This window comes from Phoenix dactylifera, chromosome 6 (genome assembly GCF_051530095.1).
Source record: "Phoenix dactylifera cultivar Ajwa chromosome 6, Ajwa_hap1_PhDact_Kaust_v1.1, whole genome shotgun sequence".
In the NCBI taxonomy this organism is placed as follows: Eukaryota; Viridiplantae; Streptophyta; class Magnoliopsida; order Arecales; family Arecaceae; genus Phoenix; species Phoenix dactylifera.
Window position 1 is genome coordinate 2,640,467 of NC_143195.1, and position 60,948 is coordinate 2,701,414.

At 45.5% G+C, this 60,948-nt stretch overlaps 4 protein-coding genes across 4 annotated transcripts in view; 3 read left to right on the top strand and 1 right to left on the bottom strand.

The window, feature by feature from the left end:
* LOC103703810 (large ribosomal subunit protein eL13z-like) overlaps positions 1-545 on the top strand; it is a 4,396-nt gene extending 3,851 nt beyond the window's left edge. The window contains exons 4-5 of the mRNA XM_008786807.5: positions 1-15; positions 92-545. The exon at positions 1-15 is cut by the window's left edge and continues 144 nt beyond it. Of these exons, the coding sequence (XP_008785029.1) occupies positions 1-15; positions 92-313 (237 nt within the window). The 3' untranslated portion in view covers positions 314-545. The remainder of the gene's footprint in view (positions 16-91) is intronic.
* A 1,296-nt stretch (positions 546-1,841) lies between these two features.
* On the bottom strand, positions 1,842-6,711 carry LOC103703811 (uncharacterized). Its single transcript, XM_008786808.5, has 6 exons — positions 5,892-6,711; positions 4,768-4,814; positions 4,494-4,686; positions 2,757-3,208; positions 2,416-2,680; positions 1,842-2,237 (listed from the first exon to the last, which is right to left on the bottom strand). The coding sequence occupies exons 1-4, from the start codon at positions 6,672-6,674 to the stop codon at positions 2,855-2,857; spliced, it is 1,377 nt and encodes a 458-aa protein (XP_008785030.1). The 5' UTR covers positions 6,675-6,711; the 3' UTR covers positions 1,842-2,237; positions 2,416-2,680; positions 2,757-2,854.
* Positions 6,712-36,270: 29,559 nt separating this feature from the next.
* Positions 36,271-38,492, top strand: LOC103703812 (ubiquinol oxidase 2, mitochondrial-like). The gene is made up of 4 exons (XM_008786810.3): positions 36,271-36,620; positions 36,726-36,854; positions 37,612-38,100; positions 38,177-38,492. Exons 1-4 carry the CDS (start codon positions 36,327-36,329, stop codon positions 38,234-38,236), a joined length of 972 nt encoding a protein of 323 aa, XP_008785032.2. The 5' UTR covers positions 36,271-36,326; the 3' UTR covers positions 38,237-38,492.
* Positions 38,493-42,641: 4,149 nt separating this feature from the next.
* Positions 42,642-44,884, top strand: LOC103703813 (ubiquinol oxidase 1a, mitochondrial-like). The gene is made up of 4 exons (XM_008786811.4): positions 42,642-43,137; positions 43,252-43,380; positions 43,924-44,412; positions 44,536-44,884. Exons 1-4 carry the CDS (start codon positions 42,748-42,750, stop codon positions 44,593-44,595), a joined length of 1,068 nt encoding a protein of 355 aa, XP_008785033.3. The 5' UTR covers positions 42,642-42,747; the 3' UTR covers positions 44,596-44,884.
* The last annotated feature ends 16,064 nt before the right edge of the window (positions 44,885-60,948 follow it).

A 60,948-nucleotide genomic window follows, 5' to 3' on the forward strand; every position in this document is an offset into this window, starting at 1 on the left:
GCACGCAAGTTCAAGGTAATCTTCAGATCTGTATGTACCTCTTTTTAAGCGCTTGATATATCCACAAACTCATGCTGGCATTCTGTGTCAGGCTGGCGATTCTGCACCAGAGGAGCTTGCAACCGCAACCCAGGTCCAGGGACCATACATGCCGATCGTTCATGAGAAGCCTTCTGTTGAACTCGTAAAGGTTACCGATGAGATGAAATCCTTCAGGGCCTATGCCAAGCTTCGTGTTGAGCGGATGAACCAGCGCCAGGTGGGTGCCAGGATGAAGAAGGCTGCAGAGGCTGAGAAGGAAGAAAAGAAGTAATCCTGATCTCATTAGGTCTGATTTTGAGTGCTTGCTTATCCTACCGAGGAACTTAAAAGAGGGTGTTAGATGTGCTTGATTTGGATTACTTTTTGGTTTATTATTGTTGTTTCGAACTCGACCATGCGAGTGGTTGGTTATCATTGTCTCAAGTTACAGTGCACTCCAAGAATCTTGCATCATCATCTCCATTGTGAAGTCTCCAAGTAATTCAATCATGCTTGTCTCCTTATAGGTGCCTCCATCTGGTGTATCTGAAACTGAATTTAGAGATGGTGCCAAACCGGCCATATAGACCTGTGCAAAACCTTGTGAAAGTTGTGATTCTCTGCTTATTATGCTTGCATTTTTTGTGGAATAGCTTGAAAATCTTCGAATCCATTACCATGTTGAAGGTCTGAAGTTGCTCTCGGTGTTGGACGATGATTGACCTTCAGCTTCAGGTCCTATGATGGTCAGCAGTTGGAATCTTAAAACATAATGATGAATCGGTGGAATGAAGGTATGGCCTCAATGCTTTGGTTGCCTCAATAGTTTTTTAAAGATACGTATTTAAGGGCAAGCCATCACATTGACAAGGTCATCTATCCTGAGGTTTCTGAATCAAGAATACATCCATACATCAAATCACGCTGGAGTTGAGAACAAATACTGGGCCATTCATTGTTGATCCAGTGCGAATGCTCATTCGAGGACTAGCAATTTGGTAAACGTATGGAAGAGGTTGCGATGCATTGTATTCTAGGAACATCTCATTGGGTGGTAGTAATATATTGGGGCATTGGAAATCCAAAAACAGGGGGACGGAGTAGTCTTCCCTCTTAATCTCTACTGTTACAATGGGAACTCAACGAGTCTTCCCGGTCGACTTCACCTTTATGTGCATCATGTGTCCAAGGCATTACTCAATTCTAACATGATGAGTAATTGATAACTAGGAGAATATCGCTGATAATCCTAGCAAACATCAGTGAGATGGAATCAGCAACATCCATGACATGGCCTCTAAGTAAACTGTCAACCAGCAAATATGTAGGATACTTCAACCATGCATCTTGGATGCAGTTCTGGGTAATTCACTATGCATAAAAGGAAGATAATAGTTAGCAACTTAAAGCTCTGCATACCTGTATTACTCTTGATGGCGGATAGGTCTCATCTTTTCTTTCTTTCTGTTTTTCGGGTACAGTAGGTCTACCTTTAAATTAGCGTAATGTTGGAGGTACCTCAATGATGTCTAACCTCGCCAACATAGAACCTAATCAACTGCGAGAGACGCACACAATAATGCAAACACATAATAGGACGGCAATCGTAAGAGAGTTAACCATATATTCATTTCAGAAGATACGGAAATGAAAACAAACGAGCAGAAAAGAAAGGATGATGGAGAATTTGGGTCCTGATTCAGTTCCTAACCCAAGTTTACCCAAAACTAGTCCCACAGCTTAGCCCACCCTCCTTGGCATTTCATTTCACTAACATTCAAATTTTAAAAACCAGAAAAAAAAAAAAAAAGCTGCCCATATGGCACGAATTATACACCTAAGTTCATTGATGCTTCCCCAAAAAGGTTCAGATAATAAGCAATCATACAATCCATAATAGGCAATCATGTTAGGCACTGGATGCTATAGCCAATTGATAATATTACTAATGGCAATTGTTCTTTGGTGTCATAATCCAACATCATGCTCTGTGCTACAGTCCCAGATTTCGTGGCAAACCTGTGCTGTATGGATTGGTTCGCAGGACAGAGATTGAACCAGCTCTTCTGCCCCATTCCTTGATCCTCGATTTCTTCATTCCTTCAATCCTGTCCCCTTGGGTTTCTTCAGCACATTTCCCTGATTGGACGATTAGCCGTCACAGCTAGTCACAGCCGAATTTCTTCATTCACTTCTTGAGACAACTGCCAGTGTATCTACAAGGTCAGCAGCAAGGTGCAACTTTATAGATTGTAGTAATAGATTTATATCCCAAAGATGGTATAATAAGAGCAGCAACAGCAGATGAGGGAACAGGAAAACATATTGTGTAATGACACAAAACTACATATCAGATTATTAATTTTTGTTAAAGGAAAAAAACATTATACTCACCTTCTATGTCGATGGGTACAGCATATGGGAGACAACCTTCAATGCAGATCAGTGCAAAAATAGAATAGGGTGGTGATTTGCAGAGGCAGGTGAATGTAGGACACAAGCCTCGAGCTATAAAGGCCATAAAACCTAAAAGATGGCAAGCCTTGCATAAATACTTTACATCCAAGGCATGCCTTTACAATGACAGCACTGCCTGATTCCAGTTCCCTGACTTCCCTTATTCTTCACCTATCGTTGGCTTATTCAGCAATCTGTGCCCCTGTTCAAATGTTCCTGATAGTCAGGCGTAAAGAGATGCAAAATTTGAAAACTATGACTGCAAACTCGATGCTCACCTCAATTTTTCCGTTAGCCTGCACATGCGAAGTACATACAGGACACTACATAAGATCGAGCAAGTAGAACCAACAAGAAGATAGTAATAATTGGGATATCATCGGACAAAAGGGTATGGAGATACATGGTAATCCCTTACACGTGATGCACTGTCCCTGGCCAAAATGCCCTCCAAATCACCCATAATTCGGGCTAACCAAATCTCCAAATTCCTTTGTATTTCCTTAAAGTTGTTTCTAACTAAATCCAATGATCTTCTTGTGCTCAACTTGGCCTGTGCTGTTAGCTCATCTCCGAAATTGCTTTTGGTTGTCTCAGTTTGCAGTGTGCTCAGCTTGTGTCTTATTTCTGTAGCCCGATTTTGAAGATGGAATGCCTCTAGCAAAAATTCAGTCTGTCTTTGTGTTCGGAACTCTGGGCTGAGATTTGGATCGCAAGGGTCACTAACTTGCTATACAAGGAGGGGAAAACATCAGATTCATTTCTCCAACTCTCTCCCTTTGACATAAAAAACTAAGATAATGTCCAATACAATGATGTTTATCATGATTACGGCTAAACAGTTGGAAAAAAAAATGCATCCTTGTGCAATCAAGGAAAATATTTATATGGCAGTGCCAACACAAAATAAACTTTTGGAGCTTCCAAGGAATGATTATTACAATTCCAGGGATGTTTTACGATCATTGAAACAAATGATATATTTCCATGAGTTTTCTTGATGCATCTTCATTCGATTAGATCACTGATTTTACCTTAACCCTAAATTCTCAAAATATACCATAAGAGATAGAATTTGGGGATTGGTTTTCATTGTTGATTCCCAATGCATGCCTATATTGAAGACTAGGAGTTTAGCTAAGATGATTAAATTCTTTTTAATTTTATAAGAAGTCACCTCCTTTGATAAAAGGAAAAGAAAAGAAAAAAAAAAATTCATGTTTAAAACTTTTAGTTGACTAGATGTATGATACTGAAATGTTTCTCCACATCTATTGTTGTTTTACTTTCCACCAATATTCTTAATAAGAAAGATTTCCATGCAAATATTCATAAAGCTGACCAAAGTAGTCTGGACAATAATAGGTGGTTATGGTATGGCACCTTGTAAAATTCTTTATCTTGCCCTTGCATTTGTCTTATGACCTCCATTTTGGCAAAAAATGCCTGAGATGAGTACAAACAGACCAAATATACATTTACTTTCATCCATCTCTTTCCTTAATCTGAAAGTGTTAAGAAAATTTTCACTAAGAGTTTATCTAAGATAATAAACGATGATAGCCTTTGAATGAACATTGGAGCATGCATTTTTGCACTTGAGCCTCACAATCATAAAGTAAACTCTATTATTGAAAAGGCAACACCGGTTTATGTTAAAAAGTCATAAGACTCTAGCTCGTACGAAACATTATTACATCATTAAATGTCGGCAAAGATACAAAATTACGTTTGCCTTATGTGTGGTTGTCTGTTTTTTAAAATGGAGCTAGTATTTGCAGTATAGTTAAGTGCCAGAATATAGCAATACGGAAAAACAATATAATCACATGCTTGCCTTATCATTTACGAATATAATATTGGCATCTCAATTTTTCAGCTACAAGAGATTGCCTCAGCAGGTGGAAGTAACAAAAATGATATTTCCTCTTGAAGTATTGAAAGTTTTAAAGGAGAAGATCGTAAAAGCTAAAAGAATAAAAAGAAGAACATGAGGATCAGAGGATAATAATTACCATTCTCCTGCATAAATCATCAATTTTACCAGCAAGAGATTGGTATCTCTTTGCCTGCTTCCTCATCAATGATGAGATCGTGGACAAATCACCCTTCCCGACTTTCTCCAAATTGATTAGTTCTTGTTCCAGTAATTTAAGCTTAGAGGAAACTCCTGCTGATTCACCATCTACTTTCCAAGGGGACTCCCTCCTGAAAATAGCTTTTCAAATGCACTATTAGACTATGAAATTGCTATTATTAAGATTCAATAGATTTAGTTTCTTTACTAACCTTGGTACAAAAGGCTTCATATGGTACATGGAATCAAGGCAATCATTCTGCATATCCCGCATGACCAAAAGCATAAGAAAAACAAATTCATAAGGGATGCCTAAAACATTGTTTTGCTTCTTAAAGCAAATATATAAAATTTCTAAAATTTGCAAGCATGCGTATAATAAGCAAACCATTTTGTCAGGAATGAAAACAAAATTTATAGGTTACTTTACAATAGGAAGCAGCAGTTTGAATGTGAAATGCCAAGGTGATGAGATGAATACCCAAGATTCTGTCAGGGGAGTTGCTCCAATCTGTATGACTCTTTAGTTTATCACTTAATATAGTTATTGATTTCCCTTAGAAGCTTTATTCTGGAGGTGAATAAGTGGCTTAGATGGATTATAGTATAGCCTCAGCGATTTCAATAATTAGCAATATAATACAATTGTGAAACGCACTAAGCTGCTTGAAGCAGGGAATATTTAACTACAGAAAATTGACCACTGCAGGTATTGTCGAGCAGGTCTCACATTTCCAACTCTTCAACTAGTGAAACCACAAATTTTGAAAACCAACCTGCAAAGGCCGAAGGATACTTTACAAGTGATCAAAGAATTTAGGAGGAAAACCCATGAACATTAGGTTACTGCAAACCCCCAAAAAGCCTACTCCATTAACAATTTAGCATGGTGCTACAAATCCATGGTTAAAAAACCAAGATGCCGTAGAAATTAGGGAAATTAGTGGATTCGAATTATAATAAAAATTGAGCAAAAATGAAGTTTTTTTTTCCGGATAAAATATGCTTCACAATGAAGCCAAATTTGGGGGGATAAGTTTTTGTCTTGCCCTGCAACAACTAACATTTTGTGGCCATCCAAATGATAAAGAAGACAATCAAGAGCTGTTCAGCTCACAGTAATCTTGAAACTTTCAAAAGACAATTTGCTGAAGGGACCAAAAAAAAAATCGGAAAAAAAAGATTTTTTTCCCTTTAAAAATTAGTAGTATCAACCTCTAACTACTCTTAAGTCTTCTATACTCTATTAAAAAATTATTAAAAAAAAGAAAATACTTAGCAAATCCAGCGTAAATAATTCAGCATAAAATAAAGAACCAGTATAAACTCTCTTAACCTCCCATCCGGCCGATCTATCCGTCCACGGCTTCCAAGCCGGCGCCGCCGCCGGTGGAGGAAAGAAATCCCGGCCCAAACCGTTCTGCCGCGCATAGAGCGCCACCATCTCATCCAACTCTGAGTTCCTCTCCGAGAAAGAACCATCCGGCACCACCGGATCCAAACCCTCCTCCGAAAACCTAAACTTTCCCCCCATCGCCGAGAAATCCGCGCACAATTCCTCCTCCTCCAAACTCAAATCCTTCTCCTTCTCCGTGAAGTTCCCTCCTCCTTCGGCCTTCCTCGCCATGAAATCCAACATCTCGTCCCTCTCGCTCACCTCTTTCTCAAGCTTTTTAACGAAGGATCTGAGGTCGGCTTCGGTTTTCTCGAGGTCGGCGATGCGAGCTTTGAGTGTGGCGATGTCGTTGTCGGCGGCGGAGAGCTGGTGGACGAGGCGGCGCTCCTCCTGGTGCCAGGCGTGGCGGTGACCGGCGAAGATCTCGGCGACCCGGGCGTTGGCCTTGGCGTCCTCACGGCGGCGCGAGCGGAGCTGGCGGAGCTGGTCCTCCGCCTGGAAGAGCTTCAGGGCGAGGATCCGGTTGCGAGACTGGAGAGAAGGAAGGTACGAGAGGGACGCCCTCGGGAGGAACCCCAAGAAGACCGCGAAGCTGACGCCGAGATAGGAGGAGAGGAGGCGAAATGTCGACGGCAAGGCGCCCTCGCCGGCGGTTTCGACGGCCGTCGCCGACAAGGGGTTCCGCTTTGCGTCTGAGACCGTTTGCGCCGCGGTTGTTGCCATTGTCGCGAGAGAGAGAGAGAGAGGAGTTCGGGAACCCCAACCCATGTGCCGGGAGAGTTATAAATTTCGGCGGACGGTGACAGATTGGACGAGGATTGTATCTTTCGCGCGAAGGAAGGATTTTCCTTCCTTCGCCCGAATTCACCGTTAGATCTAGATATTATTGCTTCGAGATGTGTGCAGGCTGTGAAAGAAATAGTTTGGACTGCTTTGAGAGGTGTAAAAGATACCACCCGAAACATTCTGTAGCGCAAAAGATACCACCCGAACCCGATCAGATTACAGCCACAGCCTTGACGGTGAATACTTTAATTCTAACGTTTTCATCTTCGAATAAAAGAATTTTCTGTGGAAAAAGTATCAATTAATCATCTAATTATGAAATTTTCAGGAAATTATTGCATTTTATAGAAAAACTATTTATCTTAAATTTTGTTGAAATATTGTCTCCCTCTTACTGTACACTCATTTATCCTTTCTCCTTGCCAAATCCAGCATTTCTTCTTTTTTCTTTTTTTTGTTCCCTTTGAGTTAGTAATCCCAGTTGAATAAAGTTTTCATTCAAATCTTAGTAAATTCCAAATCAAAGTTGGAGGACTTTTTGGCTAGAAACAAGGAAATGGATTATTTTGCTTTGATTTTGACTTAAAAAGATAAACCTAATCCTAGAATACTTGAGAATATAAATAAATAGTTATTAAAATTGTATTTGTTGATATCTATAACAAAAAATAATAGAACACTAGTAATAGAACTTTGTTATTTAATTGATATTATTTGTCATGAAAACTGGAATTCAAAAAATATCAGTTTAAACAATGAATATGTTTAATCACTAAAAGGACAACGCATGTATTTTTCATATTTTTGTAAACATGTTATTTGTTTCCATAATAAACTCACTGGAGAAGTCATTACATATGATAATAACATTATATAACATTGATATCATATTTATATAATTTTATAACACTGTATAGCATTATATTGATCATTGCATTGAGATTCAAAGCTTTGATTAGGATATGATGCTTTCTTTTATTTTTAAGAATAGGGAATATGAGTCCTGCCTATCTCGGCAGGGTGACTTAAATTTTTTCCAAAACAGAACAGCAAGATAAAAAAAAAAAAACTTAAAATGGTTTGCATATGCAAGCAGTAGGGTACTAGTACCCAAGACTCGTTTAATTTTCAGAAAAAAATTTTATCTTACTGGAATATATTTTGTAATAAGTTGATTTTTGGATATATGACATTTGAGAAAGTGAATTTTGTATATTTGTTTAACCATAAAAAAATGATATAGAAAGCATATTTTTCAGGACTAGAGTTGCCAGCAGCTTAGATAATGTTTTATATTTTTTTAATATATATAACGGTGACTCACACTGATCTCGCATGAATAGAATACAACTAAAAGAATTAGAAAAAAAAAATTGATGAAGAAAAGAAGGAACAACCTTATGGTTCTCCCACAAGCTTCATCCGAATGCTGGACAATAAAAAAAGCGACCCAGTCAGCAACTATGTTCGTTTTCTAATAGACATGAGCGATCTTAAAAGTACCACAAACTTTTGCTAGTCTGTAGATGCCTACAGCAGTGGTTGTCTATCGCCAGTTTTTTACAAATTTTGAATTCAGTCGATCACTATGGTAAAAAATTTTTCGAAACCAATGTTGTTCACACTTTGCATGCGTCTCACATAAGTGGAGCCTCTCAAGGAGTTCTTGGGTCCGTACAAAAACATTCGTGTCAAAAAAATACGCGGTGTTTTATTTTCCAAAGTGGTCGCCTTCGAGCTGTTGAGGGCATAAAGAACCCAAGGCTGCGGCTTGTGGGGCTTTCATGTTTTTTTTTTTTTCAAGCGCAGGAGATAAGATTGCGATTTTGTTCTTTTTTACGAGAAAATGATGACTCTGGTCACTGACAGAATCACCTTTTCCATCAAATATTATTTTAGGTGCTTGCTCAGATATATGAAATTTTTTTTAAGAAAAAGAAAAGTTGGTTATATTATGAATGTTGGATTTATTGTTTTCAATCTAATAAATTAATAATTTATCAAATATGTTCTTTACAATAATGATATATTTATAAGTATATTAAAGATATGAGCTAATTTACAATTTATTTCTTATAGAGTTAAGTAAAATACTTTTTGAAGGATATTTACCTTTGGCGCGGATCTTGAGCAGAAGAAAAGCAGCATACATACAGGTTAATTAAAAAAAAATTTGAAAATACATTATCAAGTTTAATCTCATTTAGCATTGATTTCATGTGCGGATGCATATGGGCAATAAATAAGTATTCTTTTTTTCTTTTTGTTGATGCCCAAATCCGATCTCATGATCTGAAGATAAGAAGGGTGTTGATCGATCTACTACGGTAGAAAATGAAGCATCGATCTATCATGGAAAGATGCTAATCTGTATACAAAAAGAAGAAAAAAAGCTCGGTTGGAGAGAAAAGAAAGCACGTGTTCAACCATCACTTTTAAGATGGACTTATTGCAAGAAATCTATAAAAAATCGAAAAGGAAAATGTTTCACAAGGAAATATAATTTTTTCTAGAAAACTAGTTATAAACTCTACAAATTTGTCAATTTTCTAATTAAAATGAATAAAATAATTTTATTGATAAATATACTTTATATTAATTTTTCATGTAAGAGTGGATGGAAGAGAAAATGGTACATGTATCTCATAGCATTTTTCATGATTAAAGAGAGTTCTTGAGTGAGATATGCTCCATGAGCCCACTTGTTCATGGACATGAAAAATTCTCTATGCCACACGCTCAGAGGGAAAACAATGCAACTTGCGTAGTTGTTGCCAAAACCTTGATGATAGCTACCTATTAACGAGCCCAAGGAACTTTAAATGTATATGTAATGGATGTCCATCTCTTTGTTATTATCACTATTTAGCCATGATCTTTAATTTAGTTATAGAGATTAGGATTAGATGGAACAAAAACAAAAAAATTGGGTGATCATCCAGGTTCTCTCAACAATAACAATTTTTACCAACAGATGTAGGATTTCTATCCTCACCTTATCTACCTAATTATAGGGTAAAATAAAATTATAATCCTAGATAAAATTATAAGCATCAACGAACTTTGATTTGGATGGATGTAAAATCTTTGGTCTCTTTGGTGTGAGGCAGAGGTTTAAGTCTTAGATCCAACAATATAAATAAGGATAATAAATAATTTACAAAACCACCCTAGTCATAGTATAATAAATATTTACAACAATTAAATGAAGTACTAATTAGTCCACAAAGCATCACACAGAAAAAAAAAACAAAATTATTGGTTGGATCAGGTCCACCAGCTCAGCGGTGGACCATCCGACACCATGTGGATTGATAGGATCTCATTGAAGGAACCACTATATCCTAAATGAATGAAGAAGTTATATCCTATACCACATGCACTACGTTAGTGGTGGACTATAGGAACAAACCGAGATAAGGTGTACACCCGGCAATCAAAGATGAGCGCATGATGCCTAAAGCCATAGAAATCGAAACGTATAATTGGCGTGGTGCACTGCCATATGGTGCAAGATATAATTTTTTGGATAGATGTTAAGACTAGGAGAAATTAAAAATAAGAGATCGGTATGCATGAGCATTTGTTGTGCTTAGCGTTGCTTTTTACATGGGCGTACATCAGATCAGAGCTAATCCATTTTGTGTGCATTGTTGATTCAGTGATATGCACTGTCAATTGTGCACAAAGGTGTAACATTATGAGCATAGAAAATCTTGTGTTGTGATTAAAATTAAAATTAAGTAAGATGGATCAGAGAAGCAAACCAAATTAGAGATAGAAATAAATCTTATGTTTAACGATGGATTTAATCATGCATTCACGTGCAAAGAGTTAACTTAGCAAGCATGGAGAGACAAATGGCAGCCAAATGAAAAACTGAGTCTGAATTTTTTTAAAATCAGAATTTTTTTTAAAATATAGCTAACTACTATTTCTAAAAATATTTTATTTTACCTAATATAAAAAAATAAATGCCCAAACTTGGTCCAGAAAAGGAGCTTTTCCCAGGTTAAGAAAAGGGCATTAAAAAGTTCCTGTCGAAGATGTCTCATTGTTTGGTTCTAAAGTGCAAAAAGTGAGCATCTGGCAAGGGCTCACATCCGAGAGAGAGAGAGAGCCATTTTTATGATTCAAAACTCCATCAAATCAAGGCCTATCTTCCAGGGGGGTTCTGATCAAGGAAAACGTATCACTTTCACATCTTTGGGATTGGGTTCAACAAAAGTAGGGGTTAAAATGCAAAGCCCGGAAGTGGCTTTTTACTTCTGCCACACAAAAAGTGGGCTCATACACTTTTGCCAATTTCTTTTCTCCCAACTAAGATTTTAAGTATCACCTTATCTTTTGTCATCATGACATACCCAATCTAAATCATTATTGATAGTTATAATAGATATAATTGTAATTAACTTTATAAAAAAATACCTAATTTTTTTGAGAAATGCTATGGTGCTTCTAATCAATAGTAGAGGTATGTGATCTCCACTGTTTGTTTTCAAATGATAGACTAACACCACCTCACCATGGGCAAGCTTTGACCCCATCATTTGCTTCTTCCTCTCCATTCCCTACCTTCAACTCCCTCCTTGATGCCCTTTGTAGGTCCTACTGCGTTGAGAAGGCCTCTTCCATCCTCCGAGAGTCTTGAAAAACCAATTTTTACCAAACTCCATCACACCTATATAATATGACAAGGATTAGGGCTATTGCCGGTCAAAATCTGATCGGCAGGTGGATAGACTGACAGGTAAGTTTCTTTGCTCAGTAAAGTTGAAGAAGCATAGTACGGTGTTGGAGTTATTCTGCAACCATAGAATATAATCATCAGGTCGTCAGAACGTATCCAACTAGGGATTCTCCGATGCTTAAGTCAGGTAGAGTTTCGAGAAGAAAAAGAAGAAATAAAAGAGACATAGAAGTTTTAGAATATGATGATAAGAGTTTTCTTCGCTGTACCCGAAGAATACTCGTGTTTGGTATTTATAGAGAAGATGATTTGAATCTGCGTGATTAAGGTTACGAGATTTACAGACGAGTAGTTGAACTCTTTCCATATCCGCCGAGGATATGGAAACCGAGCACTTTCTTTATCTATTGGTCAGTTATGATTTCTTTTTGGATAGATTAACATCGCACCGAGCTATAACCGATCGCTGATTACTCAGAGATTTGATTGGCCGTTAATTTTTTTGGATACATGTCATCGTTTGATTCAGCGGGCTAAGTTATCAGATTAGATTTTAGGGATGGCAAATTCGAATCCTGTCCAAATTTTTTTTTAAAAAAAAATAAAAAACTAGAGACTACATGAAGTTTTTTTTTTTTCTTTTTGCTAAAGCGGATGGATCATATCTGACGAGTACGGATACACCTAATAAAATCAAAAAAACAAAGTACTTCTGAGTACCATAGCAACTGCCCATCTCCAACCAAAAGGGTACTACCGGAATGACTGACTACATAAGTAGCCATCCAGTTCGTAGCCCCGTTAGCTTTATAGAAAACATACTTGACCTGAAAGGCCCCTTCATTTATCACCATTGTCTAAATATTTCGGAGCAAGGGGTGGATGCAATCATTATCCCTAGGGCTCCTTCGGATCTAACTGATGACCGTGGCTGAGCCCACTGTATGAAGTAATTTTTTTCGATGCCTACTCAAGATCAACGGTTAAAATAAATTTTTATTTTTCTAATAAAAAAATTATAAAGAAGCGCCGTAGCGACATCCTTTGTCTATTCTCTGGAGGTGTGCTGCAGTGGTGATGCATGTGGATCCAATCACAGGACAGCTCTGATGATCTGATCATGGAAAAGGCTGTCTCGCTCCATGGAAGTCATGGAAGGTCGCTGTCTTCACGTGTCGGGGAGCAAGACCAGAACTTAAAAAGTGCAAAACGATAATCAGGAGCGTTCTGATAGGACTGCGAGGGTGGGACCCACGCATGACGCGCGGTCCCCACCCCTCGCGAGAAGTCCGTCTCCGGAAATTCGTCGGATTCGTTTGTCCGCTTGGAATCTTTCAGCCGTCACGACGGTTACAACAGTAGCCGGGAACTCGTGATTGGATGGACAAGTGGATCGCCGGGGGAGCAATCCATGGTTTTCATCCCCTTGTTTCGTTGCATGGCAGTGGGTGCAAGCTTTTTTTTTTTTTTTTTCCTTCGTTTTTGATTTAGTTACATGCTTGCATGCGAGTATGGTATAATTTTTTTTCTTGATAAAATGTTATTACATTGCATTGATCTAATGTAAATATATCCATGAGATCAAAAAAAAAAAATATATTGCCCAGCTATGTAGCCCAAAAGAGGAGTAAATTAAAGTTTTTAAAAATATGAAAGTAATAATGCAATGGAATAAATGCTTGATAGGAGGATAATAATTTCATCAACAAACTAGTAGGTAAATATGCAGGAAATAAATGCAAGCAAATTAAGCAATACAAATTTGGGGCTGCCATAGATTTCTGACTCTTTGACAGTCAGGTCAATGAGAGGCTTGAATACTAGGCTCTGATACTACTTGTTGTTCAGCTACCCTGCTAAGAGAAGGTGAATTGGGGTTTCTAAAAAGTTAAAGTAATAATGCAGCGAATAAATGCTTGATGGGAGAATAATAATTTCAGCAACAAATTAGTAAGTAAATATACAGAAAATAAATGCAAACAAATTAAGCAACACAAACATACAAAATTTATAGTGGTTTGGTGCTAACCCTGCACCTCCGTCCACTTTCCAAAATATTCTTCTTGAGAATTTCATCATAATCTTTCTGGAATTACAATCCGATTGTTTTACATAGGCTCACAATCAATCTAGTTGATTTTCACAGCAATCAACCAAAACCTTCATCGATTGTTTTACTCGGATTCACAATTAAGCAAGTTGATTTTTGTTATGGGGGAATTGAGCCGCCATGCCCCACGTGATCGGCACGCGTATCCAGGAAAGCTACAGCTGCCCTATGATCCAGCACTCCGACCCCGAGTCGGACCTCCTCGGCTCCGCAGCCCGACCCCGGGTCGGCTGCCCTATGATCCAGCACTCCGACCCCGAGTCGGACCTCCTCGGCTCCGCAGCCCGACCCCGGGTCGGCTGCCCTATGATCCAGCACTCCGACCTCGAGTCGGACCTCCTCGGCTTCGCAGCCCGACCCCGGGTCGGCTGCCCTATGATCCAGCATTCCGACCCCGAGTCGGAGATCTTTTGATAACGACAGGCTATTCTCCAGAGGCACGCCGCGGCCTCCTGCTCCACTACTCCCTGCAACGGCTGTACCCGATGCTGCCCACGATCTCCTGTATCAACCGTACAAAGCGGAGCTCCACTACGCCCTGCCATGACCGTACCCAGCGCTGCTCCACGACGCCCCGTAACGGCCATGTCAGTGGCCATTCTATCGTGCCCCACGACGACAAACCCCCCTGAGAGACCTCCCAGCCAGATATATGCGGCTGGGGGGAGAAGGGGGGGGTAAGCAATACCTCCCAGAGCACTCTCTCCCACTTGTGATTATCATCTCTCCTCCTCCAATCTCCTCTGACTTGACCGTCGGAGGGCCATCACCACCCTGGTGGTGGTGCAAAGCTTGTTTGCAGGTTCCTTGGCGGAAGGTGGAGCGCAACCAGCACCAACCAAGACAACTCAGGCGGAACCCCGTTCACACCGTCGTGTCAATCGTTCTCGGTTTGGACCACCAGCAACAGTTGGCGCTAGAGGAAGGGCACGAATCTCAGAACGATCGTAATGGCACGGCGAGGTGGTCGCGGAGCTTCCAATGCTTCCGGTCGCGGAGCCTCTCGCGCCTCTGGCCGGGAGGCTGCTGCGTCCCCAACACACTCTCAGCAGCATTCCACCGCTTCTCCTCCCATTCAGACGGTCGAACCTGCTCAGTTCGACCAGCTAGCCCAGCAGGTTCGCACCCTCGCGGAGGCAGTGCAGAATCTGCAGGGTGTGATCTCTCGGGTGCCGCAGCGGGCTCAGGAGCCGCTGCTCCCCGAGCACTCGCCTCTTCCTCACAACCCGCGCTCCTTCCTCTCCCATGGAGAGGAGCGCCGGCGCGGGGAGGATTCTCGAGTGCGGTCCATTCTGCCAGGACCTTCTCATCGGAGCTGCGCGGGGTACGAGAGGCGGACCCGGGCGCGTTCTCAGACACCCCAGTCCTCGAGGGGCCCGCACTCCAGTCGGTCCCCCTCGCGCCGCTCCTTGTCTCCCACCCACCGGTCGCGCTCCCTGGACCGGCGGGTGGACGATCTCCACAGACAGCTCCAGGTCCTGAAGGGCCACTCCAAAGATCCCTTCGCCGACTTGGAAATCTCCTCCCAGCCGGCGCTTGCCTCAAGGATCCTGCGAACCCTAAACCCGCCGGGGTTCAAAATGCCGGCGATCGAACCCTACGACGGGGCGGCGGACCCACGGGACCACGTGGAGAGTTTCAGGACTCTTATGCTCCTCCATGGAGCATCGGATCCTCTCCTCTGCAAGGCCTTCCCGGCGACCCTCCGCGGCCCGGCAAGGGCGTGGTTCGCCGGCCTGGAGGCTAATTCCATCCAGTCCTTCCACCAGTTCACCCGTCTCTTCATCAGCCATTTCGCCGTCAGTAGCCGGCGAAGACTGGTCTCCGACTCCCTCTTCGATGTCCGGCAGAACGAGGGAGAGAGCCTGCGGGATTATCTCACCCGCTTCAACAAGGCAACACTGGAGGTCCGGAATTTGAGCCAGGAGGTGGCTCTCTCAGCCCTGAAGCGAGGCTTCCGGAAGGGCAGACTCACCTTCTCCCTGGACAAACGCCTGCCGCGGAGCTTCCCGAAGCTGTTGTCTCGGGCAAACCAGTATGCAGACGCCGAGGAGGCAGCCTCCCACCGGAACAAGGAGGCCGCCGAGGCCCCTCTAAAGCCTGGGAAGAAAAGGCGAAAAGAGGCACCCCAGAGGAGGAGCCCGACGCCTCAACGCCGGCGCAGAAGCCCGTCACCAGCAAGGAACCACGGCGCCACACGCCCTCGTTCTCCGCACCGACGCTTCAACCGGTACACCCCACTCCTGGCCCTCCGGGCCCAGATCCTCATGGAGGTCAAGGGGCGGGAGGACCTCCCGGTCCCGAGGCAGATGAAGAAGATCCCTGGGAGGAAGCCTTCTCGGGCGTACTGTGAGTACCACCGAGACCACGGCCACGATACCGAAGACTGCTTCCAGCTTCGGGACGAGATCGAGGCTCTCATTCGCCGAGGGCGTCTCGGTCGATATGTAAACGACCGACGTCCCCCCGCAGACCCGCGTCCAGCCGACCCGGCCCCTCAGGAGCCTCGGGAGCAGAATCGACCCGTTGCGGGAGTGATCCACACCATCACTGGGGGCTGCTCTCGGCCCGTGAGGAACGCAGGGGGCTCGGCGGAAGTATCAGGAGTGGCCGTCGCGAAGAGGCAGCGGGTCGGAAATGTAATCACTTTTTGTGATGAAGATGTAAAGGGGGTTCAGACTCCCCACGATGACGCCATGGTGATCTCTCTCACTATGGCGGACTATGATGTAAGGCGTGTTCTTGTGGATAGTGGAAGCTCAGCTGATATTTTGTATTACGAGGCCTTCCAAAAGATGGGCTTTTCCCGACAATTGTTGCACAAAACATCCACCCCCCTCATAGGATTCACTGGAGACGCTATCTCGGCCGAAGGTGTCATCGAGCTGCCTGTGACTGCGGGCATTGCACCCGCAGAAGCCACGGTGCGGCTCGGGTTCTTGGTCGTCCGTGTCTCCTCGGCCTACAACGCTATCCTCGGACGACCCGGACTGAACGCCCTTCGCGCGGTGGTTTCTACCTACCATTTGCTCATGCGGTTCCCCACAGCGGCCGGGATTGGAGAGGTCCGAGGTGACCAGCCGACCGCACGGCAGTGTTTCCTAGCAACTCTCAAAGGGAAGAAGCCCATGGAGGCCCTAAGCGTCGAGTCACTTGACGCCAGAGACGAAGTGGCCTTGCGGCACGGGGAGCCGGCCGAGGGCGTAATCGAAGTTCCCCTCGAAGAAGGCCGCCCGGACCGCACGGTCCGGGTCGGTGCCAACCTCGACTTGGAAGCTCGGCTCCGGTTAGTGGAATTCCTCCGAGCCAATGCAGATGTGTTTGCCTGGTCGGCGGCCGATGTACCTGGGATCGACCCGGAGGTCGTTTCTCACGCCCTCAACGTCGACCCGACCCACCGACCAGTAAAGCAAAAGAAGAGACACTGTGCCCCAGATCGGATCCGGGTGGTCGACCAGGAGGTAGACAAACTCTTGGAGGCAGGTTTCATAAGAGAGGTGAGCTACCCCGAGTGGCTGGCAAACGTCGTACTTGTCCGGAAGGCGAGCGGGAAGTGGAGGATGTGCGTCGACTACACCGACCTGAACAAGGCGTGCCCCAAGGATAGCTTTCCGCTTCCACGGATAGACCAACTGGTCGACGCGACTTCCGGATATCAGCTACTGTCTTTTATGGACGCCTTCTCCGGCTACAACCAAATAATGATGGCTCCACAGGACGAGGAGAAAACTGCCTTCATAACAGACCGGGGGCTGTACTGTTACAAGGTAATGCCCTTCGGTCTGAAGAACGCTGGCGCCACTTACCAGCGCCTCGTCAATAAAATCTTCAAGGAGCAGATCGGCCGAAATATGGAGGTGTACGTGGACGATATGCTGGTAAAAAGCCGCCATGCAGACCAGCACATTGCAGATCTGGAGGAGACTTTCACCACCTTGCGAAAGTTTCGCATGAAGCTAAACCCAGCGAAGTGTGCTTTTGGTGCTTCGGCCGGGAGGTTCCTCGGTTTCATTGTCAACCAGCGCGGGATCGAGGCCAACCCGGACAAGATCAAAGCCATCCAAGATATGTCCCCTCCGACCAAAGTGAAGGAGGTTCAGGAGCTCGCTGGAAGGGTCGCCGCGCTCGGACGATTTGTGGCAAAGTCGGCCGAACGCTGCCAACCATTCTTCAAGGTGTTGAAGCGCCCAAAAGACTTCCTCTGGACGGCCGAATGTCATGCGGCGTTCGACCAGCTCAAGGAGTACATGGCGTCTCCTCCCCTGCTGTCCAAGCCGCAAGAGGGGGAGATGCTCTACCTTTACCTGGCGGTCTCCCCAACCGCAGTCAGCGCAGTACTGGTTCGGGAAGAGGCAAGACTTCAGAAGCCTGTATACTACATCAGCCGAGTCCTCCGGGATGCCGAGACGCGGTACACGAAGGCTGAGAAGATCGCCTTCGCGCTGCTGACTGCGACCAGGAGGCTTCGCCCCTATTTCCAGGCTCATTCTGTCACCCTTTTGACCGATCAACCACTGCGGCAGATTCTCAGCAATCCAGAGAATGCGGGACGGCTGGTGAAGTGGGCAGTAGAACTTGGTGAGTTCGACATCCGCTACCAGCTCCGACCAGCCATCAAGGCCCAGGTGCTCGCGGACTTTCTCGCTGAGTGCACTGTGCAGGAGGCGGAACCTAAGCCGCCGGAGACACCCAGCCTCGATCTCCCGATCTGGACGCTCCACATTGACGGGTCGTCGAACCCTGAAGGTGGAGGGGCTGGGCTGGTCCTCACCAATCCCGATGGAGTGATAGCCGAGTATGCCTTGAGGTTCGGATTTCCAGTGACCAACAATGAGGCGGAGTACGAGGCCCTAGTCGCGGGACTCAAACTCGCCAAGGAGCTCGGCATCCGGCGTCTGAAAGTCTTCACCGACTCCCAGCTGGTGGTCGGGCAGGTTCGAGGGGAGTTCGAGGCGCGGAGCCCGACCATGCAGAGCTACGTCCGGAAGGTGCAAACACTCATTCCTGACCTCGGCAGTGTTGACATTCAGCAGGTCCCGAGGAGCGAAAATGCCAGGGCCGACAGGTTGTCCCGCCTAGTGGACGCAGACGCGCACAACTTGTCGAGGGCAATCTACCTGGAGACCCTGGATGCCCCGAGCATTGACGGGGCTGGAGCGGTGATGGCAATTGATCCGGAGCCGTCTTGGATGGACCCGCTCGTCGCCTACCTCGCCGAAGGAATCCTCCCTGAAGACGAAGATCAGGCCCGGCGGCTTGTAAAGAAGTCCGCCCACTACGTACTTTATGAAGGGAGGCTGTATCGGACCTCGTTTACCGCCCCCCTCTTAAGGTGCCTCCGCCCCGCGGAAGCGGCCTACGCCCTCGGCGAAGTCCACGAAGGCATCTGCGGATCGCACTTGGGGGCTAGGTCCTTGGCGCATAAGATCATGAGGCAAGGCTACTATTGGCCGACCTTGTTGGAGGACTCGAAGGACCACGTGCGGAAATGCGACGCCTGCCAGCGCCACGCCAACGTCCAGAGAGTCCCCTCTGTCCCCTTGGCGCCAATCACCGCGCCCTGGCCCTTCGCACAGTGGGGAATGGATATCCTCGGACCATTCCCCGTCGCTTCGGCCCAGCGGAAATTTTTGATTGTCGCCATCGACTACTTCACCAAGTGGGTGGAGGCAGAGCCACTGGCCACCATCACGGAGGCACAAGTCCGGAAGTTCGTGAAGAAGAACATCATTGTCCGATTTGGAGTACCTCGGGTCCTCATCTCGGATAACGGTCGACAGTTTGATAACAAGCACTTCCGGGACTTCTGCGAGGAATTCGGGATCGAGCATCGGTTCACATCCGTGTCGCATCCCCAAACCAACGGCGAGGCCGAGGTCACAAATCGGACAATCCTCCAAGGTATCAAAGCGCGGATCGGCCGGACGGGGCAAGCTTGGGTCGAGGAACTCGAGAATGTCCTTTGGGCGTATCGGACCACACAACGGACTCCTACTGGAGAGACGCCTTTCAGCCTAACCTATGGCACGGAAGCCGTTGCCCCCGTGGAGCTCGGACTCCCCTCGCCTCGGGTGGCCGCGCACCGACCCGAGGCCAATTCAGAGCAACTCCGAGGGAACTTGGATCTCTTGGAAGAGGCAAGGGAAATGGCTCAGGTACGGATTGCAATGTATCAGCAGAGGGTGGCCCGATATTACAACTCCAAAGTCCGACCGAAGCTTTTCAGAATTGGAGATCTGGTGCTGAGGCGAGCTAAGGCATCTCAACCTACGGAAGGTGGGAAGCTAGCGCCAAATTGGGAAGGCCCGTATAAAGTTCGTTGGGTAAACCGACCTGGCTCCTACCAGTTGGAAGCCCTAGATGGCCGAGAAATTCCAAGGGGCTGGAATTCCGCTAACCTGCGGATGTATTACCAGTAGAACAACAAGGCCAGAAAGACAATTTAAAAAGGACGATCCGGGTGACGTATACCCCTAGGTCCACGTGTCTCCGCTCGCGCCCAGGCCGCATCCTCCTCGAAGAACCCGCGTATCGCGGCCGCTCAACTAACACTCCTCACCAGCAGCAACTGGCGATCCGATTTCCCAGGTAACGCATTAATTAGCGTTTAATACCCTTCTCGTGTTCCCCCCAGGCAACGCTTAGAGGAGAGGAGAAACACGGTCGCGGCTGGGCACAGAGAAACCCCGATGGGCGGCGAGCGACAAGTGGCCGACCAACGAGTGGAATGTCCCGAGGCTCGGCCCTCGGATGCCTGGCTAACCCGATGATCATCCCGGGAGCAGACTAGCCGGAAGCCCCGACCGGTCGCCTCGGCTTGCGCCAGCCTAGGCCGACCAACGAGTGGAATCTCCCGAGGCTTGACAACCCTCAGATGCCTGGCTAACCCGATGATCATCCCGGGAGCAGACTAGCCGGAAGCCCCGACCGGTCGCCTCGGCTTGCGCCAGCCTTGGCCGACCAACGAGCGGAATTTCCCTGAGGCTTGACAACCCTCAGATGCCTGGCTAACCCGATGATCATCCCGGGAGCAGACTAGCCGGAAGCCCCGACCGGTCGCCTCGGCTTGCGCCAGCCTTGGCCGACCAACGAGCGGAATTTTCCTGAGGCTTGACAACCCTCAGATGCCTGGCTAACCCGATGATCATCCCGGGAGCAGACTAGCCGGAAGCCCCGACCGGTCGCCTCGGCTTGCGCCAGCCTTGGCCGACCAACGAGCGGAATTTTCCTGAGGCTTGACAACCCTCAGATGCCTGGCTAACCCGATGATCATCCCGGGAGCAGACTAGCCGGAAGCCCCGACCGGTCGCCTCGGCTTGCGCCAGCCTAGGCCGACCAACGAGTGGAATCTCCCGAGGCTCGGCCCTCGGATGCCTGGCTAACCCGATGATCATCCCGGGAGCAGACTAGCCGGAAGCCCCGACCGGTCGCCTCGGCTTGCGCCAGCCTTGGCCGACCAACGAGCGGAATTTCCCTGAGGCTCGACAACCCTCAGATGCCTGGCTAACCCGATGATCATCCCGGGAGCAGACTAGCCGGAAGCCCCGACCGGTCGCTTCGGCTTGCGCCAGCCTTGGCCGACCAGCGAGCGGAAGAATTTCCTGAGGCCTAACCCTCGGATGCCTGGCTTAGCGCCGGAAGAATTTCCTGAGGCCTAACCCTCGGATGCCTGGCTTAGCGCCGGAAGAATTTCCTGAGGACTAACCCTCGGATGCCTGGCTTAGCGCCGGAAGAATTTCCTGAGGCCTAACCCTCGGATGCCTGGCCTAGCGCCGGAAGAATTTCCTGAGGCCTAACCCTCGGATGCCTGGCTTAGCGCCGGAAGAATTTCCTGAGGACTAACCCTCGGATGCCTGGCCTAGCGCCGGAAGAGTTTCCTGAGGCCTAACCCTCGGATGCCTGGCTCAGCGCCGGAAGAGTTTCCTGAGGCCTAACCCTCGGATGCCTGGCTTAGCGCCGGAAGAATTTCCTGAGGCCTAACCCTCGGATGCCTGGCCTAGCGCCGGAAGAGTTTCCTGAGGCCTAACCCTCGGATGCCTGGCCTAGCGCCGGAAGAGTTTCCTGAGGCCTAACCCTCAGATGCCTGGCTCAGCGCCGGAAGAGTTTCCTGAGGCCTAACCCTCGGATGCCTGGCTTAGCGCCGGAAGAATTTCCTGAGGCCTAACCCTCGGATGCCTGGCTTAGCGCCGGAAGAATTTCCTGAGGCCTAACCCTCGGATGCCTGGCTTAGCGCCGGAAGAGTTTCCTGAGGTTTAACCCTCGGATGCCTGGCCTAGCGCCGGAAGAACTTCGGGAATCAAAAGTCAGCAAGAAGCAACCAAGAGCTAAAAAAAAAAAAAAAAAAAAAAAAAAAGAGGACGAGGGCGAGATGAAGAAATATTCAACGTGCATTAATTTTCAGGGCCGAGGCCCATACAATTGGGCAAAACGCCGACATACAAAAATAAAAAAGACAATGAAAGGTACAAGAGGTCAGCTTGGAGGAACTCCCGGGTCGGGAACGCCGGGCTCGTCCGCGGGAGGTAGGGAAGCAGCAGGAGAACCAGCAGGCGATGGCGCCGGAGAGGAGTCCAGGAGGGAGATCTCGCTCAGGTCAACTTCGGGATACTTAGCCGACACCCTTGCCAGGCCCTCCTCGAAGCCCAAGGTGAAGGCTTAGGCCCCCGCGTCCGACGCGTCATGGACAAACTCGTCAGACTGGCGATAGGTCCGCACTGCCTCCGACATATCATGGGCGAACTCGGCGGACTGGCGATAAGCCTCTACCGCCTGACGCCCGATTTCCGCCCTCTTCTCGGCCAGCTCCGCCTCAGCTCGCTCCATAATCTGAGCCTTGGCCTCCAAGACCTTCGCCACAATCCGGCCTTCGGCCTCAGAGGAGACCCTCAGCAGATCAGCCTGAGCCTCTTTATGCTTCGCCTCGGTAGCAACCCGAGCGGCCTCGGCTTCCTTCAGGCGCGAACGGAGCTCTTGGACGTCCGTGCATGACTTCTCCAGGGCCGACTCCAGTTCGCCTAGTTTGGCTTCAAAAGAGCGGATTCGGTCGCAGGCGTTGTCGGCAGACCGCTGGGCCTTCTCCCACCGCTCTCGATAGTCCGCGATCTTCCGGGACTGCTTTTCAGCCCGTTCCTCCGCCTTCTTGACCCTGCTTTCGAGGCCCGAGGCGGCTTTGAGTTGCTCCCGAGCCTCTGACAGTTGCTCCTCCAGGGCGGCGAAGCCGAGTGCCCGCTCTTCGGCCTCCCGGAGCCTCGCCTCGAGGTCCCCGGTCGTCCTGCCTGCCGCAGCCCGGCCTCCCTCTTCCATTGCTTTCAGCCGGTCCTCGGCCTTCGCCAAAAGCCCCGCCTGTTCCTTGTAGCACTCCTCCAGACGGATCATGTACTGGGCGAGCTAAGAAATAGGAAAAATAAGGGAGTCAGGCGGAGAACAACAGAGCCAATAAATGGTGAAAGACGGCCAGAAGAACACTCACCGACATGAGACAGACGCAGCTGGCGGCCCCAACGTCAGAGACATCCAACTCCCGGACCCGCCGACGGTCCTTCTCCAGCAACACTGTTTCGATGAGATTTCGGGCGCCATCGGTAGTGAAGGCAGACCCCGATTTCTCCCCGGAGCCGGATGGTGGTTCTGCAGCCTTACCCTTATCCATCGCCTGGGGAAGAGTCCGGCTGATCGCGCTCGGGGCGGGGGTCGCCCCAGGAATTGATAGGGTCCCGCTCGGCCGGGGCCTCGGCGCGTCCCTCCTCGAGTCATCAGGAGCCGACCGAGTCGAAGGCCGGGTCGGGGACCGATCACGTCCGACCCGTCCGTCTTGAGCAGGCTCAGGTGGCACCTCCGGAGTAGCGGCAACCTTACCACCGGAGGGCTGATACAGCGTCAGCTGCCGGTCGGTGCCCACGACATCTCCCTGACCGGTGGGCCCGGACTCGTCGGTCGGCATCGGAGGTATCTCCTTACGGGACTTCTTCGCCGGTGGGGCCCCGCTCGGAAGAGCTCGTTTCCTCCTCCGGACTGCTTCCAGCAGGGACGCCCTACCAACAGCCTTCGACTTCACCGACCGCATGACGTCGTCGACCTCTGCAAGAAGGACGGGATGGTCAGGGACTGAGAAACCGAAAGGAAGAAGGAACGAAAGAGAAGAAAAGAGCTAAAGAAACGATGGCGGACTCACGGTCGGTGGGGACCGAGCTCAAACCGACGTTCACCAAGGTATCCTCAGAAATAAGGCGGCCCACCGGGGGAAGCTGGCCCTCGGCGACCAACCCCTTCAAGGCGGCGACGCCCTCGGATTCCTCCCTCGACAACTTCGACAGGCCAATTGGGGACTTCACCGGCGTCCCCCAGATTGCCCTGATTTCCCAGGAGGGGTCTGCATCAACGAAAAAGAAGCGCTCCTTCCAGTGGTGAATGGAGGTAGGACCCTCCTTGACAAGGCCGCACCCTCGCCGCGCTGCGAAGCACCACCACCCTTTGTCCTGGGGGTGGCCGCTCAGGCCGTAGAGCTCCCAGAAAACGTTCAAGGTGGCGGGAATCGCATGCAAGCGACAGAGAACCTGGAAGACCGTCAGAGCACGCCACGAGTTCGGTACCAGTTGCGTCGGTGCCATTCCTAAACCCCGGAGCACCTGTAAGACTAGGTCTGAAGGAGGAAAGCGGAACCCGGCCTGGAGGATGCCCTCATTGATGGCGATCTTCCCTCGAGGAGGATGAGACATCCTCTCCTCAGGCCCTGGGAGCGTGACATTGCAGGCCTCGGGAAGGTGGTACCGAGCCACAAATCCGTCTAAGTCCTCGGCGACCAGTTTTGACTTGATGCTATCTGCTCCCACTTCGCCCATCCCTAATGGCCAATCTACGGTCAGGACGGGGTCAAGAAGGAGGGAAAGGCCGGAACGACTGGGGTGCACTAGTACAAAAAGAAAAAGTATGAAGAGCTCAAAGTAGAAGAGTGGGAAACTCACTTGAAGAGGAGGAAGAACGGCTCCGAGAGCGTCAAAGGAAAAGCAAGCGAACGTTTCGGCGGCAACAATGGTAGCGCAAAGGAGAAACTCGAAAATGTCCGTAAAGAAGAAGACGGACGGGGGAGGGCCCCCGATTAAATAGGCGAAAGGGCAAGTGACACCTCGATGACGCCAGAAGACGCCTGGCCGCCGAAGGGTCGCTCGCACCCCAAAGGCGAATCGACACCATTAAGGAAGGATGTCCGCCGAAATCCTCAGGTTGCCAGGTCAGCAGCAACCGCCATACGCCATAAAGAAGGCGGGAAGCTTGAAGCGCGCGCGCCTCTCCGAAGGATGGCGGCAATCTCGAAACATCACTCCCTTCACCTGTTCCCCTTCTGGTTCCAGGCTCGGAAGTGGGGGGCTACTGTTATGGGGGAATTGAGCCGCCATGCCCCACGTGATCGGCACGCGTATCCAGGAAAGCTACAGCTGCCCTATGATCCAGCACTCCGACCCCGAGTCGGACCTCCTCGGCTCCGCAGCCCGACCCCGGGTCGGCTGCCCTATGATCCAGCACTCCGACCCCGAGTCGGACCTCCTCGGCTCCGCAGCCCGACCCCGGGTCGGCTGCCCTATGATCCAGCACTCCGACCCCGAGTCGGACCTCCTCGGCTTCGCAGCCCGACCCCGGGTCGGCTGCCCTATGATCCAGCATTCCGACCCCGAGTCGGAGATCTTTTGATAACGACAGGCTATTCTCCAGAGGCACGCCGCGGCCTCCTGCTCCACTACTCCCTGCAACGGCTGTACCCGATGCTGCCCACGATCTCCTGTATCAACCGTACAAAGCGGAGCTCCACTACGCCCTGCCATGACCGTACCCAGCGCTGCTCCACGACGCCCCGTAACGGCCATGTCAGTGGCCATTCTATCGTGCCCCACGACGACAAACCCCCCTGAGAGACCTCCCAGCCAGATATATGCGGCTGGGGGGAGAAGGGGGGGGTAAGCAATACCTCCCAGAGCACTCTCTCCCACTTGTGATTATCATCTCTCCTCCTCCAATCTCCTCTGACTTGACCGTCGGAGGGCCATCACCACCCTGGTGGTGGTGCAAGGCTTGTTTGCAGGTTCCTTGGCGGAAGGTGGAGCGCAACCAGCACCAACCAAGACAACTCAGGCGGAACCCCGTTCACACCGTCGTGTCAATCGTTCTCGGTTTGGACCACCAGCAACAATTTTCATAGGCAATCAACCAAAATGTATACCGAGTCTATCCCAGGCTCAACACAATCCAATTCAAAGTTTTGATAAACCTTTTTCTAAGTTTCAGTTTCTAGAACTTGTTGCAACAGAGTACAGAAAGAATTAAGTGCAGGCACAATAAAGTACAACTCCTAAACGATAAATACAAAATAATAAATAGAGCTTGATTCTGTTGGGTTGGCTTTGAGATCTTGAGTGCACTTCACCAACTCTCAGTTATAGAAGATGTGATTGTTTAGCTCACAATAAATACTCTTGAATGATTTTCTCTTTGGCATAAAAAGGTTGATTTGATATTTTCAGAAGTCGACTCGTGATCTCCAAGAGTCAACTCATAATTTTCAGGAGTTATTTCGAACTTCTTGCTGCTTTTGTTGTGCGCTATCTTTCTTCTGTGAGCATTGTGGAGTCGGCTCTCTTAGTTCAAGAGTCGACTCGTCTGATGATAGGGGTTGACTTGATGTTTTCATAGATCGACTCTTCAACGGACTAAGTTTTACTGCTTTTTGTCTTTTCACTATGGTCGTTCTAGGGTCGACTCTTGTTTGACTAGAGTCGGCTCGTGTTTTCCATGGATCGACTCACCGATGTGATAAAATTTTCAGCTCTCTATTGTGGTCATTCAGAGGTCAACTCGTTTGTCTCTAGGGTCGATTCTTGTTAGATAGGAGTCGATTCGTGTACTTCATGGATCAACTTGCCAATACATTGAATTTCAAAGCTTTCTGTCTGCTTTTAGAGACTGATCCGGGGTTAACTTGCGATCCGCTGGAGTCGGCTCGTGAAAGCGAATCAGCCTTATAGTGTGCCGGGTTCGACTCATTGTAAACTTATGGTCGACTCTTGAGATAGCTCAAAACGAAATTCTCTGTGCTTGCAATGTGAACTTCCAAAAATTGCTTCAATACATTTTTGGAGTTATGCTTTTTGATGTAGCTACAGATGGATGATCTTCATTAAAGAGTTACTGAAGGTTTTTTTTTTGGTTTTCTGAAATCAATCAATTAAACTTAAAATAATAGATTAATTATCTTTTTTACTCAATTATTTTGTGTCATCGAAATCAACCCTTTAGGATCAACAAAAAAATCAAAAGAAACATTTGTACAGTAGTCCATAATATCTCCTCTATGTGATTGATCACATAAATCCAATCCGCAACATTATTCGCTTCTTTATAAATATCTGACGCCTGATAGGCTTATATAAATATAGTGTAGGTCCCATTCTCCAGCAATTTTGTAACGAGATGTGAGAAATCCTGTTCGTAGTAGACAACCTTGATAACCACCAAACCACCGTCAAAGAGTCTCCCCCAATCAAACTTTTCCATGTAGTATGTGACTCTATCATCAGAACCTTAGTCTAAATTAGTTTGATAGTGCTTGCTGCGATGAGCGAACCACTCCCACTTTTAATTACAAAGCCAGCTCCACCAATATCATCTCTATTTTGAACACTACTGTCAAAATTAATTTTGAGGAAATAGAAAGGTGGTGGCTCCTAAGAAATATATATCATAAGAGGTAACACAGAATCTATGAGGCAAGTGTGACTCTTTCTCACATGTTTGGCAATGCCATGGCTCCATATCCATGTTGAGGATTGTTAATGGGCTGGAAAATGATTAAGAATTGCCGCTTTGCCAAATGTTTCATTGACAGGAAAAAACTAATGGGCTGCGCCGAGAAAACTAGGCTTGGACTCCAGATTTATGCCTTGCGGTCTGATTCGGCCCAAGTAGCAACCCTTTTAATCCCCTTTGACAGGCCCATAGTCCTCACCGTCCTGGCAACCTCCACGTAAAAGACGAGTGCATGAATGTAAACCAAGTAAACAAATGACAAAATAAACAATATATATGCATTCCATGAGATATGAAATCCAATACCAGAAAGCATTAATAGCATCAGTATGTTTGAAATGTAACATTATGAGCTCAGAATCATTCATCTTTACTAAGAAAATATAACACCAAATTCATTTCCCCAGTACGTCTTCTTGCAAATTATAAAATTCAAGTAATATACATTTTTTTATCATATATAACTAAAATAGAAGTTCAACTTGTGCTAAATTCCCATATTAGTAATGATATTAAAATAGTTTTTTTATTTTAGATGATAAGTAGGCTCTTATTTAATATGGTTCCTTATTGTGGACCATATTAATAATATCATTATTACAAGTTTTTATTTTAGATAATAAGTAGAGCTCTTATTTAATATACTTCTTTATTTTCAATACTTCTTTAATAGTCATCATAAAAATAACTTCAAATAGTAAATTAATAACATAGTATCATTTACAGAAAATAATGGTTGTTAACTTGTTATTTGCTTTTATCTATAGCTGATACAAGAGGAAGATAGGTCTATGATAATCACTTATTAACATATATCTCTTATAATTGAGTATTATCTTATATATTCTATTAATGATAATAGAGTATAAATAATATAATGGAGTATATTACTATTATCAATATCAAGCATTGATTATATAAGTATCAATTACCCTCATATGGTTGATATGTATGAATTAATAATTGAATGTATTGTCTAATTAAAATAGATATTATGCTTACCTAAACTAATATTACTATATCATTTTAAATATTTGATTGGAGTTTCTACTAAGCTATTTTTAAAGATTATTGCTTAATGTGCAACAGAAATTTGGCTATTAAAATATTTTATTACGATAACTTGTTATATTATTATTCCATCATTGAAGAGTAGATATAAAGGGAGAAAAATTTTATCCATATTCATATTCTAACGGATTTGTAGTATGTGAATTAAGCAATTTTCTATGTTGTCTTTATATCTTTTGATTTATAAGTCTTTTGGCGTTAGACACAAGTTAGCTTAAATAACTAGATTTTACAACATGCACTCTATTTGAAAAATAACACTTGAATCGAAACAATCCATATCCATGTGAAGGTCAATATTTTTAAGGATCTACTAAAAATATTTTGTGGATTTAGAGATTTATAAATTAGTAAATAAATTATCATAGTTATACTTACGTGATGGAAACATACTAGGAAAGAAAAGAAAAGATATAAATTAGATTTACTAATATTTAGTCATGCGAAATGAAAATATATTAAGGTGAGCTCTCTACTTGGCATATGAACATGCATATTAATAATGTAACTAATATGGTTCTTTATTTTGGATAATAAATGAGGTTTTTAAACTAATGCAAGAGAAAGATATGCCTATCACTTATTACTAGATGTCCATTATAAGTGATATCTTTTCCTTTAATGATAAGTAAGTATAAGTGACAAAAAATGGAGTATAAGGTATTTGTTGGGAGTTTCTGCTTAGACATTATTAAATTAATTGTTTAATGTATCTAGAAATTTGGCTATTGAAGCCTTCTATTTCTATAACATATTTTTAGAATAGTTGAACAAAGAAAAAAATATACCATGCACATGGTGTAGGTTAACCGCTAGTCAACTATTATTTGTGAGATGACTAGGACTTCTCCAAGTAGTGGTCATACCCTTTTTTTTTTTGTAACAATTGGAAATTTTAGGTTTGAATTCTAAATGGTGCATCTCCGGGTAATGTAACTTAGATGATCAACAGGCTCAAATGCTTGTCGCCATCATAGAGAATAGTCATGTTATTTTATGCATAAGTATATTTATAAATAGAGGCTCTTGACCATAAATTTCAGATCCCCCTCTCATTGTTCTTTTTTCACTTGCTTTTTTAGTCAAGTATGTAGTTTTCTAAAGGTATGAAGAGAAATCTTCAGAATTGTCATATCAAGATTCTCAGTGACTTTGTTGTATCTTGAAGGTGATTTGTCACCTTCAAGATAGTGTTTATATATGCCTCAAAGCCACATAAAATTTTTTGATTCGTTTTCATAATACCTCACTACATTAACAATGTCTTGAATAGGTTTTAAGAGGATACATGCAACAAATTATTACCATTTTTTTTCCTCTTCCATTCAAAATTATTGCCTTAACCTAAATAAAATAAAGTTCACCAATCCCTATCCTTTAAGTCCCATGCTGCATGAGCAAGTCAATTTATGCTATCAAATAGCATTGATTAAAATTGCAAGCACCAAAACTTGAGTTCAAAGCATTAAGATAAGCAAAGGATGGTGATGGGATGATTCCTTCATTTATAAGAATGTTCAAACTTTCTTGTCAAGTTGTTTGACAAAATTTATTCTATGGAAATAGTTGTCTAAAACCACTACATAGGAAACGAACTTGACATATTTGCCACGTAGTTCTGGTCATGCATGGTAGTTGACAAATTGGTTATTTTTATATAATATATATTTTTTTACATAAATACTCTTCTAAATATCGAATTTTGCATGAATATCCTTTCAAAATTGATATTTGCATGTATACTCTTGTAAAACACTTATTTTGCTATTCTTTCTTTTTTTATTCTTATTTTTGCATATGTAACCACGCCATCTAACGCCGTTAAAAAATTAACGATTTCAAATTAAAATGACTAAAGTACTCTTAATGGGTAGATGGCTACAAAAAAATATTTATAAGACAATCGCAATGGGGAACAAAATAGTATTTTCGAAATTTTATTTTATTTTTAATTAAAATAATTATAATTTTTATTAATAGTATTAGAAGAACCGTTATATTAGAGGTATTTGTGCAAAAGCAGTATTTTATGAGAGTACAAAAATAAATATAAATTCAAAGAGGGTGTTTACGTAAATTTGAATTTATAAAAAAATATTCATGCAAAAAAATTTTAAAATAAATAAATAAATAAATAAAAGAAAGAGATGAGAAGCTTGGAGCGCAAACGGGCATAGAACGGCCGTGGCAGGGAAGACAAGCTGACCCATTCTTATTTGAATGCCAGGAGGTACATTCCCCCTGTCCCCGCACAAATCAGCTGTCTACCATAAAACAGCTAACAGTCTTATCAGCTAACACATTTGTAGTTTAAATGAGTACACGTACGAAGCAATTGCTTTGCAAGCCACACGCTGCAGGCCAGTTCATCGAGAAGGCTGTTTGCTATTTTGCACTGGTCAGCTGCGAGAACATTGTCTCGGCGGGAAGTCGTCACGAGACGAGGAATCCACCAGCAGCACGTCGCATTTTGACGAAATTATCCGACGGACAGCCTAAAACTTGTACGATGACACAACGACCTACCATGCAATCCATGTACAATTAATAGAGGATTTATGCTCATGTGTCATACGTCGGCCATGCTAGAAGGTCAAACATATGGTTGACATGCTGGCTAACTTTGACCAGTCCATCATGTCATGGTATTTGGGTTTGGTCCTCAAGAAACTTGTAATTTGGTCTCTTAAACCTTCCATCTAGTTGATGGAAAATATCATCCAAATAATGGACTTCAATTTACATTTTGAGAGAGGGGAGGATAATATAATTACTAGGTCCATATTTTTACGAATGCGCCATCTAAAAATCGAATTCGAAAAACCTAATAGTTAGATAGAGAAGTCTGGCTAACAGAGCCCCCATTCACAAATAGTTATTGATGTGGCCTAAATCTAATTGACCCATCAAGGGTCGACATGTAGCGAGAATTTTGAAAAGATTTAGATTTCAAATCTTTTCGAATTCTTGGTGGGGTCCAGCCTGCACTCCCAGTTCGCGCATCTTTGGTGATTAGGACGTGAATCCCTAGAGACTGGGACCTGCAACATCCTACTAGAGCCATGCCGAACTTTCAGTCTGTACTCCTAATTCACGCATTCTTGGTGATCAGAACACGAGTTCCTAGAGATCGGGACCCATGACTTTCGACCAGAGCCATGCCAAGCTCCCAATTGGCGCTCTCAGTTCGCGCATCCTTGGTGATCAGGATGTGATTCCTTGGAGACTGGGACCTGCGACATCCAACCAGAGCCATACCGAGCTCCCAAATCGAGCTCCTAATCTGCACTTCCAATTCGCGCATCCTTGGTGATCAAGATGTGAATCCCTAGAGACTGGTCCCGCAACATCTGACCAGAGCCATACCGAGCTCCCAGTCTGTGTTCCCAGTTTGCGCATTCTTGGTGATAAGGACGCAGTCGCTAAAAATCAGGACCTACAACATTCGACCAGAGCCGAGCCAAGCTCCTAGTCTGCACTCTCAATTCACGCGTCCTTAGTGATCAGGACGCGAGTCCTTGGAGACCAGGACCTACGACATCCAACCAAAGCCATGCCGAGCTCCTAGTCTGCGCTCCCAATCCGTGCATCCTTGATGATCAAGATGCGAGTCCTTAGAGACCAGGACCCATGACATCCGACTAGAGCCATGCCGAGCTCCCAGTCTACTGCTCTCAATCTGACAATCCTTGGTGATCAGGATGCGAGTCTCTGAAGTTCGGAACTCGTGACATCTGACCAGAGCCATGCCGAGCTTCCAATCCATGCATCCTTAGTGATCAGGATGTGAGTCTCTAGAGACTAGAACCCACGACATCCGACCAGTGCCATGTTGGGCTTCCAATCCATGCATCCTTAGTGATCAGGATGTGAGTCTCTAGATACTGGAACCCACGACATTTAACTAGGGCTATACCAAGCTCCCAATCTGTTCTCCCAATCCGTGCATCCTTAGTGCTCAAGATATGAGTTCCTAGAGACCAGGATTTGCAACACTCGACTAGAGCCATGTTGAGCTCCCAGTCTGCGCTCCCAATCCTCGCATCCTTGGTGATCAAGATGTGAGTCCCTAGAGACCGAGACCCGCGACCTTCGACCAGAGCCATGTCGAGCTCCCAGGCTGCACTGCAATGTTGAGTACTCTAGGCCAAGCTCCCATTATAAGCTCCCAGGCTGCGTTCCAGCGCCGATCTCCCATGTTGAGCACTTCGAGCTAAGTACTCCAGGCTAAACACTTAAAGCCTAACAATCCAAGGAGATCACTTTACTCTGATGCTTTCTATTCTCTTACCATTTCATGTTGTTATTCCCAAGTATTGCCTGACTTAAGCATCGAAGAAGGCTCGACTGGAGGCATCCTAGTGGGCCTTTTTTTTTGCTTTATATGCAGACCCGCGACACTCCACAACAGTTGGTATTCTATCTTCCACCACCGTGGACCGAACGGGTTGAATGTGTCATACATGCCTCTAGATCATTAGAGCATGGTTAGGCAAGATTTGGGCATTAACAATTGTTATTTATATTAAAACTAATTATTATAAATGATAACTTTTTTTGAATATCTGATCAAGGTATTCATTGGACAAATTCAAGATAACCGAGAAAGATAAACGGAAGGAAAAGTAACCAAAGGGAGAAATACAAGGGATCATGAGAAACCATCAATAGCATTATCCTTTTTTTTATGATATTAGATTCGTTCAAAGAGGTGTTTTACATTATTCGTAAGTTTTAGTGATAATGGGTTCCAAATGGCTCCCTTGATCATCATGTTTTGTTTGCTAATTCATCTCTTCAATCTTCCACCAGTGCATATACTTTTTTAGTAACTAACCTTATTACAACTTCAAACAGGATCTAGATAATCTATTATAATGGTCACCATCTTTTTATTTGTTGTTATGTACACATTACTAAAATATGACTCATGCACTGCACTTGTTCTTTTATTTTTTAATAAAAATACAAATTTAAAAATAATACTTATGGAAGAAATCTAAGGAAACATTGGATGAGAAAACTGAGGTGAAAAATGAGGATGAATATATACAACCAATCACTGCACGTTACAATCTATTCTTTCACAATATAGAAGTAACATGCTTTATTGTCATTACAAAGAATGGGTGCAACCATAAACATGATAAGCAACACATCTTTAAAAACATGTCAAACTGGCCCTGTAGGACTCTAAAATATTAAACAATTTAGCATATCTCAACCTTACATATGTCTAAAATTAAAATATCTAGCTATTGCCGCTAAATCCAGTCCAAGATGGGAATGCAGCTCAGATGGCTCTAAGGTCAGTTGGAGGAAAGTTAAGCAGGCTAGTCTCCTCCACTAGATATCCTATAAGAAATTCACTTATCGGAAAGTTTCCGAAGGAGACCATTCGATGCCTAAGTCAAAATAATGAGATAATAGTATGGAACGAAGAGATTTCAGCAAAGGGTGGTCTCTGTGAATGATAGTGTCCTTATTATGTGGATACCTCAAGTCCCTCAAATTGACCCCTTTATATAAGAAAGCCAGTCTTGTCGTTATTTAAGTTGATATGATGTGCAATGATGCTAGGCAGCAGCCGGTGGTACAGTCACGATGCAGGGGTCAATTCGCATTGACAAAGTGTGGCGTAGGTTTGACGCAGGATATGGAGCTACCACGATTGCGGACTGCTATGGCTGTCGGTTGTTAGGGTTATCAGTTCTGGTCGACGCGTGCTGATGGCTCTCCTAGGCTGACAACTCGTCGGTTGGAGCTAAAATCATTCGCCTCGGTTCATATCCAAGGTCAGGGGGTCGATCTAGCCTGAGGTCGAGGTGTTCCATATTTCCTCTATCACTAACAATACGGAATAAATATCCCTCACAATCATCCACAGAGTGTGTGTGCATCTTCATGGAGCCTATCTAGCACTATGGAAGCCTCCATAACACATCCTTCTATATCACAATTGCAACAATTGGCACCAACTCGTGGCCGCCTTTAACTTTGAATTGAAACTATTAAGTAACTAATGGTGCACCTTGCTAGTCTTGTATAAATGTATATTAATTTTTTTTTTCTGAGTTATTTTGTATACGAAATGAACAAACTGGTACGCGCTACTTTTGCCATCCTAGTACGATTGAAAAATAGTACTACAGTCGCATCTCTTCAAAAAAAGTACACAAGGCATCAAATTGGTTACAGATACTTAATAAAAAAAAGGGAAATTTCTAATGGGAACGGAATCATTAAGCTTTAAAGCGGGCCGCCCCAGGCCCCAAGATACATTCCCCCTGCTCACGCATCAATCGGCTGTCTACTTTAATACAGCGAACAGTCTAATCAGAAATCTTGATCCATTCATAACATCAAATACACGACCCGCCGTAGTATGAGACACTCTTAGCATGCCACGTCATCAGTAAGGCTGTTTGCTGTGTTCGACCAGTCAGGTGGAATAGGAATCCACCAACCGCGCTTGTGTGATTTGACGAAATTATCCTGCGCTGCTTTGCAAAACTCGTACGACAACACATTGACGTAGGGTCATTTTCGGCATAGTAAAAATGTACGACCCATTTGGCCCCCAACTTGTGCGTTATTTTTATGGGGAGGCTTTTGACGTGTCGTGTGGCGGCACGCTGCAAGGTCAAAAATATCGTTGACCCGGTGGCTGACTTTGACCAGGAGAAAGAAGTTGTGATTGGGTTGGCACCAAATAAGGCCAGCTTGCTCCTCAAGAAACATATATTCTGGTATATCTCAAACATTTGATCTAGAAGAAGGAATTGGCAATGGCCAACTTACCCTTGAGAGCTATCAATCTCTCGGAGACTCACTAAGAAGACCAAATGCCAAGTCCACTAGTAGGCTGCTGCTTAATTTTGATATTGAGCCAAATTCAAGCTTGATTTATATATCACTTGAATCAAAGTTGAATGCGGATGTTACAAAGTTAAATTGAAATTTTATTCAGTTTTGCAAACTTTAGGAGTCTAAACTTGATCCAAGTTTTAAATTTTTTTCAAAATTAGCTTCTTTTTTAATTGCATTAAGCTAGAATAAGCTATTGCCGCACAGTGCTTGGATGATTCATTTGCAACTTTAGGCATCTTGTTTATGAGCAATAAGTCATGAGGGTTACTTGGATCTTCATATAAATCCAAAGCAATATGATTGAACTAAGCTCTTAATATAGCCGCTCCAATCCAAATGTCCCTCTATTTTATTTTTTGTTCAAATTAAAATGATACATGCCATTTGCGTGGTCTAGCTTTTCAAAAAATTAGAAAATAAAAATATTTTGAGTTAATATGCAGCCATTATGTTAAATATAACCTATCTATAATATAATATTTTACTAATATGCAATCAAGTAAAGTATGATTTGATTAGAATGTTACACATGTTTTCGTGGCAGTTATAATGCTATAGCGGGTGTTGCCTCAAACCATGCTTGACCCAAGCCAACATTGTGAATTAAATGCAATTAGAGAATTAGGGCATTAATGCATGCCTTTTTTGGGACCATGCTAGAGTTACATTTAATTTTTTTAAAAAAAATGCTAGTGCAACACCGAGTTCCCAAGTTAATACATTAATTAAATACAATAAGAAGATCACACGATAGACATTAAGAGGGCATCTTTGTCTATTTAAAGATTTCCAGGATATTCCCGTTCCTAGAAAGATTTTAAATAGCAAGCGTGAAGTCCACCGCCTTGTACACGTGTCAATAAAAAACACGATCCACGTTGTCCCGACTCTTATCCATGCAATTAATCATTAAATTAATCAGGGTTTAGAGGCTTACAAGAGTTTTAAGACCCCTCCATCTCCTATATAAACCCTCCTTGAAACTCCAATCTCCCCATCATAAACCCCATAAGAAGATTCCCAGAATAGCCCTCTTATTCTTCCCAAAAAAGCCATGATTTCCTGGATCGCCGGATCGGGGTTCAAGCAACTCGGCGCCCGACTGTTCTCCGGCGCCGCCGTTATCCGCCCGGCCCTCTCATTAACTCCCGGGTGCGCCGGCATGAGGACGGCGCCGGCGGCGTGGGTGGCGAGCGTCCGTTTCGTCGGCACGGCCCCACTGATGGCGGAGACGGGCGGCGCCGCAGCGGAGGGAAAGAAGGAGAAGGCCGTGGTGAGCTACTGGGGGATGGCGCCGGCCAAGCTCTTCAAGGAGGACGGCACCGAGTGGAAGTGGTCTTGCTTTAAGGTATCATTACTATTTTCTTCAGTATTCTTTTTCTTTTTTTAATCCAATTCTTTTTATTTATTTTCTTCAAAAATAAAAAAAAAGTTTTCTCTGATGAATATTTAGCCGTGGGATTCCTACTCGTCGAACTTGTCGATCGATCTCATGAAGCATCACGTGCCGATCACGTGGGGTGATAAACTGGCTCGCTGGACGGTGAAGACGCTTCGGATTCCAACTGATATATTCTTCCAGGTAAAAAATAAATAAATAAAAGAAAATAAGCTTAATTTAATTTAGCTGATAGCTTTTTTTCTAATTTTCTTTTTCTAAGGGGAATTTTAAATTGCTGTATGCATGGCAGCCAATGATCTGGATCGTCCACTGAACAGGGCGAGTCTAGATGTGCGGCTGCTGAATTTCACGACCATGCGTGCAGTGTGGCCGAGTTAAAGGTAGGTGCTGGCCATATCTATAAAGTTTAGCATCACAAATATCTTCTCGAGAAATCATTGGTTGGACTAGATCTACTAACTCAGTCAACCATGGACTAGTCCAGCCTTGAACCTGCGCATGCAAAGATGGACAAAAAAAAGAGCCGAGGGCTAAGTTGAGGGAGGCTTGTACTTGTTTGGGTATACTGGACGAGCGCGGCAGGCTAGAGCTGTACTACTTGAGGATGATTTGGTAACAGTTATTGGCCGATCTAGTAAAGCACCAGCGGTGTGGATGATTATTATCTACTGCTTAGAGATATTTGAGCCATAATCTGTGGTAATGTGGCCTTTCAGGTGAAGCACGTATACAGAAAGGCCAATAGGATTGTAGATTCGGTGGAAAGAGGGAGTTAACTAATGCACCCCAAAATCTATTATTTTTTGATTTTTTATATTTTAGATGTATCCATATCCTCATGAACCTTCCGTTTCAGAAGAAGAAGAAGAAAAAAAAAAGTGGAACAAAAATTCCACCATCTTCCGAGGGGCATCTAATAATATTAATTGTGCTGCAGAGGAGGTACGGCTGTCGTGCCATGATGCTGGAGACGGTGGCGGCGGTGCCGGGAATGGTGGCCGGCGTGATACTCCACCTCCGCTCCCTCCGCCGCTTCGAACACAGCGGCGGCTGGATTAAGGCCCTCATCGAGGAGGCCGAGAACGAGCGCATGCACCTGATGACCTTCATGGAGGTGTCGCAGCCGCGGTGGTACGAGCGTGCGCTCGTCGTGAGTGTCCAGGGTATCTTCTTCAATGCCTACTTTCTTGCGTACTTCCTCTCCCCCAAGCTCGCCCACCGCATGGTCGGCTACCTCGAGGAGGAGGCCATCCACTCCTATACTGAATTCCTCAGAGACATCGACGCCGGCAAGATTGAGAACGTCCCTGCTCCGGCGATCGCCATCGACTACTGGCGTCTGCCTCCTAACGCCACGCTCCGTGATGTGGTCGTCGTTGTTCGGGCCGACGAGGCCCACCACCGCGACGTCAACCACTTCGCGTCGGTATGATACTATGCTGCTTATTCGGTATCTGGTGTGAATTACTGGTTGCTGATATATGTTTCCGATTTCATGGCAGGACATTCATTACCAAGGCCATGAGTTGAGAGAGCTTCCGGCTCCCCTTGGATACCACTGAAAGTGTTTCAACCAAAGGAGATTGAGACAAGCCACTGAATCTCGCCATCGCGTAAGGATGTGGAAGGAATAAAGCCAGATGTACCCGGCAAAGCTGAATTATTATTTGAACTAGTACATATGCAAATTATTATACAGTTTGCATGGTGTATGTTTTTATAGTTTAACATTGTTATGTAGATTCATAATGGTGTGTAATTGCTGAGACTGTTTGATATTCTGCTGGCTCATTATAATAATGAAGAATCTTCTCTACAGCTCTTTGAACTATTCAAGTGAAATTTCTTATTTGTTCTGATTCTCCAAAAAAGAAGGAAAAAAAGCTTGCTGGTTCTGGAAGCCAGCTGAACTTGTAGCCTGACTGACATTGGAGAAGGCTGAGATACACTACAAAAGAAGCTATAGGGTCTGTTTAGATGATGCTGAAAGATGTGATTAGATTTATAGCTGGTTTCATGCTTTGTGTAGATTATTTGGGCATGGCCTATAACAACCTGAAATCATACAGGAGGAAAAAAAAAATAGATATCTCTTTTTTTTTCCTACAGACTAATAAGCTTACGGACTGGGACTTAGATTTGGATTTGGATGGATTCTTAGAAAACTGCAGGCTGGAAAGGCCAACAAGCTCAATTCCAATAGAATATATATGCAGACATGCCCAAATAGGCTTGTAGTGTTTTTTTTTTTCTCCATCTATTATATGAAAGACAGAGCCTAAGAGGTATTATTTAACAAAAGCTTGAAATACACAAGCTCCAGACAAAATACATCGACTGGAAAATTTTCAGCCCATAAAGATTGAGCTGAAGCAGAGACGCTAGCTTCAGATAACCAATTGGCAGTTCAATTGGACTTGCAAGACATGAAAAATTGTAAAGAATTTGGTATTGTTACGACAGAATCCTAGATCGAGGTTGGAGCACTGCTCGGCTTGGTCTAAGATCGGTGAGAACCAAACTAAACAAAGCAACCAAGGTGCGAAAGAATTGGTCTCCTTCGGGGATGACCTGCAAGAAGGCCGCTTCTTAGAAAGTTTCCGACAAGAGATCCTTCGATGCCTAAGTCAGAATAGTGAGGTAACCGTGTGGAAGGAAGAAATCTTTATAGAGTAGAGTCTCCTAAGGACTCTTGGCCTATCCCTTTATATAGGGTAGTTTCCCATCCGTTATCTTATTTAGCGCGATGTGCTTTAATGGCTAGGTAACGACTAGCTGCATGTTTACAACATGGACAATATTCTGCGTGAGCAGTATATTGTGGTAATTACGTCGATCGTATATTAACAGTAGTGTTACTATAGCTACTAACCTTTATTAACATGTATGGTTGGCTCTTTGGTTTTCACCGAAGTCGTTCGCCTCTGTCGATGCCGAGGTTAAGAAAGTCAGTCTAATCCGAAGTCGACATATCCAATATTTGCCCCATTAAGCATGAGGAAGAAGTAGAAGACTGGCTTTGGAAATGGGTTTAGGCTTGCTTGGAGTCTTTCTGCGCTAATTAATAATAGCTGAGTCACCTTCCACTTCAACCATATGTAGTATTCGACAGTGTGGAGGGGAGAGAGGCTAGGGGAGGATATAGTGCCAATTATTGCTCGGCAGGGAAGCCAGAGATCCTTTAATAAGGAGCTCCTAATGGTCTTGGCTTGGGCCAGCCTATCAAAAGTTCAGACCTGGCCTTGAGTAAAATTTAAAATAAACATATGATTGAGTCTTAGGTTAGATGTTATAACCTCTCGGTTGATCTATTGAATCTTTGGTTGGGTAACATTTCTTTTTTTGATCGGCCTACTCTTCGGAGGTGAAATTCGAGTTTCAATTCAACATTTTTTGTTATTGTTTTTATTATGATTTGGCATAACTTTTGTACGATACCCCTGCACTACCAAACTAAACTAATGAAGTACTCTAAGATTTTTATTTTTTTCATCTCTAAACACATTTTGCATATGCATAACATACAAAAAGAAAAGATTATATTCAATTTTGATCGATCTTAATTATTCTCTTAACATTACCCATGGAAGAAGTAATAAATAGGGATGACAGAATTTGATCTTTTGACATTTTGTTCCCAAAACAAAAATAGTACCAAATTGTCCTGCATCATTTTTTCCGAAAAATCTTATACAGTATTATAGTACAAAAATTTTGTCATGTTTTCTATATTAATTTTTTCTCTATCTATATATAATTTTCTTGTTATTTCTCTTTTTATGGTTTCATATAATAAAGCAATGGCATCAGCCATCTTTTTTTGGCTCTATTTAAAATCTTCAGCTCCCCAAACAGGAGACCATCTATTAGGTGTCTTAGGTCCGATTTGACAAAACTTTTGGCAGGCTGGGAAGCAATTTTTATCTCTCTCAATCAAAAAATTACAATAAACTATAAAAATAAATCTTTTTCTAAATAAAAATTAAAGTGACATAAAATTTCTTTTCAAATAAATTTATACATAAACTGAATAAAACTCGAATACGTACCGAAATTAACGTTGCCGGGGCCGCTCTTCGTCATGACTCGGACATAATACCAAGCATAAAACGCGTCACTCGTTCACGCCCATGAGGTGGCGTTGGATATGGTTAAAATGCCTACACCGCCGACGGGTAGCCGCCGCGGACGCCGCCGCGGCACCATGGACTTTGACTTGGGGCCCAAGAAAACGATCCAAAGGAAAATAACCAATCTGCCCCTCTCTAGATATTGGTGCTTACAGTACCCCTCGGAGAACAAGTCCCCGCATAAGGTTACACCTCGACGGGCACCGCTCGACCAGCCAACTGGGCGATCCACTTCTGCCACCTCATAAAGCAAAGCCATCCGCGAGACACCGTAACACCAGTCTAGATCCGTGCCAGGACCAGAAATGATACCGAAACGTGAATCCTGGAAGGTTCTCGATTGCTGGGCTCTTAACCCACGGCCTAACGAACAACTCACATCTGCTTCCTTATTTGGAACGTATGTTTCACACGTCTGGTTCGCACGTGCCCGTCCTCGTCAAATTAGTGTGCTGTGAAATTATTTGTCTAACTAGTTCTCCCACATATTTGGTCCTTCATTTTTGCGATTAATAAGCGAACAAGTCGCTTCCAAAGTTCCGAGAAACGTGTACGGGTATGGTCACCTCCCGTGAAGTTACACCTATATGAGCTGCTCGGTGAGATTTTTGGGTTCGGCGGGCTTGACGAGCATGCTTGCCACCAAGGTGGTAGCCTAGTGGTACTGGGCAGCAATTCTAACCACAAGGTCCCAAGTTCGAATCGCTGTGGCGACGATTAAATTGTGGACCGGAGCTCACTACTTTGGCCACTGCTTGGACTTGTAGTGTAGGACCGCTCTTGAAACGCTAGTAGCCGGAGTGGTGCCGGGTGTGACGTACTCACACGTGGGACTCGAGCCAGAGCTCAGAGGAGTAGCTGAGCCGGGCCTACGGGTGGAGAGGGTATGAGTAAAACCGGTCGGGATGCCCAACACACGGCCATTTCTGCCCGCATCGAATATTCTCCTGGCGGGGCGGGGGCCCAGTGGGGCTGCTATGCGGGGGTGGGCTTGTCCCTTCCTCCCCCTACCCCTTTTCCTTAGCAAAAAAAAAAAAAAAAAAAAAATGAAATAAAAATATTTTCTACTTTTAATTTTAGTTATAGAAAAAAAATCAAAATACACCAGTCTTTAAAAACTCAATCTCAAATATCCAAAAGTATTCAAATTTCTTTTCAATTTTAATTCTAATTCCAGTCATAGACCCAACGTATGAGGATATATGATCATATTTTGATTTCTATTGAGATCGTGATTACAAACCAAACACACCCTAATAATTAGTCAGGCAATTCTCATTTTTTATTTAAAAAATCATATATTTAAGATATCTCCATCCCACTTTTATCTCGGTTTTGAAAAATAATATTCTGACATAATAATATTATAGATAGTAATAATTATATGACACATTCTTATGTAACTTAATAAAACAATTTTCCAAATTATAAAGACTATAAAAGTAATCTTAACATTGATAAATATTTTTTTAGCAATAAAAAAAAGCCATTATGTCTTTATTGTTTATTACTTTTTCTTTATAACAGCCGATTGTTATAATTAATATATCTTGCTCTCAAGTAATTACAATATTTTCTACTCAAAAAAATTAAGAAAAAATGATTTCGGAGGAGCTTCCGGTAAGCCTTCTATTTTGGCACTAATTTGTGCAAGGATTTCGTGATGGGTTAAAACCATTTGTGGCCCTGTGGGGTCCACCGGTCTCAGTCCTGGGTTGGTAGGACGTGTTGTGGGTCAACCCGGCGGAGCAAAGTAACGGAGGGTGTTGGGACTCGAGGTCGCGACCGAAGCGGCGTAAGAAATCAAATGGCCCGCGGCTATAAAAATCGGCTCCTCTTTGTAGAGAGCCAGAAAGCGCTTTCCACAAACTTCCTTCTTCCCCTGAAACTCTCCCAACTTCTTGGTTGCCCCTCCTTCCTTTTCCCCAATTCTTCTGAGGGAGATGATGAGTTCTCGCATGGCTGGGTCTGCCCTCATCCGGCAACTCGGCCCCCGCCTCTTCTCCGCCGGCGCCACCCGCGCCGCCGCTGCTGGCGAGCCCTCGTACACGCTCCTGCTGACGGGATCCGCCGGCCCAGCTGCCGCGAAGCCGCCCGTGGCGGCGCTGATGCGGCTGTTCCCGGCGCGGATGGCCAGCACCACGGCGGCAGCTCCGGCGGACGGAAGCGAGGAGGCGTCGGAGCCGTCGAAGTCCGCCGCCGCCGCCGATGCCGCCAAGGAGCCCTCCGCCGCCCCTGCCAACGAACGGAAGGCGATCACGAGCTATTGGGGCATCAACCCCAACAAGGTCGTCAAGGAGGACGGCACCGAGTGGAGGTGGTCCTGCTTCATGGTAAGCTAGCGATTTTTTTTTTTCTTTTTTCCCTCTCTAGTTTTTTTTTTTTAAATAAATATTTTAAGTTCAAAAACAATTTAGATTTATGGATAACTATTTATTTTTAAATAGCCGTGGGAGACGTATAAGGCGGATCTGACGATCGATCTAAAGAAGCACCACGTTCCGACGACGTTTCTCGACAAGCTTGCGTACTGGACCGTGAAGACGCTTCGTATCCCCACCGATATCTTCTTCCAGGTAATACCATTGTCCTAGATATTTCCTCCTCCCCAAGAAACCGGGGTTTCTCTTCTGTGGCCTCCGTTATTTCGTACGATCCCATTTCCTCCTCCCCAAGAAACCGGACTTTGTCTCCGGTGGCCTCCGTTATTTCGTACGATCCGATTTCCGAGCGGCAGGCGGCTGGTTGGGCCCCACTCCAACCTGTCTTCTGGGATTCCTTGCGACGACCCATCTTGGTGGGGCCCGCCCATTTTTGATGTCCTTTTTTTTTTGGGTTAACCACCCATTTCTGATGTCGTTCAAAAAAAGTTTTTTTTTCCAATCCCACCTTCCACGGCCGGTGGATGCCATCGCATTCATCCGAAGCACGATCATCAAAGCACAGCTGTACCATGAGCGGTCACATCAAAAAGACCCTAGGCTCGGATCCCTCCCTGGTGTGCCTACGTCGTGTTTCACGACTCTTGAAGCACAGCTGTACTGTTGATCACGGGCGGTAGCGTATTTTTATAATGTTATTTGCGAGCGTTATATTTCTGCATTTGTGTTTATTTGCAGAGGCGTTACGGGTGCCGGGCGATGATGCTGGAGACGGTGGCGGCGGTGCCGGGGATGGTCGCCGGCATGCTGCTCCACCTGCGCTCCCTCCGCCGGTTCGAGCACAGCGGCGGCTGGGTCCGTGCTTTGTTAGAAGAGGCCGAGAACGAGCGGATGCACCTGATGACCTTCATGGAGGTGGCGAAGCCTCGTTGGTACGAGCGCGCGCTGGTCATCGCCGTCCAGGGGGTCTTTTTCAACGCCTACTTCGTGGGATACCTCCTCTCCCCCAAGTTCGCCCACCGCGTCGTCGGCTACCTCGAGGAGGAGGCCGTCCACTCCTACACCGAGTACCTCAATGACCTCGACGCCGGCAAGATCGACAACGTCCCCGCCCCCGCCATCGCCATCGACTACTGGCGCCTCCCCCGTGACGCCACGCTCAAGGATGTCGTCACCGTTGTCCGCGCCGACGAAGCCCACCACCGCGACGTCAACCACTTCGCCTCGGTATGCATGATTGATTTCATATCTTGAGTCGATTCTAGAATGAGGTTATTAATTGGGTTATCATGTTGGAATTGTTCTCTCCCCTCATTTTCCTGAAAAAATAATGCTGGAATTGTTGCTTAGGATGTTCATTACCAAGGGATGAACCTGAAGGAGGCGCCGGCGCCGCTCGGTTACCACTGAATTGCTGCTGCTGAGCTTGATCTCGGTAATGAGATGATGGAGGTATTGAGAGATAAGAACTGAACTGCATAAGCAATCTATGAATAAAGTCTCTGATATAGTGTATAGAGAGGCTTGTTTTGTTCTGTTTTATTACTGACTGCATCTTCTTATAAGGATTTGATGATGTATTGCATAACCTGGTTCATGTTTCGTTGGGTGGGTCTGTTCATATAGATTGCCAGCTGTCATCTATTTTTGGAGCTTGTATATATTTCTTTGCTTCATTGAAATTTGTAAAGTTCTGCTATTTTCTTCTTGCAAAAAGGATTAGAGGGGGGGTCAATTGCTGATCAGTTGGAATACTTTTGCATCTGATGTCTCAGAGGTTGCAGGACATTATTTCTATCGTTCTGAAATCTTGAATTGTTGGGCTCCCAGAGTCAGAATCATAGATCTAAATGAATATCTAAATGAAATTAAAGACCGACTTCGTAAAATTGTACCAGCACATGGTTATGGGATAGGAAAGAAATAAGAAACTCTATGAAAGTGTTTGTGTAGGCAGAAAAATGGACCAAGATCTCTGTGAGACTATGGATTACACCAGGGCATTGAGGCTCTGATTGCTAGCAGGATGCAGGGATGGATAGCTAATATTGTGTGGAATTGTCTGATGAGTTATAAGTGGAATCAGTGTGTTGACATACAACAGTTGTCAAAGAGAAAATGTTGGAATGCTGACCAGAACCAAGATAGCATATGATGATCTTTAGAATATGCTTATGAATTATTTATTAATAAGAATGATAGATTTTTTTTTTTATTTTAAGCTTACCAGTGAAGAGAAGTGTATGGTGGATAAGTGAACTTGAAAGGAGATGCAGGGGAGGCTTGAGAAGTGTGGACATATTAGTGACATCAACTTATGGATGCGCTGTAGGACTCGAGGGATCTTTAGAAGCAGGAAGAAGTAAAGATTTCAGAAGACTTGCTGGCTTTTGATGGAGGTCTGTTAAAAGCTTAATTGTTGATAGGATGCTGGGAAGAAAAAAATGTGAGGTACTTAAGCAGTGGAAACTCCAAACATGATGTGCCATTGTTATGGCTTAAGATTCAGAAATCCTATGGTAGGAACAGGAATTTGAGTCATGATGATACTTCGATATGATTATTGTGGATGAGATCATGCTTGTTTGTGGATTTGCATGTTTCTTTTGAAGCCAGCGATCAGAGGTGGGTGGGATTTAGTGCGCTTAATGAATTGATTTTATTGGTGTTTCTTAAAGGAGTTGTTCAGAGCTGAAAACATGAAACAAAAGCAGAATATTAGGCCATGACTGATGAGAAATTGTGCCAGATATAACATAACATTTGCTTGAGCCTTAAAACTTTTGTGTAGGGTAAGGAACAAGTAAAAAGAAATTCTTAGTTTAAGGGCGTGCAACCAACTGCCTTTGGGCTGTTCTAATCAAATTGTAGCAGCGCATCAAATGCACCCGCCGGTAACATTATGCATTGCAGAAAATGGAGGAGAGAAGATGTCACACCACGAACTCAGCACCTAGGTCTGGCACGCGATGCGGCCGCATGAGCTCTAGAACAGTGCCTTAAAGACCATGCAAGCCTAAGATGAGCAAAAATTTGATAACTCTACAATAAATTAATTAATTCAAATGATAAATCCAACACATCCAAATAATCAAAACTGATTCAATTATAAGAACTTCAAATGTTCATCGGTATCAAGAAAAATAAACTAACTGATGGCTCTAACATCTGAAATTATGCATCCTACAACTGAAAAAAAGAAGAGCTAGTGAGTCGTACAATCTAGTAAGAATCTCTACACATTCATACCAACATAATAACAGTACAAGTTTGAAAACAATAATAAATCGTTGCACACATCATGAAATCATGAACCGGCTATCAATAATGCTCGAATAATCAGTATAAATATGCACATCAAATACCAATAGAAATCCAACCACTCAATTATTATATCATATGATATCTTATAAATCTTCGTTAGTGTTTTCAATGCCTTTCATTTCATTACTTTTTAAAGTTGATCCAAATAAATAATTTTTTCGACTTCGGGCCAGATCTCGGTCATATTTCCAACCCGTGACGGGGCAACCAACAATACATTTCCAGCTTGTGTCAGGATAACTAGTGGTTTTACATTTTCGGTCTATGACGGAGCAATCAATAATATCACATTTTCGGTCTATGATGGAGCAACTAGTAGCTTCACATTTTCGGCCTATGACGGGGCAATCAATAGTATCACATTTTCGGCTTGTGTTAAGGCAATCAATAGTATCACATCTCCAGTCTCTGATATGGCAATCAATAGGATAAAAAGCTATTTAATATTTGGTAACTACATTTCTAAAGTATTGTGCCACTTTAACATGTGTTTGGTAAACAAACCATCAAAGTACTTTTAGTATGACAAAATGACCATAAAGGACAGTGCATAGTATTGTACAACAGAGCATAATAAAATATAATATATATTAATACATAAATATATGATATAGTTAATATTATTATAAGGTAATATAATATTATTATAATGTAGTAATATAATATTGTATACTATAGCATAATAATTTAATATAATATTAAATTATTTAACATAACATATCAATATATTATGATATAATATAATATTATATTATATTTATAGTATAATACAATAATAAAGATAAAAAATATTATAATTATTAGCATAAATTAATTTTTTATAATATAACAAATTTTCTAGTTATGCGATAAAATTGGTTAAATAATTATTAAAGAGACATTTTGTATAATTGTTATATTTTATCATGGATATTTTGTCAAAAAAAAGCTTTCCGATCGGGCCTAAAAGTGACTTTTCGGAAAACTTCAAGGGCTCGTTTGGTTCGCGGGAAGCATTTTTCCTCCTAGGAATATGATTCCTGGGAAACAAATTCCTAGGAAAAGGATGCCTAGGAAAGTACTTTTGGTATGTTTGGTTGACCATGGGAAAATGGCAAATTTCCAAAGTACTTATGTTTGGTTGGCCATCCACTCTCCTAAGAAAGTTATGTATAATTCCTATTATGCCCTTAATAAAAATTAGGTTTTTAATGTCTCTTTAATGCTTCTTTAATGCTGAAGGGACTTTTTGGGAAAAAGTAAAAATGGAGTAATTCCTGCCTCATGGAAAAGTAACTTTCCCATGTTTCTCATGGGAAAGACTTTTCCATGAAATGTGGGAATCATATTCCCATGTGAATTCAACTTTCCCTTGTCTCTCCTTTGAAAACTCCAACCAAACAAGAGGCATCTCATTACTTTCCCGTTGACCACACTTTCCCCCCTTCTTTTTCCGCGAACCAAACGAGCCCCAAAATGGAACTTCTCCCAAAAAGCTGTTTTTAGCTTTCTGGAAAAGTTAAAACAGTTTCTCGAAATTTTTACCAAACACTTCTATTCCATCTAAAAGTGCTTTTAGGAGGCCAGAAAGTATTTTTTGGCCTTCCAAAAGCTCTCCTAAACGAGGCCTAAAAGCTCCAAATGCTTTACTGCCAAAAGTAATATCAAATAGTGCCTTAGTTTATGTTGTGGTTCAAATTTGGCCCGAGGGCGACCACGCCGGAGGAGTGAGGGAGCTGCCGGAATGTTGAGGAAGAGGGTGAGCCATCTCCCGCACGACAGTGTACCTGCACAAAGCCTCACCGATAGTTTCGGTGAGGGCCCTTCGATGCTCAAGTTAGGATGGATCTTAGATAGATCAAAAGTCCCCTAAGCATTACCTGATGGGGCTATTTATAGTTCTCGTGAATGTGCCCAGGTGGCGGAGGTATGATCCGTTCTCATCATGAGAGGAGATGGCTTCAAGCCAGATGATACGTAGCTAGAACTTGCTTGAGGCGCACGGTGCAGTCCGTTCTTATGAACGGTATGGCGTTGACAGTTGTAGCAGAGTATGGTTGGAGCAGCATGGCATTATCCTTAACTGTCATTGGCTAGCAAGCGAAGCATGGCACGAAAATGTTGCAATGTACGTCCACGTAGGCCAGCGTGGGCACGCTCATGGATGCAGCCGTAGGCGGGGCCGAGCTCGGTGAGAGGTCGCATCACATATTTGGCGATGTCGGCTTGTCGGGTGCTGAGGTCGCCCTAGCTTCCTCGGTAGAGTGCCCCGAGCTCGAGGGTCGGGGCGTGTTGATAGATAAGGTGCCCCAAGTTCGGTTGGAGCGGGTCGGCGAGTATAGAAGGCATCCCGAGCTTGGTCGGGACAGGTCGGCAAGTATAGAAGGTGCCCCAAGCTTGGTCGGGACGAGTCGGCGAATATTCCTGGATTCGAAGGAGCTTTTAGGCTCGCAATTGACACAACAGGGAGTCTCGAGCTCGGGCCCGAGATGTCATTATAAGCATCAGAAGTAGTTGCTGTAGGTCGTGGTAGTAGAGAGATTCGACCGAGGTCGACTGAGTCTTCGGCGGAGTCTGAGGTCGGGCTAGTTCTGAGCTGGACCGCGGTTCTGTCTGGTCGGTGTTGTGGTCTGCTCGGCCCTGAGTAGGACGATCCATTTTGCCCTGAGTAGGACGATCCATTTTGCCCCCATCATTTGCCCTCCGACTTCCGAAGTCGAGTTGCTCTTTAGCTCGGGCGAAGGAAATAGTTGGATCGTTGGTCGTCCTGCGATATGGCTAAGCGCTTATGAAGATGTGCGCACCGAGTCGGGAACACTTGGTGTATTGTTGCAGCCGATAGCTTTGAGTCGGGCTTTCTGACCCGGACTTGGGTGGCTTAGGCTGCCACGTCACTCCAAGCAGAAACGACCGTGGGAGCTTCTTAATGTACCATGTGCGCGCTCTTTTCTGAGGCGTTGCTGGATGGAATGCGAAGGAGGGTAATCATTAATGCTCCATCCTCCGAAGTGCCTCGCTTGATGGAACACGAGAGGCCGGTTATTAATATTTCGTTCCCCAAAGCGCTCCCCATAATGGCTGGCTTTTAGTGCCTCAATCTAGAAAGATTTGTTGAGGTCGCTCCTGGGCCCACCGCAAGGCGAGATTTGGCTCGCTTGGTCGCTTAGGCTAGCCGATCAAAGCCGTTGTGGTGGGCTATATAAGGCCTGGAGGGGACCCTAGGGTCCTTATTTGATCCCTCCTGCCCCTACTCCTTTTCTTTCTGGCCGCCATTGTCGTGGTGTTCGAGCTTCTTCTTGGGTGTTTTTAGAGCTTCCCGGCGACCTTTGCGACGAGCTTTGCTCTCGACTCCCGGCAATCATTCTTCCTTTCCCGGTCATATTCTTCGGCAAACTTTTGAGTAGGTGTTTTATCCCTTTTCGGTTGCTCGGAGAGTTTCTTATCCTCCCCCCATCTTTTTTTCTGACTTTGTGTCAAGGCAATAAGGTCGCCTACAAGGATCCTAATGCTCGACGCAGGTTCATCCCGAGCCCAGGCTTCTTCAAATGTGGAGGAGACTAAGCTCGAGGTGAGCCAAGGTCCGTATGGGACCGGCTTGATCATGAGTGTAGAAGAGCTGGGCCTGGTTTGGGCTCGGTTCTTCTTTCCACTCGAGTTCGTGCTTGAGCTCCCGGAGCTTGGGGTTCGAGTCACCGACCACCTAAAGGTTGGATCGGGGTGTATGTAGAGACACTTCGAGCAGGACTGAGGTTGTTTCCTTTGCACAGGTTCATGGACGAGCTTCTGGCGGCTTACCATCTCATGCCCGCACAGCTTGCTCCGAACTCGTGGAGAATGATAATCGACTTCCTCGCTCTCTGCCTTGTACATGATCTACCCCCCCTGATGAGCGTCATTTGGAGCTACTTTATATTAAAAGGCAACCCCACAGACAAAGGATGGTGGTACTTCTCCTTCCGGGGAGGCCGTAAGCTCTTCCGAGGCAATCCTTCCTCCATTCATGGATGGAAGGATAAATTCTTCTTTGTTTCCTCCGAACGGTCGTGGGGGTTTAACCCGACCTAGAGCTTTCCGTGGGCCACGGTGAATAACAAGCTCCCCCAGTTATCACAGTCCGAGCAAGGCATTCTAGACAGTTTGCTCGGGCTAGAAGGAACTCAATGGTTTTCCGACCTGCTCAGCGAGGAGGCCTTAGTGAATGTTGGCCGGAGCTAGGCTTATCCCGAGGGAAAAGGTGGCACAACTGGTTGTCTTTTCCTTCTTCCATGCCGGATTCTAACAAAATCTTTTACTGCCAGAAATTGCAGGGATGATCTTCAGCGTTGAGACTTTGATGGCCAGGTACAGAAAGAGGGTGGCCGCCTCGGACGGAGCTCAGTCTAGAAGAAAGCCGAAGAAGGCCAAGACTGCCTCTAGCTCTGGGATCGAGCGTGTCAAGCTTGCTTGCTCAGATTGGGGCCGCCGTCCCTGCTCGGGCCGAAGCAGGTTCCTTTAGTGGAGGTCAAGAGGCCTCCATCAGTGGCAGGAGAGGGCCCTTCTGAACAGACGGTGACCATATCTGTCGGCCTAACTCGGGAGGCTCGGGAGGGCATCCGGTTACACGAATCGAGTCTCGAGCCGGGGAACGTGCTCGAGATCCCAACTCTTTATGAGGTCCCGACTTCCGCTGGGGCCATGACTCCTCTTGAGGCTCCGCCCTCAGCTGGGGCCTCGGCTCCTCTTGAGGTTCCGATCTCAGCTGGGGTCAACTCCGTCCCTTCCGAGCCCGGAAGGAGGCTGTTCCGGCCTCAATGTCAGGTGTTTGAGGATGACATGGCCCTCGTGTCCGGCAACGATGCTCACAAGCTTGTGCGTAGTGTCATGCTTCCGCGCGATCGAGCTTTAATGGATGAGGAGGACCTTAACGACTTGGCCAGTCAAGCTTATTCAGCCAGCATCATAGTGGGTAACGTAACCTTCCCGCTTTTCATTTGTTTTATTTGTAAGTGCGCGACCTCGGCTGACATTTTATCTTTTGTGCCAGTTCCTCCATGTAGTCGACATGCTAATATCCGACATGCTTGCCTATCGTTGGTAGATGAGGGTACTCTAGCCGAGGATGGAGCATGCCATGCTTCGAAGATAGGAGGCTGAGGCTCGAGCGATAACTGCCGCGCATCAGCAACAAGAGGCCGAGGAACGGGCGACGGCCGCTGAGCAACAATGGCGCGAGGCCGAGCAGAAGGCCGCAGTCGCTGAGCAGCGCCAGCATGAGGCTGAGGAGAGGGCGGCGCGGCGTCGAAGGGCCAGGAAGAAAGCACGGGCGGCGAACTTCTGATTAAGGATAAACTCGCCCGGATCCAGGATATGGAGGTCGAGCACGCCCGAGCTTGTTTGTCCGCTGAAGGTCGTATCTCTGAGCTTGAAGCTGCACTGAGCGGTCAACAGGACGATGCCGAGGCCCTAAGATCGAAGGCCGATCGACTTGAGGGGCTCATGGGGGAGACTGTTCGGGAGGTCGTCGAGAATTTTCGTCAATCCAAGGGATACCTCGACGAGCTAACGGAGGGGGCTACCAGTGCTATGATCTAGGGCTTTGAGAACTGTCGTGATCAAGTCCAACGGCGCTGCCCTAGAGTCGACCTCAGTGCCTTGAACCGAACCTGGACGAAGCCGCCGAAGTAGAGAACGGGGGTGCTGCAGAGGCCATTATTGAATTTGGGCCGGAGATCATCTCCGAAGTTGCCACTGGGGCGGAGTTAGAAGCTATTCTCAAGATCGATGTCGAAACTGAAGCTGCTCCCGAGGTCGGCGCCGAGGTCATCTAAGTCGACTGAGCCAGTTTTTATTTTCTTTTTGCAAAGTCGGCCACTCGAGCCTTGTGTACTCAACCTGACCTCAAGGTCGATTTCTTTTGTACTCGGCCCTTGGCCCTTTTAATAAAAATGAAGTACACTTTTTTTTTCAATGCTTTGCATTTTGAAGTCCGATGATGTATTTGAACTCGTTTCGCTTGGTACTTTGTATCGGGCTCTTGCGCTCGACTAAGTAAGGTCCAAGCTGTATGGCTTAAGTGTAGGCTTAGCCTTCTCATAATAGGACCTTTGTGTGAAGATTTTGCCAAGTCTCTACACTCAAGGTTTACTTCCAACCTGGAGATATCCTTACAGCCGAGTGAGCTTGTAACTCTTCATTTGATTCTGTAGAGCACCCCGGGGTCGACTCGTGGAGCAACATCGAGGGACAAGGGAAACCAGCTCGAGGATAATATCCAGTTCGAGGGTAAGTACCAGCTCGAGAAGAGGGACCCACTAAAGGGTAAGCAACGAGTTGAGAATAGAATCCAGCTCGAGTGTAAGCATCGACCCGAGAATTGAATCCAGTTCGAGGGTAAGCACTAGCTCGAGGGTAGAATCCAGTTCGAGGGTAAGCACCGGCTCGAGAAGAGGGACCCGCTCGAAGGTAAGCACTAGCTCGAGAATAGAATCTAGCTTGAGGGTACGCACCGGCCCGAGAATTGAATCCAGCTCGAAGGTAGAATCAAGCTCGAGGGTAAGCACCAGCCCGAGAAGAGGGACCCGCTTGAGGGTAAGCACCTGTCCGAGAATTGAATTCAGCTTGAGGGTAAGCACCAGCCCGAGAATTGAATCCAGCTCGAGGGTAAACACCTGCTCGAGAATAGGGACTCGCTTGAGGGTAAGCACCAGCTCGAGAATGGAATCCAGCTAGAGGGTAAGCACCGGCTCGAGAAGAGGGACCCGCTCGAGGGTAAGCATCAGCTCGAGAATAGAATCGAGCTCGAGGGTAAGCACCAACCCAAGAATTGAATCCAGCTTGAGGGTCAGTACCAGCTCGAGAATAGTAACCCGCTCGAGGGTAAGCACGAGCTCGAAAATAGAAACCAGCTCGAGGGTAAGCACCAGTTCGAGAATAGAGACGTCCCCGCTCAAATCAGGGCGCCTCTTTGGCTTGGGTGAAAGAAGTACTGGCGGTCGTCTTCAGGTCGAGTTCTGCAAGCTGAGCTTGAAGGGATCAGGCCGCCATGTCAGCTGAAGCAGAAGCGGTCGCAGGAGTTCTTTGAAGTGTTACGTGTACGCTCCTTCTCATGGCGTCGTTGGGTGGAATGTGAGGAGTTTGCCATTAATGGCCCGTTCTCCAAAGCGGCTTTTATGACTGTTTCGGTCTTCAATGTTATGGCTTGGGAAGATCCGTTAGGGGAGCTTCTGGAAGGGCCATATGGCGAGATCCGACTATTTGGGCGTTTGGTTAACCCAATCTGAGCCATCAAGGTAGGCTATATAAGACCTTAGGGGGATGATCTTAGAGCCTTCACTCGATTTCTTTTACTTTCATCTTCTTCCCTGGCTGCCATCCTTGCTGTGAGAAGTTGCAGGGATGGTCTTCACCAATAAGACCCCGATGGCTCGACACAACGAGGTGGTTGCGTCGGATGGAGCTCGGTCTGAGGGAAGGTTGAAGAGCCTCATCATCGGCGTGATGAAGGGTGAGGATGATAGTGTTATTTTGATGATTAACAAGCAATAATCGAGAGTATGTTATAAGTTAATTCGATACTTCATTTATAAGTCTGTTACTCTCAGTATATTTGTATAACAAGTTAAAGATGCATTTCATTATTTACTTGGATGAATCTAACCTTGAGTTGCAGCAAAGTGTGGATTGAGTCGACCCCAAGGTTGATTGGGTCGACCCCGGCACATCAAGAAAGCATTTGGCACACTTCTGCAAAAATGGCACAGATAAACAGTAAGTTGGGTCGACCCAAGGAAAGCATGAGTCGACCCAAACTTCAAGCTTCTCAACAACTCAGAAAATGGTTCTCTGGAAATACTGAGAGGGTCGACCCAAGATGAAGTTGAGTCGACCCAAGCTTGAGTCGACCCAAACCCTGAGAGGGTCGACCCAAAGGCAAGACAGAACAGATGACAGAAAAGGTTCTCTGGAAACCCTGAGAGGGTCGACCCAAGAAAAAGTTGAGTCGACCCAACTGAACCTTGAGTCGACCCAAAGAAATGTTGGGTCGACCCAAGGGAAGAAAGGCTGAATTGCAAGTTTCTGTGGTTCTGAGAGGGTCGACCCAAGGAAAGGTTGAGTCGACCCAAGTGAAAGTTGGGTCGACCCAAGGACAGGTTGAGCCGACCCAAACACGGGCAGAAGCATAACGGCTAGTTCTGCAGAAGTACTTTTTGTCCTTCCAACAGTGAGTAACGGCTAGTTTTTGAATTCTAACCATTGGGGCTTGTCCAATGGATGAAGAAAACTATTTAAAGTGGTACTATTCATAAGAGAGAACATCCTTTTGCAAGAATATCAAAGAGTACACAAGAAAGACAAAGTGCCCTAATCTTCTTCATCCAAGTGCTTCATTCAAGAGTCAAAAGAAAGTGGTTGAGCAAATTCAAAGAGTCATTAAGAGCTCCATCCACCCATGAAGAGTGAAGCATCCTTGACAAAGAAGAGAGAAGTCACATCAAGCGATAACTATTCTCTAAACTCTTCTTTGTAGATTATATTGTTATATTTGCTCATCTAGGAGCTTAAATCTTCTTCCTTTGTTTATTAAACTACTTGTAAAAGTTGATTGGTTAGCCCGCAAAACCAACGGAATAGGTTGATTGGTGAACCCAGAAAACCAATTGTAAAGGTTCGTTGGTGAGCCCGTAAAACCAACATAGGTTTATTGGTGAGCCCGTAAAACCAACATAGATTTTTGGTGAACCCGAAAAAGCAAAGTGTAAAGGTTTTTGGATTGTGAGCCCGGAAAACAATCCAACTGTAATCCGCGGGATTATAGTGAATTCCCAAGGGGTCGCTTGGGGAGTGGATGTAGGTGCTAAGGAGAACACCGAACCACTATACTTCTTGTTGTTTGCATTATGATTTGTTTAAGTTCACTAACTCATCATTTAACACAAGTAAGATAGTTAAAATTAAAAGAAACCAATTCACCCCCCCCCCCTCCTGGCTTGTCACCTTAGGCAACAGGGCTTCTGCTACAAGATGCGCTTCGTCTATGCCCACAGACGCCAGGGTGGATGATGTCTGGGATGAGCGGGCTCGTTGAGGTATGTGAGCTCGTTGTCGAGGTGACGACCCACAATGCTACGAAGGTTGTTGCTGCGGCCGGGTCGGAAGCTACTCAAGCTGACATTTTCTAGTTTTTGTTTTCCTTTCGCTTATGCTAAGTAGGCTACTCAACCCTTTTTGTATTTAGCCCGACTTTAGGGTCGGCTATTTTTGTACTCGCCCCTTGGCTTTTCAATCATGAATGAAGTGGTCTTTTTTTTCAGTCTTGAAATCTAGCATGGTGTTTGAACGTATTTCGCCTAGGGCTTTATGCTTAACCAGTAAGACCCGAACTTCATGGTTTGGGTATTAGCTCAGCCTCCATGCTGCCATGTAGCTCCGTAGAGTTGGCAAAGAGCTTGTTGAGCTTTTTGAGGCGAGATCCAATGACACATCACTCGACGCAAAAATGGCTATGGGGGCTCTTATGGCTCGCGATCGACATAATGCATGGTGCTCCGAGCTCGGCTTAAGGGACACCATTGTAGATACCTGCGATCGCAGGGGCTATCCGACTCGCGATCGACACAACGCAGGGTGCCTCGAGCCTAGCTCAAGAGACGTCATTGTAGATACTGCAGGGCGCCCCCACTCAGATTGGGGCCGTGCTTGTAGATTGCTGTGGTTGGGGGAGCTCTTCAACGGCCAGCGTGGGCACGCTCGTGGATGCAACTGTAGATGGTGTTGGCGACGCCCTGTACCGGAACCTACTCACATCGGTACAACCACCAACGTCGGACAAGCAAAGAGAGAAGCAAACGGATAAGCACTCTCTCGCTCCCTCGACACCGGACTCAAGGATCACCGCTTCGCTTCCGCTACGAAGGGCAAAAGATTACCCCGTGGTATCAATAGGGTAAAACACTTGAGCACCGTAGCAGATTATCAAACCAAAAGAAGAAGAAATAGGAAGAAAATAGCAAAGCAAACACAAAGATGTAACGAGGTTCGGCTACAAGTAGCCTACGTCCTCCACCGCTCCAAATCTCAGTTAGGATGAACAGATTACAGAGATAGCACACACCCGAACGATCACACGCGATCGCTCTACAAGAGATTCACACAGAATTCCCTTTGCACAAGAAGTAGGATCCCAATCCTCTTCTTCTCTAGAACCCTAGCCGCACAAAATAAGAGTCTCTCTCAAAATATCCTTGAATATCTATCCTCCTAGGGCTCTCATGAGTCCTATATATAGTCTCAAGACCTTCAGATGATCATAGCCGTCGAAACGCTACCAACAAACACCAAAAGAAAATCGTCCGTACGATTTTCCGCGAGCCCGAGTCGACTCGGCTGTGGTTCGAGTCGACTCTGGCACGTCTGGACAAAACTGGCACGATCTAGGGTCGACTCGACTGTAGCTCGAGTCGACTCGACGATGCTTCGAGTCGACTCAACTGTAGCTCGAGTCGACTCTGACAGTCCAGACAGAAACATGGTTTTCTCGGTCTTCTGGTCTTTCTCCTCCCGGGTCGACTCGACTGTTTCCGAGTCGACTCGACTGTTCCCGAGTCGACTCGACTGTAGCTCGAGTCGACTCCGACAGTCCGCCAGATAGAATTATGCAGAATTGATTCTCCTTCAATTCTCTTCATCACCAATGGTCTCCACATACCCCAACAATCTCCTACTTGGAGACCTTGGGTATATCCTCTTGTTACTTGGCTCTCCTCTGTGCTCCCACTGAAACTGAATCATCCTAGTGAGATAGGTACGATGCCTCCTCAACGTCTTCAAGCATGAAGACCAGCAGAAGCTGAACAACTCCTCAGCTTCTCCACCGTGACGACCTTCGTCAACATATCTGCAAGATTCTGACTTGTATGAATCTTCTCCAACTTGACGAGTCCCTGCTCGAGCAATGACCTCACGAAGTGGTACCGTATGTCAATATGCTTCGTCCTTGAATGGAAAGCTGAATTCTTTGCCAGATGAATTGCACTTTGACTATCTGAATATAACATGCAATCCTTCTGCTCCTTCCCAAGCTCCTTCATCAAGCCCTGAAGCCATATTAGTTCCTTGCACGCCTCTGTGGCTGCCACATACTCCGCCTCCGTAGTCGACAATGCAACAACTGGTTGCAACCTGGAAATCCAACTGACGGCTCCACTGCCCAAGGTGAACAAGTACCCTGTCGTGCTCCTCCTGCCGTCCAAGTCCCCTGCCATGTCTGAGTCCACAAAGCCCTGTAACCGGATCTCAGAACCTCCATAGCACAATGACATGTGCTTCGTGCCTCTCAGATACCTCAGTATCCATTTGACCGCATGCCAATGCTCCAAGCCTGGGCAGCTCATAAAGCGACTCACAACTCCCACTGCTTGAGCAATGTCAGGTCTCGTACAGACCATAGCGTACATCAAGCTCTCCACCACCGATGCATACGGGATTTTTGACATATTGAGCTCCTCCACCCGCGTCTTCGAACTTTGTCCTTTTGAAAGCTTTAAGTGGGCACCTAGTGGTGTGCCAACAGGTTTGGCACCCTCCATGCAGAATCTCTTGAGTACTCGGCTGATGTACTCTGCCTAAGATAGTCTGAGGATATGTTTAGACCTATCTCTGCTGATCCGCATCCCAAGGATCTGTTTCGCTGCTCCTAGATCCTTCATTGCAAATTTTCTTGACAGCTTCAGCTTCAATTTTGCAATCTCATGCATGCTAGCTCCTGCAACTAACATGTCATCAACATATAATAGCAAGATAATGTAAGATGTACCGAAGTCCCGGAAGTAGCAACAGTGATCCTCCTGACATCTCCTGTATCCTATCTCAAGCATGTAACTATCGAACTTGAGATACCATTGCCTGGGCGCCTGTTTCAAACCATAGAGGCTTTTCTTCAATTTGCAAACCAAGTCACCCGTGCCAGCTGCAATGTATCCCTCCGGCTGCTGCATATATATCTCCTCATCGAGATCTCTGTGAAGAAAAGCTGTCTTCACATCAAGCTGCTCTAAGTGAAGATTCTCTACTGCCACCATGCTCAGCACCGCCCGAATAGAACTCATCTTGACTACAGGAGAAAAGATCTCCGTGAAGTCGATACCTGCTCTCTGCTGAAATCCTTTTACAACCAGCCTGGCCTTGTACCGTTTCTTCCCATTCTGCTCTTCCTTCAGCCTGTAAACCCATTTGTTTGACAGTGCTTTCTTCCCCTTGGGCAGATCCACCAAATTCCACGTTTGATTCTGCTCCAATGACTCCATCTCATCATCCATGGCCAACTCCCACTCCTTCCTGGTATCAACCTCCAATGCCTCCGTGAAGCATTCAGGTTCGCCATTATCTGTGAGCAGCAAATAACTAAGAGTCCCATCATACCTTTGAGGAGGCTTCCCATGAGTACTACGAGTGGACCTTCTTAGTTGTGGAGAGGGTGCCAATACTTCAGGTTCTTGCTCTGACTGAGTCTTCTGACCAGAATTTGTAGACTCCTCTTCAGGATCCACAAAACACGGCTCAACAGGTTTTGTTTCTGATTCAGTGCTCTGCTGCATTTTCTCATTAAATACCACATCATTACTACGAATGATCTTCCTGTGTTCGGGATTCCAAAAACGATACCCAAACTGTTGACCTCTGTATCCAACGAAAATGCACTTCTTTGATTTGGCGTCTAGTTTGCTTCTTTGACTAGAATCAACGTGGACATAACTGGTACAACCGAATACTCGTAAGTGCGCCAAATCAATCTTCTTCGCTGTCCATGCTTCCTCAGGAATCCCAAATTCAAGTTTCTTTGATGGCCCTCTGTTGATCAAGTAGGCAGCAGTGTTAACTGCTTCCGCCCAAAACTGCTGTGGCAATCCAGCATGTATCCTCATACTCCTGGCACGCTCATTAATTATTCTGTTCATCCTTTCAGCAACTCCATTTTATTGTGGTGTCCCTGGAACTGTCCTCTGCCTGACGATCCCAGCCTCTGCACAGTAGTCCTCAAACTTCCTGCTACAATACTCACCACCGTTGTCTGATCTCAGGCATTTTAACCTCCTTCCTGTCTCGAGTTCTACCATTGCCTGCCATCTCCTGAAGACCCCAAATACCTCTGACTTGTGCTTCAAGAAGAACACCCAAAGCTTCCTGGTAGCATCATCAATAAAAGTAACATAGTACTGAGATCCACCAATGGAAGAAACCGGTGCAGGCCCCCACACGTCCGTATGCACGAGATCAAGCTTTTCTTGCTTCCGAGGTTTACCTTCTTTGTTGAATGAAACACGCTTCTGCTTTCCGAGAATACAATCCTCACAAAAGTCCATCTCAACACTTCTGAGACCCTGCAGCTTTCCCAACTGGTGCATCACCTCCAGTCCCTGATAACTCATGTGCCCAAGTCTGCAATGCCATAACTTGGCGTCCACATCTGCTGCAGCAACTCCAATAGAGTTCTCCGTGCCGTTGGCGATATAAAGTGTCCCAACCTTCTTGCCACTAGCCACCATCAACGAACCCCTGGATATCTTCCACTGATCAGCTGTGAAAATAGTCTTGTACCCCTGGCTCGCCAACTGTCCAACAGAAATCAGATTCCTCTGCAGTTGAGGCACGTGCCGTACGTCCTCAAGCTCAAGTGAAGATCCAGAAATCAACTTCACTTCCGCGCTTCCCCTTCCTTGTATGGTGCAAGGCTCTCCATCCCCTAAGTAGACTTTGCCGAAGTCTCCCTTCTCATATCCTCCAAGAAGCTTCCGTTGGGATGTAGCATAGAAAGACGCGCCCGAGTCTATCACCCAAGACTCGTCACCGGTAGATAAAGATAGAACGAGGGCATCCATGTCACCGTTTTCAGCAAGATTTGCCAGATCCTTGCTGACTCCTTCGGTGTGGTCGCCTTGCTTCCCTTTAGGAGATTTGCAGTCCCTCCTAAAATGCCCCATCTTCCCGCAGTTCCAGCACTTCGCTCCCTTGTTCTGAGGTGCTCGAGACCTGCTGGATCTCGACTTCGAGTCGCTTCGAAATCGACCGTCCTTCTTTTGTCTTCCCCGGTTAGAGATGTTTAGTGCACTTCCAGACGACTCCGTAGCTCCAGAAGATTTCCTTCTTGCTTCTTCACTCAGAAGCACTCCCACAACGTCATCAAAGATCAACTTCCCCGTCGCCGAAGAGTTGCTCACCGCCATCACCAGGCCCTCCCAACTATCAGGCAATCCGGAGAGGATTAGCAATGTCCGAATCTCATCGTCAAAACTAATCTCCACTGACTCCAACTGGGCCGTGAGTCCATTGAACTCGTTGAGGTATTCTGCTACGCTGCCGCCATTTTTCATACGAAGATTAAACAACCTCTTCATGAGAAATACCTTGTTTGATGCTGAGGGTTTCTCGTACATCCGCGACAATGTTGCCACCAACTCCATCGTCGTCTTCTCGTTTTTGATGTTG

What these genes read in the sequence shown, in the direction of transcription:
- LOC103703811 (XM_008786808.5), bottom strand. Translation starts at nt 6,674, where the DNA reads ATGGCAACAACCGCGGCGCAAACGGTCTCAGACGCAAAGCGGAACCCC. An exon ending in ATGAAGCCTTTTGTACCAAG is followed by an intron (nt 4,687 to 4,767) that starts GTTAGTAAAGAA and finishes AGCTATTTTCAG; the next exon opens with GAGGGAGTCCCCTTGGAAAG. An exon ending in ATGATTTATGCAGGAGAATG is followed by an intron (nt 3,209 to 4,493) that starts GTAATTATTATC and finishes CTCCTTGTATAG; the next exon opens with CAAGTTAGTGACCCTTGCGA.
- LOC103703813 (XM_008786811.4), top strand. Translation starts at nt 42,748, where the DNA reads ATGATGAGTTCTCGCATGGCTGGGTCTGCCCTCATCCGGCAACTCGGC. An exon ending in GGAGGTGGTCCTGCTTCATG is followed by an intron (nt 43,138 to 43,251) that starts GTAAGCTAGCGA and finishes ATTTTTAAATAG; the next exon opens with CCGTGGGAGACGTATAAGGC. An exon ending in ACGTCAACCACTTCGCCTCG is followed by an intron (nt 44,413 to 44,535) that starts GTATGCATGATT and finishes ATTGTTGCTTAG; the next exon opens with GATGTTCATTACCAAGGGAT.
- LOC103703812 (XM_008786810.3), top strand. Translation starts at nt 36,327, where the DNA reads ATGATTTCCTGGATCGCCGGATCGGGGTTCAAGCAACTCGGCGCCCGA. An exon ending in CAACTGATATATTCTTCCAG is followed by an intron (nt 36,855 to 37,611) that starts GTAAAAAATAAA and finishes ATTGTGCTGCAG; the next exon opens with AGGAGGTACGGCTGTCGTGC. An exon ending in ACGTCAACCACTTCGCGTCG is followed by an intron (nt 38,101 to 38,176) that starts GTATGATACTAT and finishes ATTTCATGGCAG; the next exon opens with GACATTCATTACCAAGGCCA.